General features: G+C 36.8%; 3 protein-coding genes and 1 non-coding gene across 8 annotated transcripts in view; 1 reads left to right on the top strand and 3 right to left on the bottom strand.

The window, feature by feature from the left end:
- LOC114315848 (uncharacterized) overlaps positions 1 to 978 on the bottom strand; it is a 2,651-nt gene extending 1,673 nt beyond the window's left edge. The window contains exons 1-2 of one of the 4 annotated variants that reach the window (XM_028262456.2): positions 411 to 978; positions 1 to 154 (exon numbers count right to left, since the gene is read on the bottom strand). The exon at positions 1 to 154 is cut by the window's left edge and continues 95 nt beyond it. In XM_028262456.2, the coding sequence (XP_028118257.1) occupies positions 1 to 151 (151 nt within the window). In that variant the 5' untranslated portion in view covers positions 152 to 154; positions 411 to 978. Of the gene's footprint in view, positions 261 to 410 lie in introns of all 4 variants that reach the window. The other 3 variants (XM_028262457.2, XM_028262455.2, XM_082865855.1) reach the window with 3 other exon arrangements.
- Positions 979 to 3,140: 2,162 nt separating this feature from the next.
- On the bottom strand, positions 3,141 to 9,239 carry LOC114315847 (putative protein S-acyltransferase 7). The gene is made up of 5 exons (XM_028262454.2): positions 8,781 to 9,239; positions 7,897 to 8,079; positions 5,696 to 5,989; positions 4,141 to 4,374; positions 3,141 to 4,054 (listed from the first exon to the last, which is right to left on the bottom strand). The coding sequence occupies exons 1-5, from the start codon at positions 8,877 to 8,879 to the stop codon at positions 3,521 to 3,523; spliced, it is 1,344 nt and encodes a 447-aa protein (XP_028118255.1). The 5' UTR covers positions 8,880 to 9,239; the 3' UTR covers positions 3,141 to 3,520.
- Positions 9,240 to 36,662: 27,423 nt separating this feature from the next.
- On the top strand, positions 36,663 to 36,734 carry TRNAQ-UUG (transfer RNA glutamine (anticodon UUG)). Its single transcript has one exon. It is a non-coding gene; the product is annotated as a tRNA-Gln (tRNA).
- Positions 36,735 to 37,284: 550 nt separating this feature from the next.
- LOC114295125 (putative serine/threonine-protein kinase PBL7) lies at positions 37,285 to 42,400 on the bottom strand. 2 transcript variants are annotated; one of them, XM_028239318.2, is made up of 6 exons: positions 42,283 to 42,400; positions 42,068 to 42,186; positions 40,028 to 40,221; positions 39,675 to 39,864; positions 38,205 to 38,596; positions 37,285 to 38,122 (listed from the first exon to the last, which is right to left on the bottom strand). In XM_028239318.2, the coding sequence occupies exons 1-6, from the start codon at positions 42,288 to 42,290 to the stop codon at positions 37,691 to 37,693; spliced, it is 1,335 nt and encodes a 444-aa protein (XP_028095119.2). In that variant the 5' UTR covers positions 42,291 to 42,400; the 3' UTR covers positions 37,285 to 37,690. The 2 variants fall into 2 exon arrangements, with proteins under 2 accessions (XP_028095119.2, XP_028095118.2); XM_028239317.2 differs by having other exon boundaries at positions 42,068 to 42,201; positions 42,283 to 42,391.
- Positions 42,401 to 63,776: the final 21,376 nt, after the last annotated feature.

Genomic DNA, 63,776 nt, shown 5'->3' with positions numbered 1-63,776 from the left:
TGTAGTAAGTGGGGCATTGGAAGATTTCGCCATTGAAGTTGACAGAAGCTTTGAATCTAGGAGCATGATCAAGCCCTTCTCTGACGCAGGCATAAGAAGGGAGGTTGAAACAACTCCTCTGAGCAAGTTCTTGCAGCTGATTTTTGTACATTCTCTGTCATGAAGAAGAACAAACCACCAAAACCTAAACTATCAAGTCAACCCATTTCATGCCATCAGCTGCAAATTCAAAAGGGCTAAAGGAACAGTATGCATGCCGACTTTATATAGAGAGAAGAAAAAGAAAAGAGAAAAAAAACACACATCAGCCGAAAAGGCCAAAACTAGCTCAGGAGTATATCAGACATGAGAAAAGATCGAAGACAATGAAATCATCTACATGAAACTGAAGAAAGAATCGAAGAACCCACCTACTACACTTGATTTCTCTCTCCTACGTTGGCATGAAAGTCTGGTCCCTCATAACAAAAGCATTTGATGGTTATACTTTCTGTAAAGAATAGAGAGAGAGAGAGAGAGAGAGAGAGAGAGAGATAGGACTAGATATACGAGAGTTAACTTCGGCTGATGTGAAAAAAATTGATATGGAACTTTTTTAGTTTAACAGAGGTTAAAATAAAAAAAAAAAATGATTGAGAACACTAATTAAGTATCATTATTAATGATGTGACAGTAAATTTTGTATTTATATTTTAAAAAGAAAAAAATAATTTTACGTCATTGGTTATAATAGTACTTTTACTGGTTCCTAACATCACCCCTAAAATAATGCACCTTGGGGCATGGACTATTTTACTTTTATCACCATTGGACACTGGCCTCCCATTTCAAAATCGGATAAAGGTTGGTAGCTCGAGGATTTCGGCCCCGAATCCCCCTAAAGTCCAAAACGACGTCGTTTTGGGCTTTAGGTTTTTTTTTTTCTTTTTCTTTTTTTCCGCCATTTTTGAACGCAGAGCAGAGGAAGAGGGAGAGAAAGAGAGGGAGAGGGAAGAGGGAGAGAAAGAGCTCGTCGCCCAGCCGAGCTCATCTGCCCGCCGGCCGTCGGCCCAGCCGAGCTTGTTGCGTCGCCTCCGCCCGCCTCCGCCTCCAGCCCATTTTTTAGGCCCCCTCCAGTCCTTCTTCCCCCTCCCTCTCCCCCTCCCCCTCCCCCTCTTCGTCTTCTTCTTGCTTCTTCCGCTGTAAAAAAAAAAAAAAGGAAATTAGGGGGATTCAGAGGAGCTCATTTTCGAGCTCCCTAGCACGGTCCTTCAAAATCAGTAAAAAGAACTCGTACAAATGATGGTACTTTTTTTCTCTTTTTTTTTCATTTAGTCCTGCTTTTTTGAGGGATTTTATCGGTCACCAGTGAATTTTTTTTAAAAAAAATTCCTACCTTTTTTTAGTGCTTTTATACTAGAAAATATTTTAAATTTCTTAAAAAAATGATAAAAACTGGGAAGGGGGGAATTCAATGAAAATAGGTCAATTTTATTACATTAAAATATCAACATAAATTTTTGTTTTTAGTATTTTTTTTTTCTTTACAAATTTGAACCATTTTTTATTTTTAAAGAACTACTATTAGTACCTATCTCTTTATTTTAGCCCTCTCATACTAGCAAAATGAATCCCCTCATTTTTCTTTTTGAACTCTCACTTTAATACTAAGGCCTCGTTTGGGAAAAGGCTAATTTAGTAACTTTTTGACTATTTGGTTAAAATATGAACTAAAAAAAACTAGTATGTTTGGGATGACTTTTTGGCTTTTTACGAAAAGATGTGCAAAAAGTAGAGAGAAAAGAGAATCTTTGACTTTTTGGTATGGATTGTTGCTTTTTGGCTAATTTAGTAACTTTTTGACTTTTTGGCTAAAAGGAAAGGTTCCCAAACGAGGCCTAACTATACCCCTAATCCCAAATCCAGACCCAAACCCAAACCCAAACCCAAAACCTTGCCCCTACTCTTGACCACCACCTCCGGCACCACATCTAACCATTCTTCTTCTTCTTCCACCATTGAGCCCTCTCCTTTTTCTACTTTTTTTTCTTCCTCTTTTCCACCACTGTGTCGCTGCCATCACTACCCACCACCACCATCTTCTTCTCTTCGTAACTCTTTGCCAAACCCTAGCCATCGCGAGAGAGAGATGGAGGAAACCATGGCGACGAAGATGAGATCAAGCGAGAGAGAGAAATGGAGAAGATGGCGACACGACAAAAATGATGGTGACGCAATGGTTGGTCTACGGTTTTGCAACAAGAAAAAGAAGAATAAGGGCTATTTGTTAGCAAAGGTGGTGGAGATAGGTTACAGTAACAGATAGATTTACAGTTGCAACGAAGGGTTAGAAGATGGGCTGCAATGGTGGAAGAAAGGCTGAGGGTGATTCTCGATGGAGGTGGTGGCTAGTTGTGATGAAAGAAGTGGTGGTTGCGACAGTGGCAAACAGTGACAAGAAAGGCAGGCAACAGCAGCGGCCGAAGGTGATGGGAATGGCTAGGATTTGGGTATGAAAAATTACAGTTATAAGATTAGGGATGAAGATAAAAATGAAATTTCATGTTTAACCAATTAGAATTAAAAAAAATAAAAGAGATGTAGGTCCAAAGAAGAAAGACAAGTGTTAATAGGAGCACTCTATTTTTATAAGTAAAAACATCCAAACAAATAATTGAAAAACAGGCATTAAAGAAATAATAGGAAAACAAGAAACTTCTTTGAGACAGGTTTTTAAGCCTTTTTTTTTTTGATCAGACAAAACTCCTAACAAGAACTTTCCTAGTGAACAAAGACCAAGAACTCCACAAAATACTAACATTTTTTTCACAAAAACTCTGTTTTTGTTGGTTGCCAAAGGCATCACTATTTTAGCCACAACTTTTTAATAAACGATTTTTTAAGCCAATGTCCACAATACAGCAACTTCCTCCTCCCAAAAATCATTCTGACTAAAATGAGAAACACACGTCACACGCTACAAAAAAACAAGAAAAAAAATTTTAAGCCTAAGAACAGTCCTATATACCAACGCAAAGGGAAAAAGCTTACACATCATTCGACTCCTGAATATTGCACCAACATACTCAAATGGTGCATCACCGAACACAATTCAACCTGGCAATCCATCTCACTCCAGAAGGTGGCTTGGTTTGAGCATATTGAGAACCAACACATAAGTTTATGTACTAACACATGAGAACCAATGTACACCATGGGCAAACTAATAAAGAGCATACTGACAGAGTTAATTGATTAGCGGAGAGAGAGAGGAGAGAGAGATCACAACTAGACACTAATTCCACAAATACAAATACAAAACAAAGAAAGTAGAAAGCAACTCTTACAGAAAACCCACACCACTTACTTCCTAAGCGCAGAAATTACCAAACCAACTCTTCTAAAGACCCAACCCTGTCAAAGCAAGTCCCCGCATAACGCAGAAAAATACTGTGGAATTTGAACCACCAAGCATCAGACCTCAAACAACCTGCTTCAGACTCACCATTCAACTACTCTCTCCACTTCCTCTATCCATTTATCACAGCTTTGGTTCCGCCAGTCTCGAAGTTGTCAAGCTGCTACTACTGCTTCCAACTGTACGGTTTTGTTCCCCAACTCTAGACGCCAAAGCAAGAACTTCAGGAGACATTTCCCAGCTTCCACTTTTCCTGCCCCAACTCGACCGCCTTGGATGTATTCCAGCACGATCCCCCTCATCAACAGTAGTCCTTATATCTGGAGACATTGCGCCTACCCCACCATCCTTAATAATATTCAAGCCATCATTGCTGCTAAGTTGCACTTCACAACGATCTAACCCAGCCCCTACATCTCCCCAAACCGCTTTCCTCCCCATTTCTATGTCGTCCACGGCTTTCCCCATGTTTGGACTAACAAAACCGCAACCCACCGATCGAGCCGGTAACGCTGGTTCCCTTTGTACCTTTGCCCTGAAACTGTTCTTGGATGGAGAGATACTGCTGCAGAAAATCTCCTTGAAGTTCTCCATCACTCCTTTATTATAGGGGTTGGCTCGCCGATCGTAACGATATCTGAAATTCTCATAAGTAGTCTGCAAAAACAAGGCACAAAGATATTTCTTGTTATTTAGAAAAGAAAATTTAATGTAAAGCCGAGGGGAAAAAATTTGTTATTTACCTGATTTGTACTGATGAGATAGAAATGGAAAGCAGTAAGGCCACCAACAAACCACACTGATATAAAGGTATAAACTATTAGCACAATGGAAGCAGGGGACTTGATCATTGCTTTCCATATTGTTGTCTCCTCTGAATCCATAATCTTCTTAATGTAAACCCAGCAAAAGCTAAAAACATATATACAAAGAATAGTTGTCGAGAAGACAAACATGAAGAAGAATCGATAATTCCGCTGCACCAAGAAGGGTCAATGGTTGGGGTTAATTAAATGTCTATGCAATCAGAAAGTTAAAGGATTACTGCAATCATAGATGAGGACAAAAAGTGGGAAAAACATGAAATCATAACAAAAACTTCCACATCTAGTATTTTGAACAGCATCATTCTAACAACGTAAAAGTTTAGGGTACAGATGTACAGGCAGAACAAAATATTTATCAAATTAAGAAGCAAGACAAGCCTGGGGAAAAGTATAGAGAGAAATCTTAGGAATTTAAAAAAAAAAAAAAAATTCAAGCAGAAGAACTTGGTTTCTACTGTTTAGAAAAATATTATTGATCGGAGTTGTAATGGTTTCTAGCAGTTAATTAGGTTTATTGGGAAATTGTTAATTAATTTCCTTTTCTGGGCAATATTAACTCAGATTCCACAAGAAACTTGAACCTAATTCCAGTTGTTCCTAATGTTTGTAAGGTAATAGACATTCCGATCCCAATTACAAAAATGAAGCAATAAGAAAAGAAAATTCCGGGGATTCAAAATTTTCAAATTGAAGTATTACTGCCTCATGAGAAATTCAGACACCAAGAAAATCAGCTATATTTTCCAAGATCTTTCTCTCGTCAGGAGCAACCTAGTTAGGCTGTACCACTCGCTCTATGAAGTCAAAAATCTTCCAAAAGAATTTAAACACATACAGACGCAGAATGCAGCTTCACACCAAAAAGCAAGGGTTTGGTGACTTTGTCCTCATAAGTGGAGTGCGTTTGGTGCAATATTAGCAGGACATGCAAGGGAAACTTCTTTTGGGCACAACCAAAAGGTCGGAGACCAATCTTCAGTGATTGCAAGAACTTTCAGCTTAGAGATTGCATTTGCATATGCATATATGCTTAGGAAAGGGAAGCAAGGAATTGTGCACGTGGATGAGAATGTAAAACTAGTCATAGAGGGGAAAACACGTGAATCATTAAGTCCTACGAAGATTTTCAAATTTCTTCTATGCATCTTTTCTCAAGACTGTCAGGATTAATTAATGTAAGGTCTAGCACTTCAAAACTGTCTAGTTGTAGTGAACAAATAGTGTATGAGGACCTCAAAATTGGAACTGTCCAGATGAATTCCTATATTTATTTAATTATTGATTTAGGATAGTCTCAAAAAGAAAAAGAAAAAATCCTCTTCAGACATGCTCAGCTCATTGGACTTCGTCCAACTCAATGATTATTCCAGTAAAAGAATTTCATATTGCATAACATGACAGAAAGAGCACAACTGTATGGCCATCAACTACCAATACATACTGAATAATTTTACAAGAACGTGTTTCTTACCAGCCCAATACATTGACCAACCCAAGGGCAGTGGTGGTCAAATCGTTCGACACAATTGTTGCAGATTGAACAGTGGGAGCAGCGTGGAGGTCTATATAGCATGCAGGTATCACAATACTTAATCTTCACCGTAATTCCATTCACCTCTACTTCCTTAATGCGAGGCAATCGCAGCTGTGGGGTTTGGCCACCACCATCTGCACTCCCATCATAGCCTTCTGGTTCTGGAGGGTGAGCATTACGAGGAATGATGCCAGGATCTCTTCCCGATGTTAGCAATAGAAGAACTAAAACCTGAAAAGCCCAATACATTTACCAGGTTAGAGTTCAAGTCACAATTTCTTTTCCTTTTAAAGTTCCAAGGGTTGTTTGAAAACTTATTAATACTGGACACCTACGTAAGCTGGTTAATACTGATGAGTCTGATGACCAAAATGATGTGGTAGCCTTCTATACTTTTTCTACTATGTCAATGGAAATTCTCACATTGGCCATCCAGAGATCCAAAAACCAAGCCAACCAATGCATATTGGCTCTTGATTTGGGGTTTCTGTCCATACTACAATGCCAATGAAATGGTGCAAATTGGAGATCTGCTGTAATATGTCCATAGAAATGCTCAATTAGTGGCTCTAAAACATGGATTGGCCTGAACTTCGACAGTTGAATCAATCAAAACCACCAAATATGTGCTGCCTGTCCCTCCATGCTAGCACGTAGGTCAGGTACACAATGCGTCAAGTAAACTCAACCTGTTCCTTCCATATCTCAACTGTTAACTGTGGTTAACAGGAGACTACATAATAAAATTAAAGCCAGCCTATTATAAATTCACTGACAGCCTATCAATAAACGCAGCTCTCCTTCCCAAAGGCAGAATTTTTACAAAAGTTGGACAGCCATGATAGAATGGGATATTTTATGTGAGAGAAAGATTTACAAATCCACTTCCAGATAGAAGAACAAATCTGTTGATAGTTTAAAATACTAACAAGCACATCCAGTACGACAATTTTTGGAAAAAGGAATCTTGCTTTATCTGTTAAGACTAAGCAACCAGCTAAAATGCATTTATTTAAATTTGAATGGAGGAGAAAAACATTATAACTACGCTCTATGCCAAAAATAGGAGTATAGGACATTGGAGAAAAGGGAATGTAGACAAACAGATTTAGGCCAAGTTTGGCATGTCTTGAAAAAGACAAAAAGTCAAAAAATCACTATCTTATTTAAGTCACATCATCTTATTTAAGTCATATCACCTCTCTAACACATCACTTCAAACCCAACCCAAACCCAACCCATATTTCATAAAAAGTCAAAAAGTGCACTTATTTAAATCATCCCAAACAACCCCTTAAGGGACCAAAATGTTGCATGCATCTTGCCATCTATGTCCCCTATTCTACTGGCTTTCAATATTGATGCTTTATTTTAGAGGGGACAAAATACTCTAGCCAAGTATACTTTATTAGACAATACGCCCATTCAAAAATTCACAAGCATTATAACCCTCCACATTTCGTATTGTAATCACTTAACTCTGTGAGTATGCCCTCATATATTACAATCTATAAACTTAAAGATTGAAGTCAGGTTCAGACACGAGTAAATCTAAATAGTACCAATACAAAAAATGTCCCTTGACAGAAATAATAATGCTAAACATCTTCCAACTATGGAGAATTGGCTTAGTGACTATTAGATGTGGTTGGGATGGAACTAGACATGCTAGATGCATTGGGAAAATAAGTTTCTCCACTTTGAACTGATTTTTTGCCACCCTTATAAGTTATAATCACTAATTTGAAAACGTTTTGCCGACACACATTAGGCTTAGTAGCCACCTTTCCATCACCACAAATAACTATAAGAAATATGCAGTTAACTCTTCTCTCTCTATTCTTACTTATGGGGAAAATTCCAAAATATGACGCAAAAGAACAATGAATTTTTTGTGTATCCACAACATAAATAAGCAACAAGAAACATAATTTTTAGCAGTCAAGATTGGTTCTGCCTCGTAAGTACCAAGCATCCACAGTAAATTGCTATTTGACAGGATATTTGACAACAAAAAGAATATACAAGAGAAATCATAAATGTAAGATGTGGCAATTAATTCTTTAAGAACTTTGTGCCGGCATCCTTGCATGCATGTGAGTGATTGAGAGAGTGGGAAACACTAGAGAGGGACTCACATAAAAGGTGAAGACAACAGCCACAACCATAATTGATATTCCCAAATGGTTAGAGAGATCATCCATCAATTTTCTAGCAACAAACACACAGAAAATTGTGACAGGAGCAACAATGAGGAATATGGTCAGCAACAGCGACCTTACATCCGGTCCAAATATAAACCGTCCCTGAAGAAAGAATATCTGCAATCACACAAGTAACAAGACAATTAATAATATCCTAATGAAACCAATAAGGTATTCAAAAAGAACCAAAAAAAAAAAAAAACACATGCTACAAGCTCTCTGTAAAATATGCTACCAAATTGTTTGTGTAGTCTCAGGAAACCCATTTTAATAGTTTCCCAACTTGCTTCATTAATGAAGTGTATAAGCATTCAGCACTGGATAACAGCTTTATCCAAGAATTAGTTTTATCTCAGTCCAAGAAACAAACAAAAGTAGCAAAACAGAACACAACACAACAAAATAAAAGTACAAGCTTTCAGTCCAGTTTTAACAAAAAACATATACATTTAACAAAATCAATCAGAGCCGAGCTGCAAAACCCTCGTTCAAATACTGATGCAGAACCAATAATTGCATATGTAATCACAAATATATATATATATATAGTTATAACCCCCCAAAGTCCCCATTCTTCAAAATCTACGATCAACTTTTGGTTACATCAGAATTTTGTCACCAGAGAGAGAGAGAGAGAGAGAGAGAGAGAGAGAGAGATTTTACTTGACAAGATTTGTGAATTGAGTACAAAACATAGCAAAAGCAGCTACCAAAAAAAAAAAAGAAAAAAGAAGTGGACTTTAAGCTAGTAAACAAATAAAACGGCAAGTGAAAAGTGGGGAATGAAAGGAAACCCTGGAAAATAGAGAGAAACTTACATTGCTGCCTTTCCATGCCTGGTAAATTCGTAAATCATCGGAGACACTAGTGGATCCGGATAGCGGATCTGAGTGCTTCGGAGGAGGAACCACATACATTCTCACGATCTGAAGCCCTCAACTTGAGATCTCCAATCCAATACAAATACAGTATATGTTTTTGGAAGGAATCTAGCCTGCCAAAGCATATACAACAAACAAGAAATCAAAGAGTATTTTATGAGCTGATCTAGGGTTTCCAACTTTCCGAACCCCAAGTAGGTCAGATTCCGGTGACTAGCCGTCGCCGACAACTCAAGGGCTAGTTTGGATACGGCCGACTGGCCATGAGACAGAGAGAGAGAGAGAGAGAGAGAGAGAGAGAGGGTAGTAGTGTGCGTGAGAGAGAGGGAGTGTTGGGTGTACTGTGTATACCTTTGCTTTCCGTGGGTGGGTGGGACAGAGAGAGAGAGAGAGAGATTCTCTATGTGGGCTTCACAGGTAGGACTTTCAAAGTGACGTGGAGGGGTTTGGTTGGGGAGAGGGTCCAGTGAGGGACAGTCTGCTTTTTGGGCCAACAGAGAAAAATGACCCATCGGGTGTCGCGTGGCGCTGTTCCACTTGATACCCCCCACTCCGCCTTATTTGGGGTTCGCTTTCGCAGAGCCACTGAATTTTATTTTTATTTTTCTTTTTTTATTTGTTTTTAATGCATTTGTTTTATGTTTTAAATTTTTTTATTTAAATTTTTTAATATATAATTTAATAATTAAAAATGTATTAAAATAAAACAACAAATTGACTACATGACTCTGTGCCACTAAACAGGCACATGATCGCATTAAAATATTTAATCCATTTGATCAATTTTTCAACAAATAGTATGCTTTTATGAAAATTTGTGCTTTCACCTCATGCATACAAAAGTATACTTTCTCATAATTGAGTACAAAAAATAAAAAATTTAGTAGTTGGAGGAGGTGCTACATCTATTACATTTTTTTTCCCCAACCATTACAATTTGTAATTGTATTATTGTTGGCTACACATTTTGTGTTAGTCAGTGACAATTCGATGCGTGGTAAAGTAAGGGTAATATGAGGAGACCAGGCAGGTCTTCGATCCTGACCATACACGCGGCAGTTAATATTGGTTGTTATAAGATCTGAGTAGTAGCGGATCAACAAAGAAATGTACGGTGACGTGGCTTTAACGGTTGCTCACATTCAAATTCGAATATAGGGGGGAAGCCTAACTGCAAGTGAAGGCGTAGTGGAACTACTTATAAGGTAGCATGATCAGCGATTACGGAGGAGCAGTTCGACGGTTTGAAGTACAATTCGATGGTTATCTTCGGAGAGTATAAATAGCAGGAAGGACTTCAGAAAAAGAAAAAAAAAAAAAAGATCAAAAGAAAACCAGTCTTACTTTACATATTCCAGTGTTATTTCCTGTCCTTTACATTTCTGTACTTTAAGTTCCTGCGCTGCACTTCATTTGTAGGAGTAGTTTTCGAGTATATTGCCGCTGTAATTCTCTACGGAACTAAGATCATTGTAAGTTTTTCATACTAATGAAATGCTTCAGTTTATTTAACTGTTCTTATGCTCAAGTTCTCTGAAGTCAAATTACCAGTAAGCCACCAGTAAAAGTCCTCTTTATTGAGGCTAAAAGAACCATAACACAATCGTCTGAATAATTGTTTGGCAATTACAATTTCTGTAAGGACTGATTGATCCTTGCTGGCACGCTCATAATTACAAAAATAACCTTCGAAAGCCAAAAAACTAACATATATTTTTGGCACGCCCAGTGGGACCTTTTAAAAAATGGCTAGACGTAGGAGACAAGGAGAGAATGAACGATTGGAAGAAGGCGTGGAAGGAGAAGTGGAGACATCCAATCCAGAGGATAATGTGATAACACATCCTGTGGAGACTCCTATTTTATTAGAACCCATGGTCGAACAGACCAATACTTCAGAGCAAATACCATTTGTTCGTAATAGTGGACGAGACCAAGGAATTGGACCATCTAGTGTCCCATTTACCCAGCCAGTCAACCCATGGGGCGGCTTAGTAGATGCTATGGGACAGCAATTAATAAACACAATGGAAAGGTGGACAGTATCCTTTTTTGATCGAATGAATAACCACCAACCAACAAATGTAAGACACATGGAGGAAGTAAATGTCCCTCAACAAAGATTGGCTAGACAGCCTATGCAAGCTAATGGACATTCCAATGGTCAAACCAGTAATCAGATTCATGAAAGATTACCACCTCAGTCTTGGTACGAAACCATTTCGAGGCCTGTGGCAGGCCAGAATGCCTCAATGTTTAACAGTGAAGCCATGCAAATTGGTTGATCTGGCCCAGTACAAGAAAATGGCATAAGAATGGTTCCAAATCCCACATTCGAAGCCTTACCTGGAACTAGGGGGTACAATAATCCCTTATTCGAATTTATACACGGGGGGTTGGAAGGTTTCCCTACAAGTGGAAGGGATACAATACCTGTTCCAGCACCTTTCGTGGGTCTTTTCGTAGGACAGGCTCAAAGAGGTTACTTACACCTCCAACAGCAGCCTGTACCACAGGGACAGCCAGTCCCGAATGTGCTACCTTATGGACCAAGGGAACCACAAGCACAAGTTTATCCGCCAAATCCTGTGTTTGCTCCACCAGTAGTTGTTCAGCAGGCACAAAATATGGTCCCTAGGGACCAAATTACTGAGATAGTTAGGGAGTTGTGTAGACCAATGGCTCGAGGGGTCCAAACTCCTGTGTATAGAAAACCATACCCAGAATGGGTCGATAGGGTACATGAATATCCAAGAGGTTTCAGGGTACCAGATTTTGTCCTCTTTCATGAGAACGGAAACCAATCGACAATAGAGCATATTGCTAGGTTTGCCGCTCAATGTGGTGAATTTACCAATCATGATTATATGAAATTGAGACTATTCCCGAATTCTTTAACTGGGGGAGCGTTTGTATGGTACATTAATCTTCCACCTGACTCCATCCAGACTTGGCAGCAAATGGAAGAGGCATTTCATGCCCAATTCTTCCAATCTAAGCCAGAAGTTTCCATGGCAGACTTGGCAAGATTGAGTCAAAGGCCTGAAGAGAAGGCTACTCAGTTTATTTCTAGATTTAAGAGGGCTCGAAATAAATGTAGAGTAATCTTGCCAGAAACGGAATTCGTAAGATTGGCTCAAAATGGCCTAGAGTTCAGGCTTCGAAAGAAGTTTGATTCAACAGAGTTTAGAGATTTAGTGGAACTGACTTATAAAGTATCTAGATATGAAGCATTACTAGAAGAGGAACAGGATCGAAATAATGCATCATATAGGACATACTACAAAGATCCTAATTATGAGATTGATGCCGCAAAGATTGTGGAAAAAGAGCCTATGATCTGTGAAGCATTAATTCATAAAGATACGACAATTGACTAGCAGTTTAAAAAGAAAGATCTCCACAGGAAATATTCTTTCGATTTAACTAAGGCAGATGACATTTTTTATCATTTGCTTGCAGCCAACTTCCTTAAGTTACCAAAAGGGGTTAAAATTCCATCTCTTGATGAACTTAAAGGAAAAATATATTGTAAATGGCATAATTCTTGGTCTCACTCGACTAAAAACTGTGTTGTTTTTCGAGACAGGATCCAAGAACAAATTCGGAAAGGGAGTTTGAAGTTCCCAGCCAAAGTTGAAAAAGCCATGGGGATCGATAGCAATCCATTTCCAGAAATTGGAGAGGTGGCAGCCAATGTCATTATGTCAAACTTTCAGAACCTGTCTTTGAAAGAATTGAAGGAAGTCAATGTACAGATGCATGTGGCTAACCAAACAGCAACCAAAAAAGACATTAGGAGTCCACCAGCTATGGGACGAGATTTCTCACATCAGATGGAAGACTCTGATGAAGAAGCACTGGATGATGATTCCTTAGAGGCAGCCGTAATGCAAAGAATGTGTCCCAGGTGCAGACTGAGTTATAAGTGGTTGAAAGGCATTCCAGTTGATGGGAAGCAGTATTACAGGGATGTGCAGAGGCGTCCCAAACTAACCAATGCTTATAATAAAAGGCCGTATCCGGCTAATGTTAGGCGGCAGCCATTAGTGGTTGAACCTGCAGTTGATAAGATGCATGCTAAAGGCAAGAGGCCCTTATATGAGGCCAGGTCACCTAACTATTATAGGATGGAGAGTAGTCATTCTGAAAGAAGACTGGAGAAGAGTTCAGGTTTTAGGATCAAAGCCAGGAATTGGCCCCCTGGGCCAGCTTCACGAAGGATAGAAAATGATCACCCTCATCGAGAGCCTGAATCAGGCTCAAAGCTTGGAGACAGGGCCAAACAATTGTCTTCACAGCCAGCCTCGAAGGTGACCTCGAAAGAAGAAAGAGGCAGTTCAACGTTTGGGTCAGTAAGTTCGTGGGTACCTAGAGTCCCAGATTGGTTTGTGATGCAAAACAAACCTAGGGAAATGCCTACCCAAAGGAATTTTGGAAATCAAAGTAGGATGGTTAAGCCTCCTTTGGTGGCCCCCAACAACTGGGTATTGCTGAAACACCCAAGAACGAGGGAACCAGATATGGTCCCCGTTATTTCTAGATCACAAAGGAGGAAAATTCAGCGTAGGTACACCCAATACCAGAAAGACCTGAAAGAAAGTAGAGAGAGTTCTTCGTTGATCCAGACTGGAGAAAAGAAGAATCGAAAGTCAGACCGTAATCCAAAGCCAGTTATACAAAATGAGGTGGATCGCAGCAAAGAATAGTTGGCCAAGGTTCATTCTGAACTGAAAGTCAGAGAGAAGGAAAGCCTAGCAGGGTTGGAGAAAGCTCTGATGGAGAGTGGTAGCGAAACGGAAGAAGATATTGGCGTAAGCCAGAAGAAAGAAATGGTGGAAGAAGAAATGTTCGAAACTTTCATGGCCGAGCAAACATTTCTGGTTGGAAAACCAGCCGAGGAAAATCATTCGAAGGGACCCGTTAGCAATGAAATACCATAATGCAGCATGCAGGATGTTTCTGAGGTAATTGACCAAGGTGACCAAGAGGGGAAACAGGTACAGCCAGCCATCCAGTTTGGCTTGTTTCCCCCGGTATCAGTGAACATGGTACACATACTACCACAGGAATTCCAAGCTGGAGATGAGAATCAAGAGGGGCAGGAAGCTGATCCAATTCCGATCTCTAGTGAAGATTCACAAGCGAGTATGGTACAAGACAATTTCGGAATGGTTACCCCAATGGAAGCTGAATACGAGAGCGAAGAAGTGGTAAGCATTAACCTCTCGTATCCATTCGAATATCCCTCGAATTCCATGACGCAGCATGTTAAGCCTTTGTACATTAAGGCCTTCTTCGATGGGATTCAGTTAAATCGAGTCTTGGTGGATAACGGAGCGGCGGTGAACTTATTACCGAAATCCTCCCTGAAGAAATTAGGGAAAAGGAATCCCAGGTTGATCCCAACTAGTACAACCATTGCTGGTTTTGCTGGAGACAAGCAGATGGCCCAGGGAATTCTACCCATCAACCTGAGTGTGGGAACCAAGGACTGCATGACGGCGTTTTTCGTCATCGATAACAATGCGAAGTACAATGCTTTACTTGGTAGAGATTGGATCCACACTAATAAATGTGTGCCTTCCTCTTTGCATCAGAAAATGATAATAGCTCTAGGCAATGGGAAGACGAAGGAAATTAATGCAGATCCTCAACCTTTCATAGCCTGTGCAGATTTCGCAGAAGCTAAGTTGTATATTGATGGCATGGCACCGCTCAGTATACTGATGGAATTCGATGGCTCAGCCGAAGTAACGGCTGATGAGGAAGTAGCACACCTGAAGCATTTAGTCCAGGAGAGTGCTGGTGAAGAGCTAGTGGTTAAAGATGACAATGATGCCTGGTTATAAGCAGCAAGATGAAGCACCAGAAGCCAGGTCTTTGGTTTTAATCAAGTTTTCAACATTGGATATAAAGTCAATAGTCCAGAAAGTACGAGAGCAAGAGAAAGAAGTCATGACAATTGGCTGCAAGCGGGAGCAGCAACAAGCCAGAGTTTTGACCCTTGATAAATACTGTGCATTGGACATAGAAACAAAAGTCCAAGAAATACAGGAAGAAGAAACCTTGTGGACAGACTTTGTCTATGAGGAGGAGAATAAAGAGGAGGAATCAAAGAACCTGGAAACAGAACACAGCAAGGAGACTTCTGCGAAGTCGGAGAAGATCAAAGAAGGAGTTCCAGTAAGTACTCAGATACAAGACCCCGTAGAAGAAATAAATTTAGGGGAAGATTATGTACAACAACCCATTTATATAAGTGCTTGGTTGAATTCTCTTGATAGGGACCAGTTATTGGTTATTCTGAGAAGATATAAAGATTGTTTTGCATGGTCATACAATGAACTACCAGGATTGGATAGGTCATTAGTGGAACATAGGCTTCCCATGAAGCCTAACTTCAAGCCATACAAACAAAAACCAAGAAGAATGGGTTCAGAAGTGATCCAGAAAGTCAAGGAAGAAATTCTTAGACTATTCAAGGCAGGCTTTATCAGAACAGCCAGGTATGTTGAGTGGCTATCTAATATTGTACCTGTAGTCAAGAAAAATGGCAAAATGAGGGTATGCATCGATTTTAGAAACCTAAATCTAGCAACTCCAAAAGATAAATATCCTATGCCTATAGTAGATTTGCTGGTGGATAGCTCAGCAGGACATCACATTTTATCAATGATGGATGGGCACTCAGGCTATAACCAAATCTGCATTGCGGAGGAAGATGTTCACAAGACAGCATTTAGATGCCCTGGAAATATCGGGACCTTCGAATGGGTTAAAATGCCGTTTGGCCTAAAGAATGCCGGGACCACATATCAGAGGGCTATGAACACTATCTTTCATGACCTTATTGGTGGGTATTTAGAATGTTATATTGACGACATCGTGGTTAAATCCCAATCCATGGAGGAACATCTGTTTCACCTAGAGGCAGCTTTTGAAAGAATGAGAAGGTTCAAATTGAAGCTTAATCCTCTTAAGTGTGTTTTTGGCGTATCATCTGGAAACTTCTTGGGCTATGTAGTACACAAGAAAGGAATACAGATCGACCAGAATAAAGCCAAGGCCATCATTGAAGCCAGACCTCCATCAAGTAAGAAAGAATTACAAAAGTTCCTTGGACAGGTTAATTTTCTTCGAAGATTCATTTCTAACACTGCAGGGAAAACTAAAATTTTTTCTTCTTTATTAAGGCTGAAAGATGAAGAGGAATTTGTGTGGACAACGGAGCATCAAAGTGCTTTCGATGGAATCAAAGCCTACTTGGCCAACCCTCCAGCACTGATGCCACCAAATGGCGTTAAGCCTTTGAAGTTGTACATAGCCGCAGCAGAAGATTCATTGGGAGCTTTCTTAGCCCAAGACAATAAGGAAGGCAAGGAGCAAGCTGTTTATTACCTCAGTAGGTTTTTAAATTCTTGTGAATGTAAATATTCAGCTGTAGAAAAGCTTTGCCTTGCGCTGCATTTTGCTGTAATAAAATTAAGATATTACCTTTTGCCTACGACTGTCTTGGTAATTGCAACCACAGATTTGGTTAAATACATGTTATCTAGACCTATGTTGAGGGGAAGAATTGGCAAATGGGTATTAGTCTTGTCAGAATTTCACTTAGAATATGTGGCCCAAAGGCAGTGAAAGGACAAGTTTTAGCCAATTTTTTGGCAGACCATCCATCTCAAACAGAGAGTCAAGAAATAATGGAACTCGGTATGGCTAGTGTCGAGCCATGGCAAATGTGGTTCGATGGGTCGAAAGCCAATGGCCTAATTGGAATTGGGATAGTAATCAAGTCACCACAAGGAATAGAAACCACACATGGTTTCAGAGTAGATGAAACTGCTTGTTCTAATAATCAAGCTGAATATGAAGCTTTGATAGTGGGATTGGAAATTCTTATTGGATTACAAGTACATGCAGTTGACATATTTGGAGATTCCCAATTGGTCGTTAACCAAGTAAAAGGGATTTTCAAGTGTCAAAGTATAAGTATGCTGCCATATTATGTCGTCGCATTACATTTTCTCTCTCAATTTGAAATAGTAAATGTAACTTACGTTCCGAGATTCTTGAATAATAGAGCTAATGATGTGGCGCAGAAAGTTTCGAATTTCAAGAGTAAAGATGGTACCCGGTGGGATGTAAGCCAAACAACATACCAAAAACCTATACCACCTTTAAATAAGAGGAACATGGTCCTGGAAGTCAATTATAATGATCTGCAGGAACAGGATTGGAGACATCCAATAATACAATACTTGGCTGGCCCATCCTCAAAAGCCATCAAAAGAGTTAAATTGCAATCTGTGCAATACATCATATACAACAATGATCTCTACAAAAGAGGGGGAGATGGTCTATTGTTAGAATGTTTAGGGCTAAAAGAAGCATTAATAGCTATGGCTGAAGTTCACGAAGGCATCTGTGGTGCACATCAGCCTAGTGTAAAAATGAGATGGCTGCTTCGAAGACATTCTTATTATTGGCCGACTATCCTTAAAGACTGCATAGAATATGCAAAGGGCTGCCAGGCATGTCTAAAGCATGGTACAATAAGGCATGTGCCCATAACTGATCTACATGCAGTAGTAAAGCCTTGGCCATTCAGAGGATGGGCCATGGATATGATGGGGAAAATACACCCTCCCTCTTCAAAGCATCATTGTTTTATTTTGGTAGCTACTGATTATTTCACCAAATGGATCGAAGCTAAACCATATAAAGCTGTAGATCAGACGGAGGTTATTGGGTTCATTAAAGATTTGATCCATAGATTTGGCATCCCACAAACGATAACGGTCGATAATGGGACTGTTTTTGATGGGAAAATGGTAAAGTCTTTTGTGGCTGAGTTCGGGATTAGCCTTGTTAATTCCACTCCATATTGCGCACAAGCCAATGGTCAGGCTGAGTCATCTAACAAGTCCTTAAAAAAGGGAATACAAAAGGTTGTGGAAGATAATCCTAGAGATTGGCACAACTTATTGTTAGATGTATTGTGGGCTTATAGAACTTCCCCAAGGTCAAGCACAGGAGTCACTCCTTATGCCTTAGTTTATGGGCATGATGCAGTGTTACCAGTGGAGATCAATGTTAAATCCTTAAGGGTAAGATGCCAAGACTAGTTGGATCCTGAGCAGTACTATCAGAGTATGTGCTTGGAGTTAGAAGATATAGATGAAGCTAGAATTTTGGCATTAAATAGCATTCTCTTTCAGAAGAAGAAAGCAGCCAAAAATTATAACAAGAAAGTCAAACACATTGGCTTTGATGAAGGTGATTTGGTGTGGAAGACAATACTTCCAATGGGGATTAGAAGCCATAGATTTGGCAAATGGTCACCTAACTGGGAAGGATCATATCAAATTCATAGAGTTTTGCTTTTTGGGGCATACCATTTGAAAAATTTGAGTGGTTATGTGCATCCCAAAAAGATTAATGGCAGATATTTAAAACCTTATTTTCCAACTATTTGGGAAACACAGGGAATAAAATAAACACTGAGTACAAGAACATAAAATAGTAAACAAGGAAATGTTTTATAAAGAGTCAAGTACATTTTGCCACAAGTTGGCCCAAAAATCATTACAATGTTTTAGCTGTTTTTGTACAACAGATTTCCTATTGGTAAACGACGAAAATAGTTGAATAGCTTCAGCCATATCTTTTTTTTGATCAGTCAGTCCTTGATTGGTGATTTGCAGTTTGAGTTCAGTTTGGAGTAAGGCCTGATTCACTGCAGAAAGCTCATCTTCGAGTTGAGCTTTCCTCTCCAGCAGTTGAGTTCGAAAGTGAGAGGCAGAGGAGTGTTGTTCCTTAAGCGTCGATACTTCAGTATGCACTTGAGAAACAAAACTTTGATCTCTAACCAATTTCTCATCTGCGGCCTTGGCAGCATGACAGATGCTGATGTAAAAATCGATAGTAGCTGCTGCCTGGGATAGGTGATTAGAGACATCCATACCAGACTGCTCAGCAAGTTTGCAGCATTGAAGAAACCCGTTTTTAATTATAGGCCTTTGTAGAGCCTCGAAGGGAATCCTCGAAAAAGAAATTAGCAGGTCCAGACAGGTGTCCAAGTCTATCAAAGGCACAGAAGGTTGGCTGCTGGAGGAAGGAGAGCTCCTAAAAATTTCCAGCAAAGAATCAGCCAAAACTAATGGCTCAGCCTCCTCATCGAATGTTGGAGAAGTAGAAGTGATGTCAAAAATACTAGCTAATCTTGCTTCAAAAATATCAATCTCATCAGTAGACATGAGGGGCGCAGAGAGAGTTGCCCTGGGAGACACAGAAGATTGCATAGGGATAGAAGAAATGGGTAGAGCATCTTTAATGGTCTCCATGGTCCTAGTCACCAATGAATCTAGAGAAGGAGGGCTGGAGCTAGGTAAAGGTAGTAAGTCATGAATTGGAGAGCTGTCAGCACCCATCAGAGACAAGGTAGTAGTTGGAATCTCCTTAGAAGGAGAAAGAGGAGCAAGACTCGGCAAAGAAGTAAATTGAGGAAAGTCAAGAGTCAAGTAAGAAAGATATGGAGTCAAACCAAGAGGAAGAGGTGCAGGAATGCTTGGCCTCAAGAAAAGTGCAGAAAATGTAGACCCTAAAAATGGAAGTATGGTCTGAGTAGTCCTTACATCCTGCATCTGATCAACCTCGAGTGAAACTGAGAGAGGTCTCATCGGAAAGATGAACTCAGAAGTTGCCGCTGCAAGAGGAAGATGTTAATCATATTATTTAATTTTGATGATGTCTAAAATATTATTTGTAACAATTTGGATTTTTTTAATATACATATTATTTGACACAAAATATTATCTTTTTAAAAATATATATTTGTTAAATATTATAATAAAAATATTTTTGAAAACTTTGCTATTCACTTTTTGAAAATTTAGATTGATCACTATTCACTTTTTGAAAATTTAGATTGATCACTATTCACTTTTTGACAAAATTAAAATAAAAATATTTTTGAAAACTTTACTATTCACTTTTTGAAAATTTAGGCTGATCACTATTCACTTTTTGACAAAATTAAAATTGATTAAAAATTTTGATTAATTATATTATTTTAACAAATTTAATATTGATGGGTTGTCTTGTGTTGACAAAATTAATATGGAGTGGTAGACTATATTTAGTTTAAAATCTCTATAACATATACAATATTTTAAATATGACATACATTTTCAGATCCATCATAAATATCATTTAAAGAGATTTTTCTGTGTATGCAAATATTTGATCAGAACATATATAACATTATATATATTGCATTTAATATAAATAGAATTCATCACGTGCGCTATTAAATTTTTTACATTACATTGATTATATCATATTATAATCAAACAAGAAGAAAAAGATGGAGTTATATATATATGTGTATATATATATATATATATTATAAACTAGATGGAGAAAATTATTTGTTTGTTTGAAAGTTATGAACTTTGTATTAAATTGTCTACAAAAATGGTGGCTCCATGTTTGAAATAACAAAAAGAAAAAAAAATTCAATCTTATTTTTTTATCTTTTGCTGACTATTCAAAATCAAGGAGTGTGCTTATGTAAGCGATGACATCAAGAGTGTGCTTATGTAAGCCATGACATCAGGAGCGTGCTTATGTAAGCCATGACGTCAGGAGCGTGCTTATATAAGCCATGACGTCAGCAAGGAGCGTCCAACGGGTATATTTTTGTGTATAAATAGAAGTGTTGGATGTGGAGAAAAATCAAGAACTTGAAGAGAAAATTTTCTGTGAGCTCCAAATTGTATTATTCTCTTTCACTTTCAGATCTAAGTCTAGCTTTTGTTCTTACACTTTCATATCTACTATTTGTGAGAGAATTATTGTAAAAGTGGGTTCAATTACCACTTATTCTTATTCCTTATTTTTGTGAGAGATTGTGTAAGGGTAAGGCATTTATTGTTGAGTGAGGCTCAATAGATAAGAGTAAGTCCTATGCCAAATCCACAAGCTTGGTGGTGTATTTATTCAATTGATAGTAAAGAAATTCTCAAGGAGGTTCCTTGGGGAGTGGACGTAGGCCTGGCGTGCCGAACCACTATAAATCGCAGTGTTTGATTTTCTCTCTCTATCTCTTCTACTTTTATATTGATAATTATTATTCTGTTTTTTTTATTTATTAAAATTCTGAATATTGTGTTATTTTTAATATTGTGAAATTTTTAATAACCCGATTCACCCCCCCTCTTGGGTTGCCTATCTGGGATAACAATTGGTATCAGAGCCTAGACTCTAGTTTTTGTGACTTAACTGTCTTAGAGTAGATCATGGCAACCCCTAGTTATTTCTTACCCGAGGGACAAGCATCTAATAGGCCACCTCTATTTAGCGGCACAAATTTTAGCTATTGGAAAACTAGGATGACCATACATATTCAATCTAATGATTATGAATGTTGGAAAATTATTTGTAATGGTCCAAAAATTCCTACCAAAACTATAGATGGACTTAGGGTACCAAAACCTGAAGATGAGTGGGATGAATCAGATATTAGAATGGCCCAAATTAATGTCAAAGCTACAAACATGTTGTACTGCGCCTTAGATGCCAACGAGTTCAATAGAATTTCCACATGTAAAACCGCAAAAGAAATTTGGGACAAGCTTATAGTGACTCATGAAGGAACCGAACAAGTTAAAGAATCTAGAGTCAGTTTGCTAGTCCATAATTATGAACTTTTTAAAATGAAGCCTGATGAAACTATTCCTCAAATGTTTACTCGTTTTACTGATATTATTAATGGTTTAACTTCTCTTGGCAAAATATATACTAATGCTGAAATTGTAAGAAAAGTGCTTAGGTCATTGCCAAAAAGTTGGGAGACAAAAGTCATTGCCATTACTGAAGCCAAGGATTTATCAAAGCTAAGTCTAGATGAGTTAATGAGATCTCTCTTAACTCATGAGCTCATAATGCAAGAAGGAAAGGAAGAGGAGGACAACAACAAGAAGAAAGGAATAGCTTTCAAATCCACCTCGAAACATCAAGAGGATAAGGAAGATGATTCAGATGAGGATGAGGAAATGACATTCATCACTAGAAAGTTCCAAAGGTTTGTAAGAAAGAAACAAGGTGTACGGAATTTTTTCAGAAAAGACTTCAACAACAGGGATTTTCAAAGAGGAGAAAATCACAAAAAATCTGAAGTAACCTGCTATGAATGCAACAAACCTGGACACTACAAATCAGAATGTCCAGAACTTAAGAAAAAATTCAAGAAGGACAAAAAGAAAGCTATGATTGCAGTATGGGGAAAAGATAGTGATGAAAGCGACACAGAAACCGAAGTTTGCAAAAACGAGGTTGCTAACCTATGTTTAATGGCACTTGGAAATGAAAATGAGGTAAATGACGAATCCTTTACATTTGATGAATTACAATTAGCTTTTGATGAATTACATGCTGAATTTAAGAAACTTAGTTTGAAAAATAATTGTCAAAAGAAAGTAATTTCAAGTTTATCAAAAGAAAATGAATCATTGACTTCCAAGATAAATATTTTAGAAAATGAAGCCATGAAAATGAAAAAGGAAAATGAGATTTTAACTCAAAAAGAGTCTTCAATTTCTGAAAAATATTTAGTTGTATTGCAAAAAGAAAACAAGTCTTTAAAAAATGAGCAAATTATTTTGAAAGAAAATATTGAAGACTTGAAAACTACTCTTTCAAAGTTCACTCAAGGTAGAGAGACTTTAGATAAAATTCTTAAAAATCAAAACCGTACTTTTGGTAGAGCCGGAATTGGATATAAACCTTTTTCAAAAGTAAAAACTGCCAAAAATGGTTTTGTATATGCATCTTCTAATCACTATCATCTCACATGTCATTTTTGTGGAACAAAAGGTCATATTTCACCTTCATGTCCTATTAAAAGAAATCCTTTTGCTAAAATAAAAAAGATGTGGGTTCCTAAGGATATCTCAAGGGTGTCAAATTCTAACTTTTATGGACCCAAGAAAAAATGGATACCAATAGAGAAATCAAATTTTTGTAAGTATGTTTCAAGACAAAATCCAGTAACGATAGATGGTATCTCGACAGTGCATGTTCGAGGCACATGACTGGAAATAAAGCTATGTTCGCCACACTCCAACCAAAGGATGGCGGATATGTGACTTTTGGCGACAATAGCAAGGGTAAAATCATTGGTGTAGGAAGTATTGGTAAAAATCCCTCTCCTATTATTGAAAATGTTTTATTTGTTGAAGGTTTAAAACATAACTTGCTTAGTATTAGTCAATTATGTGATAAAGGTTATAGAGTTATTTTTGAGAAAACTCATTGCACTATTGAAAATACCTTAGAAAACAAAACTTTATTTGTAGGTTATAGACATGAGAATGTATATGTGTTTGATTTACATGATTTATCTTCTCATTTTAACATTAAATGTTTATCTGCTATAAATGATAATGGTTGGCTTTGGCATAGAAGATTAGGACATGCTCATTTTGATTTAATTTCCAAGCTTTCAAAAAATGAGTTAGTCATAGGTTTACCAAAAATTATTTTTGAAAAAGATAAACTTTGTGATGCATGTCAATTTGGAAAACAAACTAGAATTTCTTTTAAATCCAAAAATATCGTTTCAACTACTAGACCGCTTCAACTCTTGCATATTGATCTATTCGGACCGTCTAGAACATTAAGTTTAGGAGGAAAATCTTATGCCCTTGTTTGTGTTGATGATTACACTAGATATACATGGGTATTATTTTTAGCACACAAAAATGAAGCCTTTTATAATTTCTCAAAACTTTGTAACAGAATTCAAAATGAGAAAAATCTTAATATTTGTAGTGTTAGAAGTGACCATGGTAGAGAATTTGAAAATGAGGATTTTATTATGTTTTGTGATGACTTAGGAATAGATCATAATTTCTCAGCCCCTAGGACTCCTCAACAAAACGGTGTCGTTGAAAGAAAAAATAGAACCCTTGAAGAAATGGCCCGTACTATGCTTTGTGAAAATAATTTGCCTAAATATTTTTGGGCGGAAGCTGTAAACACTGCATGCTATGTTATAAACCGTGCCATGATTAGACCTATTCTTAAGAAAACTCCTTACGAACTTTGGAAAGGTAGAAAACCTAATACTAGTCACTTGCGTGCTTTTGGTTGTAAATGCTTTGTATTAAATAACAATAAAGATAACTTAGGAAAATTTGATGCTAAATCGGATGAAGCTATATTTCTTGGTTATTCTATGTCTGGTAAAGCTTATAGAGTATTCAATAAAAGAACTCTACTTGTTGAAGAATCTGTGCATGTTGTTTTTGATGAATCTAACGATATTATTTCCAAGAATCTTGTAAGTAATGATATTGTAGAAAATCAACCAAGCATGGAAAGCATTTACAAAAAGGAAAATGAAGAAAATCCATTACGCGAACATGACGAAGAAATGACAATGGAGAAACTTCAAGAAATATATGCTCTTCCAGAAAATGACTCAAATCTACCTAAAGAATGGAAGTATGCTCATGGCCACCCCAAAGACCTCATCATAGGTGATGCGGCGAAAGGTATAAAAACTCGTTCCTCTGTTAGAAATATTTGTGGTAACTTAGCATTTGTTTCACAAATTGAACCAAAATCATTTTTAGAAGCTGAAAATGATGAAAACTGGATTTTAGCAATGCAAGAAGAATTAAATCAATTTGAAAGAAATGAAGTTTGGTTTTTGACCCCTCGACCTAAGGATCATCCCGTTATTGGTACAAAATGGGTTTTTCGAAATAAAATGGACGAATCTGGAGTTGTTACTAGAAATAAAGCTAGATTAGTAGCTCAAGGCTATAATTAAGAAGAGGGAATTGATTTTGATGAAACTTTTGCACCAGTTGCTAGACTTGAACCTATTAGAATGTTACTTGCTTTTGCGTGTTTTAAAGATTTTAAATTATATCAAATGGATGTTAAAAGTGCTTTTTTAAATGGGTACATTTCAGAGGAAGTCTATGTTGAACAACCTCCCGGTTTTGAAAATCATAAATACCCGGATCATGTTTTCAAACTTTCAAAAGCTTTATACGGCTTGAAACAAGCTCCTAGAGCATGGTATGAAAGATTGAGTAATTTTCTACTTGACAAAGATTTTTGTAGAGGAAAAATTGATACAACACTTTTTATAAAAATCAAAAAGGAATATATGCTAATTGTTCAAATTTATGTTGATGATATTATTTTTGGTGCTACTAATGAAAATTTGTGCAAAGAGTTTGCTAAAGACATGCAGGGTGAGTTTGAAATGAGTATGATGGGGGAATTAAATTACTTTCTTGGTCTACAAATTAAACAAACTAATGATGGAATCCATTTAAATCAAACGAAATATATCAAAGATCTACTCAAAAGGTTTGAAATGGAATCTTCAAAGCCTGCAGCAACTCCAATGAGCACATCGATAAAAATCGACAAAGATGAGCAAGGTAAACCTGTAGATGAAAAGAAATATCGAGGTATGATTGGTTCTTTACTTTATCTTACTTCAAGTAGGCCCGACATAATGTTTAGTGTTTGTATGTGTGCACGTTTTCAATCCGCACCGAAAGAGTCACACATCACCGCAGTCAAACGCATTTTCAGATATCTTATCGGCACTCAAAATTTGGGATTATGGTATCCTAAGGGAACCACCTTTGAACTTTTTGGTTACTCAGATGCCGACTTTGCGGGATGTAGACTTGACCGAAAAAGCACTAGTGGCACTTGTCATTTTCTTGGACACTCACTCACCTCTTGGTTTTGCAAAAAACAAAACTCAGTGGCTTTGTCAACTGCTGAAGCAGAATACATTACCGCCGCTGGGTGTTGTGCACAATTACTTTGGATGAAACAACAACTTCAAGATTTTGGACTTCACTATGATCATATTCCTATAAAATGTGACAACACAAGTGCCATTAACCTTTCAAAAAATCCTATTCAGCACTCACGCACTAAACACATTGAAATAAGACATCATTTTCTGAGAGATAATGTACTTAAAGGTGACATTGAACTCGAATTTGTGCCTACAAATTGTCAATTAGCTGACATATTTACCAAGCCTCTAAATGAAGAACAATTTTGTTATATCACCCACTCTCTCCTTTACTCTCTCTTTTTCTCTTCCTCTTGGTCTCTCGCTTTCCCCTTCTTCCTCACATCCTCAGCCGACTCCATCTCCATGCTCACCATCGTCTACAACCATCTTCACCATCCACAAAATCATCCATCACATTCATCTCTACCATTATCCACCCAAATCCCTCACCAATACACCGAACTCCATCACTTCTCCACTCGAAATCTTCATCTCCATCTTTACCGATTCATCAAGTTCCATCACCGATCCATCAAGATCCGTGACTGATCCATCAAGATCCGTGACTGATCCATCAAGATCCATTGCCGATCTACACAAATTCGTCACCGATCTACCTAATTGTCTCAATTTCTTCCGTTCATCAAGGTTATCACCGATCAACATGTTAAAATTCTTGTTGCACTGTGTTATATTTTTTTACTTGTTGTATGTGCTCCAAATTCTCTTGGATTTAATAATGGTTGCTTCTACCTTGTCTGAAGAAATTGTTTTTATTTTTATTTTCTCCTTTTATGCTAGTGCACTTTGTGTAATTGTTTATGGCCGGATCTTAATGGCCCTTGGTATTATAGATTGGTAATTTGTCTCTTCAAATTTATGTAATTTTTAGTGCATTAATTCAGGGGGAGACTCATATATTTTCATTATAAAACTATAAAAAAAAAAAATGGGCATGGGTAGATTCTGTGCATAATTTTAGGGGGAGTATATATATATATATATATATATATTTTACTCCTTATCTGCCATACTCCTTATTTGCACCAACAAACAAATTTATTTTTTTTGTGCATAGACAGAGTTAAAAATAAATAATAAAAAAAATTAAAATTTTAATAATAATAATAACAATAACTTAAATAAATAAAAATGGAAGAAATGCTCGAAATTTTATTTCAGAAAACGAAAATATTACTCAATTACATGTAAATTTTCAGAAGGCTTCACAGATTTATTCTTTTTCACTTCTCTCAACAATTTTTCATGAGCCTCTTTTACATGTCTCTCTCTATTTTCGATTTCTGTGAGTCTTGGCATTATCACTGTTGCATAATAATGCACTGCATTCTCCAACTGTGCATTTTTCCTTTTTAGCTCTTTCTTCTCCTTACACATATTCACTACTTGTTGTTTTAACAAGCACACCTCATCTCTCCATTGCTGATTTTCTTGTACTCTTGCTTGTAATCGTCGCCCCATATTGGAAACTGCAGTCATGGCCTGTGTACTAAGAGCCATAGTATTATTAATAGCATCGAAATCATTTCGATTGCCAATACCACTAGAACCCTCATTTACAGGCATAGCATGTGCCTGCGTCACTGGTACTCTCTCATTTGCCTGCATTACAGGCACCTCATGCAGGTCCGACTCATTGATAGCCAAGGTAAGGAATGACATGATTACAAAAGAAGCTAAAACAAATTCTTTTTCAAACACTTGATGATTTTGTATCTGATCTGTGTCACTTTTTATACACTCCATTGATCCATTACTCGATGCATATCTGCTATATCTGCTCAAATCTTTTGTTTGTCAATATTTCCTGCGCTCGAGATGCTCCAAAATCCCCACATTGATTCCGACAAGACAGACGGCCCCTTATTTTATTTTTGGCCATTCAGATTCTTGTATCAAATGTGCTTGTTTCTTATATCATATTATAATCAAACAAGAAGAAAAAGATGGAGTTATATATATATATATATATATTATAAACTAGATGGAGAAAATTATTTGTTTGTTTGAAAGTTATGAACTTTGTATTAAATTGTCTACAAAAATGGTGGCTCCATGTTTGAAATAACAAAAAGAAAAAAAAATTCAATCTTATTTTTTTATCTTTTGCTGACTATTCAAAATCAAGGAGTGTGCTTATGTAAGCGATGACATCAAGAGTGTGCTTATGTAAGCCATGACATCAGGAGCGTACTTATGTAAGCCATGACGTCAGGAGCGTGCTTATATAAGCCATGACGTCAGCAAGGAGCGTCCAACGGGTATATTTTTGTGTATAAATAGAAGTGTTGGATGTGGAGAAAAATCAAGAACTTGAAGAGAAAATTTTCTGTGAGCTCCAAATTGTATTATTCTCTTTCACTTTCAGATCTAAGTCTAGCTTTTGTTCTTACACTTTCATATCTACTATTTGTGAGAGAATTATTGTAAAAGTGGGTTCAATTACCACTTATTCTTATTCCTTATTTTTGTGAGAGATTGTGTAAGGGTAAGGCATTTATTGTTGAGTGAGGCTCAATAGATAAGAGTAAGTCCTGTGCCAAATCCACAAGCTTGGTGGTGCATTTATTCAATTGATAGTAAAGAAATTCTCAAGGAGGTTCCTTGGGGAGTGGACGTAGGCCTGGCGTGCCGAACCACTATAAATCGCAGTGTTTAATTTTCTCTCTCTATCTCTTCTACTTTTATATTGATAATTATTATTCTTTTTTTTATTTTATTAAAATTCTGAATATTGTGTTATTTTTAATATTGTGAAATTTTTAATAACCCAATTCACCCCCCCTCTTGGGTTGCCTATCTGGGATAACAGAAGAAATGTAAGGCAATGTTAAACCTCGATACCAAAGGCTAACAGAGGAAAAATCGCAGAAGCATAAAAATTACCTGCTCCAGAAGTATCGGCGATAATGGGGGAACTACGAAGGGTGTAATATCTGGCAGTCTGTTGCTTTCTTACAGTTTCCCTTTGTAGTATGTCAGCAGCGGCAGATTCATCTCTCAGAAATTGTTGCTGCCGCCTCTTCTCAGCTCTCTCGAAGACAATCATGGCTTTAGGATGTTCTTGCTCTATTGTCTTGACGGCTGCTTCATGGATGGTATCTTCAACTGAGACAGGAGCGGAAGCAGACATCTTTTTTCTCTTCTCTATGGCTTTGGCAATTGTCTCAGAATTAGAGTCTTCGACCATATCAGAAGGAGAGACAGTCACCTTTCTTTTCCTTTTCCTCTGTATTGGCAGGGTTTGCTCTTTCTCTACTTTTCCCTCAAGTTCTTCAAGCTGCGATTTGGATTCCAAAGAGATGAATTCATCTTCCGACTCTCTGGCAGTTGTCTCATCCTTAACCGAGTCGGATGAAAAGACGATCGTTTTCTTCTTTCTTTTCAAAAATAACTCTTCCTCTTCATCTGTTTCTTCTTTTTCTTCCCCTTGAATATTGGATGTTCCCTTCTTGAGTTCAAAGAGCCTCCTTTTCTTTTGTGATTGACCACCTCCACAAAAGAAGAATTAAAGGTAAGGTAAAATGCATTATGAAAGACAAAAGGAGAAGAGACAAGGGTATACCTTTCTTCGAGGCAGACCGAGTGACTCTGAGAGAAATTGAAGCAGCAGGAGCAACATGTGCTATATATGAAACAGTGGAAGAAGTGACAACCTCAGTTTCTTTGGGCTTGGTCACATCTAACACCGTTAGTAGGTTTAAAGGTGAAATGGCCAAATAAATCTCCATATTAGTCACCCACCAGTTTTGGTACCTCTTCAACACGGTACCTTGAGGAATGAAAGGGGTGTACTCAAAGTTGGCTAAGTCATCTACAAATTTCAAAGTTGCCTCTTCTAGCCTGGATTTCCGGACTTTCAGATCCCTTCTGGTAAGGTTGAGGTTTGTGTTGCTACAGAGAGGTATTGGGACCCCTTGTGTGAGACTAAATTGTCTAGCAAACTAAGCTGGACAGTAAGGTTCAGCAATGCATTTGTAGGCCTTCGGGTTCAAAGTCCCGATAAATAACTCTCTGGGAATCAGAATGGAAGCCATATATCCTTGTGAATAAGTGAAGTACAGGACTGGTCACTTAGAAAATTCCTCAACCAAGATGGACCAATGGAAGGTTCGAAGGGACGAAAGCGGTAAGTAGGAAGGGAGGCTGGAAGCTGGTGAAAGAAAGAGAAGTAAAAAGCAAAGGTAGAAGAGTAAAGTGAAGCATTGGCCATCCTTATGCCGTGAGTAAGAGGGTTTGGCTCGAAAAATTTAAGGCATTTGGATTGTAACTCAGTAAAATAGGCGAAAAGCCAAAACTGAAGGATCCAGAATGGTCCCCCTTGACTAGCATCTAAGGGTTTCTCACAAAAAAAGGAGCAGACTCTATATACGTGCCCTAGAACATGTGGGGCTAAAGCTACCTTTTTCTGTAAAACAAAGGCTTTGGCAAGAGGGGCAAATTCAGGCATAATTCTCTGAGAGGAAGTGCAAAAAAAGAATTTGCAAAGCCAATACAATAAGAAAGAAAAGAATTCCCTATCAGTCACAGGGCCCTCTCTTTTATTCTCAGTCCTAGCGAAATCACTAGAAGATGAGTTAAGGGAGGGGAGAGAGAAATGGACTGCTAAATCAGGATAATCTGGTCCAAAAGGGGTGCCAATGAGAGATAATCCTAGTAAATGGCAAATATCAAGAACAGTAGGGGCCATCATCCCACATCTAAATTGAAAAAAGTTAAAGACAAGATTCCAAAAACATAGGGCAGCAGGAACAAGGAAAGGGTCCTCTGAAATAGTTACCCTAGATAGTCTGAGAGCATCGAGAAGGCAGAGTTCTTGAAGGTCCAGGGTTCTAGCAGGAATAACCCGATCATACCATTCTTGCCACTCTGGTCTCACCGTGGGCCAGCATCGGTGGGGGCGATTTATCCTCCAATTCCTCCAGTCAAGACCACCTTCATAGAGAAGACATTGGTTTTCCAGTCGGGGATACAGGGCTGGGAGCTCAGTAAGGACCTCTTTGAATATGGGTCCGAGCACGTAGTCTAACTGCACATGGCGACGAGGAACAAAGATGCGTCCATCAATAGCGTTTTTCTCCCCAGCTTTGTACTTTTCACATTCTGCATCAATAATCCTCTTCAGGGCCACAGATGGGCTCGTACGCTCTACGACTGATACTGAAGGAGAAGCCATTGACGGTATGCTTTTATTGACAATGAAACCGGGAAAGGAAGTAGAGAGAGGCCGACGATCGGTAATAAGAGGGGTTTGTGTGATTAGAAGAGCAAGTGATTGCAGAACACGAAACAAAAAGGTTTTTAAAGCCCTCGTATTTGAAAATATATTACATGAGCTGTTAAGTATTAAAAGTACGAGTACAAAAGCTTCCTTCAATATTGATGCTTTTGGAGGGAAAAACAAAGCCCAGTTGTTAAGGCTAGCTTCGAAGTAAGATATTTTGCTTCGAAGCCAAGTCAAAACGGCTTCGAAGCAGGTTGCCATACTCAAAATATAAAAATACTCGAGTGTTTATTTCACTTAAAAGAGTTTAAAGACCTGTTTTTAGGTTTTTTAACAAAGGTAATGTCCTTCGAGGCAAAACTTGAGATTCTTTAAGGATGAGATTTGGTGTTTGAAACATCAAAAGCAATAATGACAATGACTAGATATTGACTATGGTTAAAACAGGCTTTAAGTGTAAAGATTGCTAGATTTGAAGCACTGTTTCCAATTGAAAATCAGCCAAAACTTTATTCCACAAATTGGAAAGGTTTACAATTGGCTCATTTAGTGTTTCATTTAAAACAATTAAGTCCAGATTCAAAGGATGAAATTGTTCGAAGTTTGAAGCTCTGAGTTGACTTTTAAAACACAAGTGAAAACACAAGTGAAGACAGGGTCAAACAAAGACAAATTTTGTTTATATTAAGATCAGAGTGATTACATCAGCTGACCCTATCTCGGTATGAACTCGAGCTCATAAAAATAAGGAATGGAATAAATAACAAGATCATGAAATTTAGTCCAACAATGATCAATGAACTTTTGTTCTTTCCTTATTCTATCTTCTAAATTTTCTAGCATTGGCTGCATAAGTTGATGTGCTCTCACTTCATAGTAGAGTTCTTCAGCCTTTATTTCGAAAGCCACCTCTCTTAATCCTTGTTCCAATTCATCAATGTCTAAGTCATCCCAATACGCAGAATCTTTATTCTTGAAATCATTGAATTCTTCAATAAAGTTCTCTGCTTTGTACTGAGCATGAATTCGAAGAGACGAAAGTTGGTCTAGAGATTGTGTGGTAGCCACAGAATTTCGATGCCAGTAAAGGAGCAATGGAAGTTGGTCCAGAAACATATGAAGTTTTGCCTGAGCAAGGGGATTAAGGACATGGCCCCTAGTCAGAATATCATAAGCCCATCGAAGGTTCTTGAGAGGGACTTCGTCCTCAAGTACATTAAAAGGCAAGTGAGAGAAGGCTGCAAGCAGAAGTTGAGCCTGTTTCCGTTCAGCTGGGGTAGGAGGAGGTAGAGGTTTATAAGGTGGGAAGACATTCTCCATGGATAGGGCAATCTTCAGTTTCTCTGTCCAGGAAAGAATTGGTAGGGAAGAAGGTATGAATACTTCAATTTCGGGAGACATAGAAGAAAGTGTGGACGCTTCTGTTTTCGAGGATGATACGGGAGTAGAAGGAACAAAGGCATTAATATAATCAAGCCAGTCAGAAGAACAGATCTTTGCCTTCTGGGCTAAGAATGATGGGTTATACCCTTGTGCTTCTTCTGGGCGGGGGGCAGCGTGCACTATCTTTGTAGGCATGGAGGATGTATACCATGCTACAAGAAGATTCTCCTCCAGACTACGCCGATGGTCAATGGGCACATAGGGATAAACAACTGAACTTCGAGTATAGGAAGGAAACTCTAAAAGGTCAGTGAACTCAACAAAATGGTGGTTGATTCGCTCCTTCAAATCATAAGTCTTAGGTATTGACCAGCTTGTCCAGTCAGAACCCCCAGAAGAGGAAGAAGTTGCAGCTTTATCCCATACAGAAATTTGCGAAGAAGAGTTGCTCAAATCCATATTTGCAATTTTCTGAATCAAAGGTTTGAGAGTAGTTTGTTCGAACTGTAAAGGTAGGTCAGAGGGAAAAATTCTTATGTCTATGTTTGTAGCTTTCTGAATCGAAGGATTAAGAGCAATGTGTTAGTAATCCAAAGGTCGGTAATTTGCAAAGGCATCCATGACCTGAATATAGAAATGTGGGTAAAGGTGGCTAATAAATGCATGCTTTCGATGAGAAATGGCATCGACGTATGACTCTTCGTATGCTTCATCATTGGAGGAAAGAATTAATTTGGCCATGAAATGTATCAGTCTGTTCGAATAATAAGACAGTGAAAATACTTAAAGGATCAAGACGAGAGTATTAATACAGATGGTGAGTGACAGTTGCATTTCTGGGAAGATGCAAAACCCATGCACGTTCTAAGACGTGGGAAAAAGGACCCTGATCCACTAATATCACCAAGTCTTGGGCATATTAGTGCGAGGGGTAATGTTGGCTACACATTTTGAGCTAGCCAGTGACAATTCGACGCGTGGCAAAGTAAGGGTAATATGGGGAGACCAGGCCGGTCTTCGATCCTGACCATACACGTGGCAGTTAATATTGGTTGTTATAAGATCTGAGTAGTAGCGGATCAACAAAGAAATGTACGGTGACGTGGCTTCAACAGTTGTTCACATTCAAATTCGAATATAGGGGGGAAGCCTAACTGCAAGTGAAGGCGTAGTGGAACTACTTATAAGGTAGCATGATCAGCGATCACGGAGGAGCAGTTCGACGGTTTGAAGTACAATTCGATGGTTATTTTCGGAGAGTATAAATAGCAGGAAGGACTTCAGAAAAAGAAAAAAAAAAGAAAGATCAAAAGAAAACCAGTCTTACTTTACATATTCCAGTATTATTTCCTGTCCTTTACATTTCTGTACTTTAAGTTCCTGCGCTGCACTTCATTTGTAGGAGTAGTTTTCGAGTATATTGCCGCTGTAATTCTCTACGGAACTAAGATCATTGTAAGTTTTTTATACTAATAAAATGCTTCAGTTTATTTAACTGTTCTTATGCTCAAGTTCTCTGAAGTCAAATTACCAGTAAGCCACCAGTAAAAGTCCTCTTTATTGAGGCTAAAAGAACCATAACACAATCGTCTGAATAATTGTTTGACAATTACAATTCTGTAAGGACTGATTGATCCTTGCTGGCACGCTCATAATTACAAAAATAACCTTCGAAAGCCAAAAAGCCAACAATTATAGATTTTATGCTTTATAAGATTTTAAAAAATGTGATCTTTCATAATATTATAATTAGAGGTATAATGAATAATAATTTTGTATTTGATGATTAACGAACATGAGAGGTATAATGAATAATAATTGATGAAGGAATATAGACACATAATATTCCAAAAGTACTTAATAATTTTCCATAGGGGTTGCTACATCTATTACCCTGTTATTGACTGTATTATAATTTTTTTATTTTATAAGATTTTAAAAAAATCTAATAACATTTTTGTAGACATCTTTTAATTTATACACTAAATTACTCATGGCATAGTAAATAACGAGACTTGCACAAACAAAATAAGAAGAACATCAAAATGTCAATCTTCGGGTACCATTTCACGTCTTTCTTGCATACCTTTGAGATTTTTATTCAATAAATCTAAACACACAAATGTATGATATAATGGAACAAACAAGAAAAATGGAGAAAAGAAACCAGATAGAAATTTTTATTTATTTATTTATTAAATTTTTTTTTTGGGGGGGGCTTACAAGAAACTCGATAAATGCTAAGCTATAAAATTGAAATCATAAGGACATGTTTAGTAGTCATTTCGTTTTTTTTTTAGTTTATATTTACAAAAATTTTAAAAACTATAAGAAAAACTTATTTGATAATTTTTTTGATTTATAAATGATTGTCTCAATTTATAAAAATTTGAGAAAAAAACGTAAAGTTAAAAAAAGAGTTTAAATTGGTTTTTAAACACAAATTTAAAATTTTGACTAATAATTTTTTTTTCAATTATTTTTTTAATTAATTTTTTTCAATTATAATGTGTATGATCTCATTGTCATAAATAATAAAAAATAAATATAAATATTTTAGACCTAAACAAACATATTTTTTAGTTTATATTTTTAAAAACTTTCAAACATTTTGTTCAAACTAAACGTGTTTATAATTTATATTTTTCTAAAAATAAATAAAAATAAATTTATAAAATCTTTATAAACATAAACTAAAAATGTAAATATTACTAAACGTTACTCAAAAATTTCAACAAGTTTCCACTCCTATACTCTTTCAAGTTTTGATAGTTGAAATATTTTGATTTATTAAATGACAAATGGCACTTGTTCACTTGAATACACTACTAGGGTTTGCTTACTTGATATCTTCATCGTGTCATTGATAGATTAAGGTCAAATGATGATTCAGATTGTCTTAAAAAAGTGACTAAGGTCTTTTTTGGAGAATTGAGTTAAAAATTACTTCCCAACTTTTAACTCATTTTAAGTTATATTATTTCTCATATTTTTTACATGTTTTTTTTTAAAAAAAAAAACTAAAAAGACAGATTTTAACCATCTTTCTAAAACACTCCTAAAGATGTGTATTCCACATTTGTGCACCAGTCTACATTATATTTGTTAAACTTTCATGGAGGGGTAATGCTATGGCATCTTCAAAATGTGTATATCATAACACCTTTGTTATATATTTTTATAGCATATGTTATTTATTTTTTTAGCAAATATTACATATCTTTTTGGTAGAATTATAACAATTTGTAATTCAGAAATGAAATTACACATTTTGTGATAAGATTAAGCATTTTTTATGATAATATTACATATTTTTTATTATAAAATATTTAAATAAAAAATGTCTAATAATATCACAAAAATACATAACATTACTACAAAATGAGTAATTTTATTTATGAATTACAAATTGTTATAATTTTATAATAAAAAAAATACGTAACATATATCATAAAAATAAGTAATAAAATCCCGTGTACCATAGAATTGCCCTTATGGAGGGATGCCATTGTTGGAAGTAGGCACAATGAATGTGATGGTAATGAATTTTAAATAACAACTTGGGAGACCTAACTGTTTTGGAGCAGTTGCCGACCTACCTTTTGCTAATTATAAGCCAAGCATGCATTTCAAAGAGCTTAACAAAACCCATGCCCACATAAAAACAATTAAACAGACTTACAAGCAACATGTATATAAATAAATATAGTTAACTAGACAATCATGATGACATCCTCGTTGTAGTATTTATTGTATTGATACATTTGAACTTTGAAGGCACTCAAAAGTTTTAATAACATGGAATAGAAGTGAGTGAGGTGGGGCTCAAGTTCCAGCATGCAATCAATATTCAACTCTTAACCTGTTTGATTTGTAGCCATATGGCAATGTTTTTTCAAAACAGTTTGATTGAATGTTGAATTGTGGGTTGGACCACACTTCACTATTTTTTTCTTACTTGTCTCTCTTTCAACTTGTGTTTGGTATTGACCTTGTAAATTTCCTTGCTCAAAATAATCAATTGTAGGTAATGATCAGCCACCTAGTGTAAGAGCCAAATAGATCATGAGAGTTGAAAATTACAGGATACTAAGGTCAACAAGTGTATGGCAGTGAGATTAAAAATATAAAATATATAAATAAATAAATAAATAATTGATTGGCAGTGATATAAATGGTGAATAATCAAAGTAAGAATCGAGAGTCAAAATTTTGAGACAAAACTTATTTACTTTAATTTCTTATGTGGGAAAAACTCATGTAAGAAAGTTAATATTGTAATTTTATTTTATTTTTAGTTTGAAATTTTAGTTTATATAATTATTCAGAGGTTAGTTTAACGTTCAAGGGTTCTATGGTGTAGTGGTTAGCACTCTGGACTTTGAATCCAGCGACCTGGGTTCGACTCCCGGTAGGACCTTCCTGTTTTATTTTTTTATTTTTATTTCCTTGAATATGGATTGCTTTTATTTTAGGCAATTATAAACATATATATGCCAATTAAAATGTCTTTTGCTCTGTGTGAGGCCAGGCCTCATCAAAACAAAACATTCATTTACATGGTTCTTAATTTCAAAAACGTTTCTTTTTTTTTTTTTTTTGGGAGCCTGAAATTTTCAGGGTTTGGATTTGTGTTGTGGAGAAACAAGATCAAGTGAAAATGCTGGAACTGTCGAGCAAATCAGCGACCCCTATTTTTGCTCCACAATTACATAACATGGAATTATTTATGAATTTTGAATTTATGTAATTATTCCTAAATCAAATCATTTAAATGTATCTGTATCCTAGGGTCAGTGATTCTTGGGATAATTATTTTCAGATAGGAGAATCATCAATTATGCTCCTGATCAATGATTGCTCCCATTTTTCATGGGAATATATTATGAAGTCAAAGATGAACTTGAAAAACCAGTGTTGAAAGCCTTTTAAGATGGTGTGCTTCTATATTGTCAACAAGGGTGCCAAACTAGCCACTAAAATGGTACATTTATTCCACAAAATTGACCCTTTACCAATCATAATACCACATAATCTAAAAACCGAAAATTAAATGTAAGCTCAAGAATAAAATCGGTTGTGAAGCAGGAAAACTTTCCTCACTTGTTTCTGAAGTCCTTGCTAAACCTTATACCGATCATAACACCACATAATCTAAAAACCGAAAATTAAATATAAGCTCAAGAGTGAAGTCGGTTGTGAAGCAGGAAAACTTTCCTCACTTGTTTCTGAGGTCCTTGCTAAATTCTCACAATTATTTTGTCCGCTGAACTTACAGTGATCTGAAGTATTCTGTGATGGCAAATTATATGTCTTTCTTTTTCTAGAGGTTCTAAACGCTAACAATGCCCCCGCTAAGAAATCTCCCAAATGCTACTACCTGTCTAAGTTATCATAATCATTTTCTGCATTTTGTCGTTTCTTGTCTCTCCACGTCTCACCCCACATCTTGGCCTCTGCAACAGCAAGTTCCCGTTCTAAATCCTTGTCTGGCGTTGGTGTTTCCTGTGGACTGTTCTCAGAATCATTGAAATCTACCTTGTTCTCACTTACTCGTGCATCTCTATGCCGTGCCCTTCTACGTTTGTCACCTCTAGCACCATTTCCAGTGGGATCACAATGGTGGGAAGTCAAGTAATTCAAAGCAAGCACTACATCCTTCATACAAGGACGAGAGTGAGGATTTTCACGGACGCACATTGATGCCACCTCTACAGCCTTGCATAAAACAGTCTCTGAGAACTGGCTTTTCAAATTTGGATCAGCTAATTGCAAAAAGCTCGTCCGGTCTTTTAACATGGGACGTGCCTACAAAACAAGAAATCAGGAAAGAATTTAGAAAGTAGATATAAAACTTGTATTTCTCTTCGAATTCTATAGAGGCAATTACCCAATCAACAAGCATATGTTTGCCACGTCCGCGAGTTGTATCCAATGCTCTTTGTCCAGAAATCAGCTCCAACAAGACTACCCCAAAACTGTAGATATCGGACATCTTTGTCAGTTTTCCAGTGATAGCATACTCAGGGGCACAGTATCCATGGGTTCCCATGACCCTTGTAGAGACATGTGACTTGTCTCCTTCTGGAACAAACTTTGCAAGCCCAAAATCAGAAAATTTTGGGTTGAACCCTTCATCCAATAATATGTTAGAGGACTTCAAGTCCCTGTATATAACAGGAGGATCTGCTTCGTTATGCAGGTAATCCAATCCTTTGGCTGCACCCTCTGCTATCTTCATCCTAGTGTTCCAATCCAGTGGTACCATATGAGGTGTAAGATCTGGAAAGAGAGCTTAGGTTATGAGCTGCATGTAATCAATTAAATTGACTAGAAATGGTTGGTAAATTGACAATAATGCAATTTCTTATGCAGACAAAATGGGAGAGGATTGCTATTTTACACCTACATGCTTAGTCAGAGCCAAAAAAAAATTATATACATATGCATGTCTTTTAAACCACAAACAAACTATACATATTTTGAATTTGTAAATATAATTCCCTTGAAATGTGCTAATGTCAAATGAGAAAGAGCTAACAAATGCTTGGCACAATGACCAAGTGCTAATTTTTTCCAAAGAAATAAAAACACAAAAATGTTCTCTCTCTTATGAAGGTGAACAAGAAGTTTAGCATTAGATACGTAGGGGCACTAGTCATCAGAAAGTGATTACAAATAAATTTCGACAAAGAAATATGCTGGAGGTAATTGACCTAAAGATAATATCCTGCAAGAAGCACAATATTGCCCGATGGAATGGCCCCAGAGGGTTACTTTCACCAAGAAGGAGGTGCTCTCATAGCAACCATGTTCCAGTTTGGATAAATATGATTAAAAATGTAATAGATGGTGCCTGCCACGTCAGTATACTCTATTCGTTATCTCAGAATTTATGTGTACTACGAAAAGAAGTTCCAGCATACAGCTTTTTCATTGGGCGTGCCAGTGAATTAGTTCTGCGTAGTACGGGAGAGAAACATTGTGAGGTGAGGTCCAATGATATTCATACAATTTATAATGCATTAAAAAAAAATGCAAACATATAAAAAATAATATTACAGAAAGACATGGTCCTTGTACAATCATTATATAATACTACCCTGCAAAAAAGGGATCAAACAAAACATATAAATAATTTTATTGTGAAGTATGTCTTTCAAATGACAAAATTTCAATATTTCAAAGCGTCTGCTACAGTCTCAACTAAAAGCAAAAATGGAAAACCTGTGCATACACTTTTCTTGAAAGATTTTTTCTAGTTTACCGATGGTTGAAAAAGAAATATGATATGCAATTTTTGAAAACAAAGAAACTGAATAAATTTCATGAAATTCAAAATAATGGCATTGAATCCTACCATGGAGGTGATACTCCAATGAACCTAACGGCATGAATTCATATACGAGAAGGCGTTGGTTCCCTTCAGCACAGTAACCAATCAAATGGACAAGATTAGGGTGACGCAGAAGAGAGAGCATGAGAACTTCCACCAGAAACTCCTTGTCCCCTTGAAGACCTGCCTGATTTAGCATTTTAACAGCAACAACCTGCAAACAACAGCAACACATTTTATCAACAAAATAAAGTCCTCCACTTCAAGTATAGGATTAAGAGAAATAGTGAAAGGTGGTGATTGATGCTAAAAAGCCATGCTCTTTCATGTAAGAGAGTGAAGCAAAGACTAAAAGTTCATCAGATAGAGAAAATTACTTGACCGGTGCTTTCTATTTTTCCTTTGTATACTTGTCCAAAACCACCCTCCCCAATAAGGGACTCAAACCTAAAATTGTTTGTTGCAGTTGCGAGCTCTCGGTATTTGAATGTCTGACTGTTATTATTGGCACCAGAAACATCTTTTGAAACTGATGATTCCAGTCTTGACTCTTTATTGGTCTTTGATTCATCTGCATTAGACTCCAATTAAGTTAATAAACCAGAAAAAGTAAAAGTTCTAAGTACAGGAAAAGTTAAGTCACACAACCAGTTATAATATGTAAAGTTCTGACATACCACCAGCTGTTAGCTTGAGCAGCATCTCCTGCCATCTCCAAAAGGGGATGCGGAGGATTTAATTCCCAACTGGGACATAGTTATGCATGTGTCTAATTTAAAAAAATAATAATAATAATTTTTTGAATAGGGTGAATAAAGAACTCTTTGATATACAAAACATGAATTTTTCAGTTCTCCTATAAGTAATTACTCTTCATTGGAAGTCCCATTTTTAGGAGGTTTATGTGTGATATGAAATGGTAACAGCTATGATTTGTATTCCTAGTTTAAGAATGGAGCCAAAAACAGTGTTTTGTACTTTTTTCTCCATGTCATTGGAGCATCACCACTTTGAAGAGTTTGTTGTTTTCACTCGACTTTGGATCCAAGAAAGCATAGATATTTGGAACAGAGTTTCACTAGAAAAATAAAAAATTAACAAAGATACCTGTGCCTGATTCAAATAAATAACCTCTCAACTGATTATCATTTTGAAAATTTTAAAATTTGTAGCAAATGCCATATTTTACCACATTTTGGGAACTGACACATAATTTGTTTATAGTGTTCTGCACAACCTGATTGACAACATTCATTCCGCTTAATACATCTCTAGATAATTATGTGCATTGATTTACGGAGTATTGTGCCTGTTTACTGTGCAGTGTGGACAAACAAAGGAAAAGAATGGCACATCCAGGATCTGTGTAAGGAAAGCAATTTGTGAAGAAATACCAAGTGAGAGAAGTTCCTAAATCAACATGCAAATCAAAACAGCTTCAACAAAGGCAATATTAGCTGCATAAACTTGTAACCCTCTTGTCCATGGTCCATGCAAGATTTGTAGAAAAAGGGAATCACGAGGCATTCAGCTGATGTGATTCTTTCACCCATGCATTCATCCTGGAAGAGAACTATAAGCACTTTCACGGATCAAAATTTCAAAACCATGTGATACTAAATGGATTTCAGATATCATATCTAGCAAAAAGGTTTTGTTATGAGATGGTAAACCGTAAAAACCATTGTGAATTCTGATGATGACATTTCAGTAGAGCCCTTTTACAAGGATTATCACAAGTTAAAAGTTGTTTCTAGTACCAGAGATTGAGAGAATTTTTCTCTTGGGTAATTAGCATGACATTTTCCGCTACAATAGGGATTCAAGGAGAATTCATTCCTGAGACAAGTGATCCCATATAATTTGTCTTCACAGGAAATTTTGACCTCATTGAGGCTAAGCATAAGTTCCTTCATCAAGTGTTTGATAATTGTCCCAGTGAGCCACATATCAATCTTGCATAGAACCACACCATGAGTGACAGAAACATATATAAGCATTAACTGAATTTATAATGTAGGAAACACCAGAAAACCGCTTATCATTTCTTCTATTGTCAATTAACTAAAGTAAAGCATCTTCCATCTCAAGTTGAGATGTGGGTAATACTATCATGAAACATGAAACAAAAAGATTACATTGCCAATTATGCTATGAGGGCAAAACAGAGAATAGAAACGAACCCAATTATGCTATCAAGAATTCTGATCGATCAAGACAGTCAATTTCACAATGAAAGATCACTAGTATAAAAAATCGGAACTCAAAAATTGTAAAACGAAAACAAACACCAACCCAACTCCCAAAACGATTCGGGAAAAAAAACAAAAACAAAAACACGAGTTCCATATGTGAAATCAATGAATTTTTTATAAAGCAACAAAAACATTATTTAAAAAATAATAAAAAAAACTAACCAGATGACAAATCAGGGAGGTTGAGGGCCTGGGATTGCTTGAATTCTATCTCATCCCCACTCTTCAGCTTAATCCCTTTCTTCCAACCGAAGCATGGGCAATAACCCATTTTCTCTAATCTACAAATCACGAGTCTGAAACTAAATTATTTGCAGAAGAAGAAGAAGAAGAAGAAGAAATGTGGGAATGGAGGGTTGTGTTTTTGATAGACATACAGATACATTAGCAGTCGCGTACATACGTTCCTTGAAGAATCATTCGAACGCACGCTTTTATATGGAATCTGCAATTTTGTCTGATCTTTGCTCTCTCTCCTCTTTTTCTTTTTCCTTTTTCTTTCTTTTGTTTTAAGTAACTTTTTTTTTTAATTAATAATATTCTTTACGTACCAAAAATATTTAGTATTATTTTTCCTTTAAAGGAAATGTAAACAATTCTACAAAATCACATGTAGATTTTCTTCTTTCTTCAGTTCTTTATTCTATTTTCTGTAATTATATCATTGAACCAATGCCAAAACATTACACGATCACTTTGTTTGGTTCTAATTTTTTCAATTTAATTTTTTAAAAATTAATTTTTTTTATTATTCATGTTTTTTTTACTTTTAATAATTTTTTTAATATTTTAAACAAATTTATTACTTTTTATATACACTTAATATAAATACAATTAAAAGTATAATATTTATGAAAAAAAATCTTTAACAAATTCATTAAATACTAAAAATATATTTAAAAAATTAATACATTTTCGTATTCTTACGTATTTATTAATTTTTAAAATATATTTTTTTTATAAATATTTTATTTTTTAAGTACATCTAAGTTAGGTACATTTAAAAAGTTAAAAAAAATATTTAAAAAATTTAAAAAATTTACTAAAAACAATAAAAAAAATAAAAAACACAATTTTTAAAATATTAAATTCAAAAAATTAGAACCAAGTAAGGCAATACTTTTACTAGTATCGAAGAATTAAAATAAATGTACACACAAAAAAAATTTGTGCGGTTGGATATCAAGGGTTTATTTGGGTCAGATGGCTCGCAGAGTCCAATTTATAATTAATATAATTTAAAAAGTTTTGAATTATTATTTAAATTCATAGAATTAGGTAATAGCGAAATCATTAAAATTTATGTTCATTGAATTTGACTTGACCTGATTATTAACATATTTTATAAATATAAAAAAAATACACTTAAAAAGAAAATTACACCACCAAACTTTGAAGAACGCGTAATATAATGAAGAAAAAAAAAATATTTGTGTCAATCAAGCCTCCGTTTGGCAAGTTGATTTATGGGTTTTTTTGATTTTTTTAGTCATAAAAAATAAAATAGGTTATTTTAGTTACAACAAACAAAACATCACATCTAATCTATAATCATTACACTCTTCTCTCACAAAAAAAGTAAAAAAAAGCCAAAAAGCTAAAAAATCATTTCCAAACTAAACTTTTTAACTCAAGCTAAAATAGTCAAAAAAATCAAAAAATTAAAAAGTCAACTTACTTCCCAAACGAATTCATAGACATAAGAAGAAACCTATCAAATAGAGATATGTATTATTATTATTTTTTAACAACATTCATACTTGAATGTTCATAGCTCACCTTATGCCTTTTTAGGCCTCGTTTGCTTGGGTTGTAGAGAGGGCATTGGGATTACTAATCCTTTAGTATTATTAATAGAGTGTTTGTTTTGAGAGATAAGGAGGGGACTATTTATCCCTTGGTATTAGTAGTCCCCTTGGAAGGGGGATTGGTAAGGAGGAGATAGAGATGGTATTAGAAAAATAGTGAGGAGATTAGAAATTATTTTTTATTTTTTATATATTGGGAATTTTTTTTAAATATTAATGTTTAATTTTTTATATTTTTTTATTTGTTTTATTATTTTATATAAAAATAATTTAACAATTCCTCACTATTAATCCCCTCACTATTAATCCCCTTCATTTTATCTCTGAAAATAAACGGAGCCTTAATGTAAAACTCAAAACAAACATTCAATAGTTTAGGGGTGACTTAATGGTATAACTTTGGGACTTAAGAGTTTACTCCTCTCTGTGTCTTAGGTTCGAAATCTCTTAGGTGGTATCAATTTTTGTCGTGGATGAGTCCATACAGAATTCTGATATGGCTTTAATTTAATTAGGCTCTTATTACTAGACGGTGAAATTGATCTCTCAAAAATTAATTGACGCACAAGCTAAACCGAACATCCTAAGTTATCAAAAAAGAATATATATATATATATATATATATATTAGGATTGTTACAAAAACTGGCTAAAACAAGTATTTGTTCACTATTTGCAAAGACTTTAAAGTTTAAACCACACCTCCAATTAAAGTTTATTATTCTCGACGGGATGTCATTAAATCCATTCAAATTCTATAACTAGTATTAAAAAAAATTTAAATGGGCTATAAATAAGGGGGACTTACGTGTAGGTCATATTAAATGGACTTATTATTCAATAAATTCTATGATAATTAATGGTATTTTTTATTATACCCCGTTAAAAAAGTCACTAATAGTTAATTTCAGCTACAATTTAAAAATTGTCACAAAAATTTTCACTAATTATAAGTTTTAGCGGTAATTTAAGAAAATCGTCACAAAAAATCACTAATTTTCAATTTTTAGCGACAGTTTAAAAAATTCGTCACAAAAACGCTACTAATTGTAAGTTTAAGAGACAATTTATAAAAATTGTGACAAAAAAAGTCGCTAATTGTCAATTTTTAGCAACATATGTAAAAAAAAGTCACAAAAAATTATCGTTAACGTCAATTGTACTATAACTTATTTACAATAGAACTTGATAGGAATTAAATACAACCACTATAAGAATATGCGCTTTTAGCGACCACTTTCCGCGACCAATATAAAAGTTAGTAGCTAAAAGTTACCTTTTGGAGACCAAATATGAGTTGGTCGCAAAAGGTCATATTTTGGCGACCAAAAAATGAGTTGGTCGTAGAAAATGGTATGGTTTTGGCGACCAACTACAAATTTGGTCGCGGAAGGTCACATTTTGGCGACCAAAAAATAAGTTGGTCGCGGAAGATCAAAAACAAGTTGGTTGTGGAATTGGCGACTAAAATTTTGGTCGCCAAAAAACTTATTTTTAGCGACAAAAAATATTTTAGTCACCGTATATTGAGTTTTGGCTACTAAAACAATGTAGTCGCCGAATGGAAAATAAAAAATTATTTTTTATCTTTTGGCGACCAAAATTTTAGTCACAAAAAAACTTATTTTTAGCGGCTAAAAATATTTTAGTCGCCGTATATTGAGTTTTGGCTACTAAAACAATGTAGTCGCCGAATGAAAAATAAAAAATTATTTTCTCTTTTGGCGACCAAAATTTTAATCGTCAAAAAACTTATTTTTAGCGACTAAAAATATTTTAGTCGCTGTATATTGAGTTTTGGCTACTAAAACTATTTAGTCGTCGAATGGAAAATAAAAAATTATTTTTTTATCTTTGGCGACCAAAATTTAGTCGCCAAAAACTTATTTTCAGCGGCTAAAAATATTTTAGTCGCCGTATATTAAGTTTCAGCTACTAAAACTATTTAGTCACCGAATGGAAAATAAAAAATTATTTTTTATCTTTAGCGACCAAAATTTTGGTCGCAAAAAACTTATTTTCAGCGACTAAAAAAAAATTAGTCGTCGTATATTTATTTTTTCCGACCAAAAAAAAGTTAGTCGCCAAATTAATACTTTTGGCGACTAATATTTTAGTTGTCGTTAATTAAGATTTGGCTACAAAAAAATTTTAGTCACCAATTATTAACATTTGCCAACCAAAAACTACTTTTGTCGCCAAAGGTGTGAAAATTTTAGAGGGAAACCAATTGTCCCCGCCTGTTCTCTGTTTAAACAAATCAGATTGTTCTTTCTCTCACACAGATTCTCCTTCACCCCCACCTCATTGTTGGTGGCCACCAAAACGCAAGGCAACAATTTACATCAAAGAAAACAAACCAAAATTAATACCATATTAGAGTACAAAAGTGAGAGAGAGAGGGAGAGAGAGAGAGTACATGGAATGTCAACCAGAATGGTGCCCATGAGATCGGTGTGCCAGAGGTTACAGTAATTCTGGCAGAGCTGCATCTTGTCCAGATGCTCTTGCGACGCCATTGACATCTTCGAAGAGCTCGAAAACTAGGAAACTGTCACGACCCAAACCCGGCCCTATGGGTTTAGCACCGTAACCGGCCAGTAATCCGAGATTACCGAAGGCCTGCAGGACAGTAATACAGTAAAACAGAGTACAGGGCCTGGCGGAAGCCAAAACAGTAAATAAACAATGCCCAATGAGCTGCGACAGTCTATATGAAAAGATTTTTCATACATTTATACGTAAACAGTACAGAACGGTATGCACAATATTTACAATCATTCAGACTAGGGACTCAACCCTAGATAACAGTACGGTAAATATTCGGTCTATACAAAACAATGAAACAGTACAAAAGGGGGAATTGTAAAACACCCCTAAGCCCTAACACATTAGGCTCGGAACCTCGCAGTGAGGCACAAAGGCTGGCTTGACAAAACTGGAGTAACCCTGACGCCTCTAGCTTCAATCCGGTGCCTGTACACCTACATATATATATGAGCAGTGAGCTAAAACCCAGTGAATAACATAAAGCGTAAAGGGGTTTAGAATGAATGTCCTTACAGTAATGAAAACAGTTCATTTCAATCAGTATTTCAGTTGCTCAGTACAGTAAACAGTCATATGTGGTACATCCATTAGCATAACAGTAACAGTAGGTCTTAAAAGACCGAACAGTAATGATGGCCATCAGTCAGTAATCAGTAGTGGTTCCAACGAGGGAACCGACAGAGAATTCTGTCACAGTAACAGTAAGCAGTAGGTGCCAAGGATGCCACAATACAGTTCAGAATATAGGACATACATTCATTCAGTTAACCGTAATCAGGTCAGAAAACAGTACAGTTCAGTTGTTCAGAAAATAATCATTTGTGAACATATCTTTACACATTCGTTACTCACAAAGTTCGGGCTACAGTATGCTAGAGCGTGCCTCTCCAGTCGCCAACCCTACACAATTAACAGATTGAACACATTAAGCTACACAGCTGGGAAAGATAATAACTTAACCCCTAATGCCTCGGTGTGTTCTACATCTATATCCTCAACAAGATGTCTACAACTAGGCCTAAGAATGCCTAGAATGAGATGAGGATGCCAAGATGCACATTTAAAAGCATTTTCAGAAAAATAGAGTTCCGCTCGAGCGCAGGTTTCCCCGCTCGAGCGGTAATGCAACAAAGGTACACCCTCGAGCGTAAACTTTCCCGCTCGAGCGTACTGTAAAAGTACTGGATGGGTGAAATCTCCGCTCGACGCCCGCTCGAGCGTGAGACATGACTCCGCTCGAGCGCCCAATCCTCCGCTCGAGCGGACTGCAAAACAGTGCAGAGAGATGCTGGATGCTCGGATTCCACGCTCGAGCGCCATTTTCCCCGCTCGAGCGTAAGTGCAAAATCTGGGAATTCCAGATTGCACCTCCAAGCTCCAACTCACACTCAAATGCATCAAAACCAATCCTCTTGGGCCCATTTTCTGGAAAACGTTTATAAACACATAGTATAACATGGTTCAAAGCTCAATTTTGAGAAATCAAAGCCCAAGGGTGTTTAATTCAAGCTCAATTTCAAATCATTATCAAGAACAATCTTCAAACATGACATGCGTGATCTTTAAATAACTTTCAAGCTTCAAAACATGCTCTAGTGAGCCAATTGATTCACAAACAAGATGAAAACATGGACCATTACAAAATTATGGACATGCATGTGACAATTTGCCATGAATTCAACTCAAAATCCAACAATTCAAACATGCATGCATGAATTATGTTCTATTTCAACATGTATGAACTAAAACAAAACTTAGCTCCTTAATTTGACATGAATCATGCAAGAACAAGCTCAATTCATAAGCAAGAGGGTAATTACTCTACCTTAGGTCTTGAATTAGAAGACTAGGAGCTCAATTTAGCAATCTACACTTCAATTCTCTTCAAATTCTAAGCAATATTGAGATGAACTCAACTCCTCAAGTCTCTCTCTCTCTATGGTCGGCTAAGGGTCTCACAAATAGGCTAAAGAAATGTTTGATTCAATGTATAAGGCTCAAGTGTGTGTGTGAGATAGTGGTCCACTAGGGGTAGTTCGGTAAATAAGGCCAACTCTGCAATTGATCAATATTTAATCTAATTTAATCATACCTAATCAGTTTTCAGATAATTATACCATAAAATCATATTAAATATGACGATCATAATACACTAACCCATTTCCGGTTCGGCCGCCGATAAGGCCTTCAATTAATAGTTTAAACATAAAACACGAACAGATCAAACAAACAGTCCACAGATAAAATGCAATTCAAACAGATGTATTCACTCAATTCAGTTTCAATTTCGGTCAGTCAGTTCAGTGCTTTAATCAGTTCAATTCTCAGTCAGTTATCAGTCATTATCAGTTCCGTTTAACAGTAATCGGTGATTATCGGTAATCAATCAGTCATTAATCAGTAAACAGTATGAGGGTTGTTACAGTCTCCCCTCCTTATAAAGAGTTTAGTCCTCTAAACTCAAGTTACCTTCATTCTGGAAGAAAACAGGGTTCAGTGGAAACAGTTCAGGATATCTTTTGGCCATGTCATCTTCCATTTCCCAAGTGGCATACACACCACCATGGTTCTGCCAGTCGACTTTCACCAATGGGATCTCTTTATTTCTCAACTTCTTGGTCCGTCTGTTTACAATCTGTATGGGCCGTTCCTCGTAAGTGTAGTCATCACTCAGCACTACACGAGTAGGCTCTATTACATGGAAAGGATCCCGAAGGTAGTCTCTCAACATAGAGATGTGGAAGACGTTATGCATGTGCTCCATTTCAGGAGGAAGCGCAACTTGATATGCCACCGGATTGATTTTCTCAATGATCTCGTATGGTCCGACGTATCTCGGTGCTAACTTGCCTTTGACTCCAAAACGAGTCTGGCCCTTGATTGGTGTCACTTTCACAAAAACGTGATCACCCACTTCATACTCTCTGTCTCGTCTTCTGACATCAGCATAACTTTTCAGTCTGCTCTGTGCAGTTTTCAGTCTCTGTTGTATCAGTTTCACTTTCTCAGTCGTTTCATACACAATCTCGGGCCCAAGCAAAGGCCCATCTCCAACTTCTGCCCAGCAGATCGGAGATCTACGTTTCCTGCCATACAATGCCTCGAAAGGCGCCATACCAATACTCGAATGGTAGCTGTTGTTGTAGGCGAATTCAGCCAAAGGTAAATGACTTTCCCAATTTTCCTGAAAATCAAGGACACACATTCTCAGTAAATCCTCCAGAGTTTGGATGGTCCTTTCTGATTGGCCATCTGTCTGAGGATGATAGGCACTACTCAGCCTCAATTCAGTACCCAATGCAGTCTGTAGGCTTTGCCAAAACCTCGATGTAAACTTCTAATCCCTGTCAGAAACAATAGACACAGGCACTCCATGCAGTCTCACAATTTCATCAATATAGATAACAGCCAATTTGTCCGCATTATAGATTGTCTTGACAGGTAAGAAGTGAGCAGATTTGGTTAGTCTATCAACAATAACCCAAATTGAATCCATACCTTTTCTGGAGCGAGGCAATCCCACAATGAAATCCATCGTGATATGCTCCCATTTCCATTCCGGTATGGGTAAGGGTTGCAGTAATCCGGTAGGTCGTTGATGTTCAGCTTTGACCTGTTGGCAATGAAGACATTTGGACACAAAGTCGGCAATTTCTTTCTTCATCCCCGGCCACCAGAAATTCTGTTTCAGATCTTGGTACATTTTCGTATTCCCCGGGTGGATAGACAATTTCGAATTGTGGCCCTCTTGCAGAACTCTCCTTTTTAGTTCAGTATCATTTGGTACACACAGTCTTTCTTGAAATTTCAGTACATTATTCTCAAATTTGAATCCCGGTCTCGGTTTAGATTCTCTTTCTTCGATGATCTTCTTCAAGAAGTCATCCAGTTGCTGTTTCTCTTTAATCTCTTCAATCAGTGCTGGTTGGGCAGAAATAGCAGCTAAGGTTCCACCTTGTTCTCTCAAAACAATTTCAATTTCAGATTTTTCAAGGTCACAAAGCAACTCTTTCTGTCCGGTAAGCAAACATGCTAAGTTTCCAATCGATTTTCGGCCCAATGCATCGGCAACGGTATTGGCTTTTCCCGGATGGTACAATATCTGTAGGTCATAGTCTTTAATCAGTTCTAGCCATCTCCGCTGTCTCATGTTCAGTTCTTTCTGTGTGAAGAAATATTTCAAACTCTTGTGGTCGGTATATACTTCACATGTCACCCCGTACAGATAGTGACGTCAGATTTTCAGTGCAAATACTACTGCAGCAAGTTCCAGATCATGGGTCGGGTAGTTCTTTTCATGCGGTCTCAGTTGTCGGGAAGCATAAGCAATAACTCTCCCATTCTGCATTAAAACACATCCCAAACCCCTGTGAGAAGCATCACTAAATACAGTATAACCATCCGTACCTGAAGGTAAGGTAAGAATCGGTGCAGTCACTAATCGGGTTTTCAACTCCTGGAAGGCAGATTCTCTTTGGTCAGTCCAGTCAAATGATGTCCCCTTTTGTGTCAGTTGGGTCAACGGTAAAGCAATCTTGGAGAAATCTTTGACAAATCTTCTGTAATATCCAGCCAATCCCAAAAAGCTTCGGACTTCAGTCACATTTGTTGGTCTAGGCCAGTTCACTACAGCTTCAATCTTCTGTGGATCAACAGAAATCCCATCTTTGCTAACAATATGCCCAAAAACATAACATGGTCAAGCCAGAATTCACATTTAGACAGTTTAGCATACAGTTTCTGTTCCCTTAAGGTTTGTAGGGCAAGTCTCAGATGTTGTTCATGTTCTTCTATACTCTTGGAGTAGATCAATATGTCATCAATAAATACAACAATAAAATTGTCAAGGTATGGTTTAAAAATTCGGTTCATAAGGTCCATAAATGCAGCAGGGGCATTCGTGACTCCGAACGGCATAACTAAAAATTCATAATGGCCATACCTCGTTCTAAAAGCAGTTTTATCAATGTCACCTGAGTTAACTTTCAACTGATGGTATCCGGATCTGAGGTCAATCTTCGAAAATACTTTAGCACCCTGTAACTGATCAAACAAGTCATCAATACGCGGTAATGGGTATTTGTTCTTTACAGTTACCTTATTTAGTTCACGATAATCAATGCACAGTCTCAGTGAGCCGTCTTTCTTCTTTACAAACAAAACAGGCGCGCCCCACGGTGAAGTACTAGGTCTGATGAACTTCTTGTCTAACAGTTCTTGTAGTTGCACTTTCAGTTCCTTCAGTTCAGTTGGAGCCATTCGGTAAGGAGCTTTAGAAACTGACTGTGTTCCGGGAATCACATCAACAGTAAATTCAATCTCCCTGTCAGTCAAATCTCCTGGAAGATTATCTGGAAAAACATCTGGGAATTCTCTGACTATAGGAATACAGTTCACATTAGCATTATCATCAGTAGATACAGTCAGTACAGAACACAGATATCCCTTACAGCCCTTTCTAATTAGTTTAATAGCTTTCACAGATGAAATCAAATACGGTGGGGGTACTACTCCACTCCCATTAAACACAAATTCAGGCAAACCAGGTGGACGGAAAACAACTTGCTTGGTCACACAGTCAATAGTGGCATGATATTTTGTTAACCAGTCCATCCCCAATATAACATCAAAATGATCAATGTTCAATGGCAGTAAATCAATAAACAGATGCATATCCCCAACAATAATTTCACATGCGGGGTACATATAAGCACATGTCATGGATCCCCCTACGGGTGATGATACGGCTAACAGATAGTTCATGGGTTCTAAGGGTCTATTCAATTTCCGTGAAAAAGCATGCGATACATAAGAATGTGTAGACCCCGAATCAATCAATACATATGCATTTTGTGCACAAATAGAGAGGATACCTGACACAACGGTTTCAGTATTTTGCACGTCTCCCGGTACTAGGGCGAACACTCGGCCCTGCCTTATGGGCTCTTTCCCGGTAGCTTTGGGGTTCGGTTTCGGTGTAACAGTTGGTGCCGCTACACTTGGTGTAGCTTTACTACCAGTTTGTGGAGCAGAAGGACAGTCTTTAACCATGTGGCCCACTTTGCCACACCTGTAACAGGCTCCTGATATCTTGTAACAGACTCCCTTGTGTTTCTTACCACACTCAGAACAGGGTGGAATGAATCCACTCCCTTGACTGGGGCTAGTTGTCGACCCCGTATTCTGTTTCTTGTTGGCCGGGTTGTGCTTGCCTTTCTTGAAATTGAAACACTGCCTTTTTCCATGCCATTCAGTTGTTGGTGTTTCGGATTGTTTCACTGCTGCAATGTTCGACTCGGCCATCAGTGCCCGGTCGAGAACACCCACAAAAGTCGGTAGTTTCAGAACATTTATTCGGTCAAGAATTGCAACATTAAGGCCACCTTCAAATTTTCTGGCCTTCTTATACTCAGTATCCACCATATGCGGTGCATAACGGGCAAGTTCAGTAAATTTTGTTTCATATTCGGCAACCGACGTGGTGCCCTGTTTCAGTTGTTCAAACTCAGTTACTTTCCTATCCCTGACACACTGTGGGAAGTACTTTTCAAAGAAGGACTCCTTGAACTGAGCCCAAGTCATAACAGTATTTGTATCGCGGATCAACATCCACCACCTTCTAGCTTCTTCTTGTAGGGTGAAGGTAGCTAACAATACTTTATTCGCTTCTGAGCACGGGAACACTTCAAATAGTTTTTCTGTTTCCAGAACCCAAGCTTCAGCTTTTAACGGTTCAAGGCCTCCCTGAAAGGATGGCGGTTTCATTTTGCTGAACTTCTGGGTAAGAGCAATAATATCCCTCACATTCACATTCACATTAGGTTCCGGCTGTACCGGAGGTGGAGGAGGTGGGGGCTGTTGGTTCTGTTGTTGTTCAAGTCTAGCAGTTATCAGTTCCATCATTCTTTCCATTCTTGCCTCAGCAGATGAGGATTCAGGTTCATTTGCATTGGTTGCATTATCCATTTCACTATAAGCAGTTATAACAGTTTTAAACATAAGCAGTCATTTGTTTAACAGTTTACCACATTAGCATATATTCAGTCAGTCATATCACACACTTTTCAAGTTCATGAGATGCCCTAATTACTTTTCTAGGACACCCTATAGCTCATTCGGACACGTGTGTGCGGTATGACTCGTGGTTAAGTATCGCTCTGATACCACTCTGTCACGACCCAAACCCGGCCCTATGGGTTTAGCACCGTAACCGGCCAGTAATCCGAGATTACCGAAGGCCTGCAGGACAGTAATACAGTAAAACAGAGTACAGGGCCTGGCGGAAGCCAAAACGGTAAATAAACAATGCCCAATGAGCTGCGACAGTCTATATGAAAAGATTTTTCATACATTTATACGTAAACAGTACAGAACGGTATGCACAATATTTACAATCATTCAGACTAGGGACTCAACCCAAGATAACAGTACGGTAAATATTCGGTCTATACAAAACAATGAAACAGTACAAAAGGGGGAATTGTAAAACACCCCTAAGCCCTAACACGTTAGGCTCGGAACCTCGCAGTGAGGCACAAAGGCTGGCTTGACAAAACTGGAGTAACCCTGACGCCTCTAGCTTCAATCCGGTGCCTGTACACCTACATATATATATGAGCAGTGAGCTAAAGCCCAGTGAATAACATAAAGCGTAAAGGGGTTTAGAATGAATGTCCTTACAGTAATGAAAACAGTTCATTTCAATCAGTATTTCAGTTGCTCAGTACAGTAAACAGTCATATGTGGTACATCCATTAGCATAACAGTAACAGTAGGTCTTAAAAGACCGAACAGTAATGATGGCCATCAGTCAGTAAACAGTAGTGGTTCCAACGAGGGAACCGACAGAGAATTCTGTCACAGTAACAGTAAGCAGTAGGTGCCAAGGATGCCACAATAGAGTCCAGAATATAGGACATACATTCATTCAGTTAACCGTAATCAGGTCAGAAAACAGTACAGTTCAGTTGTTCAGAAAATAATCATTTGTGAACATATCTTTACACATTCGTTACTCACAGAGTTCGGGCTACAGTATGCTAGAGCGTGCTTCTCCAGTCGCCAACCCTACACAATTAACAGATTGAACACATTAAGCTACACAGCTGGGAAAGATAATAACTTAACCCCTAATGCCTCGGTGTGTTTTACATCTATATCCTCAACAAGATGTCTACAACTAGGCCTAAGAATGCCTAGAATGAGATGAGGATGCCAAGATGCACATTTAAAAGCATTTTCAGAAAAACAGAGTTCCGCTCGAGCGCAGGTTTCCCCGCTCGAGCGGTAATGCAACAAAGGTACACGCTCGAGCGTAAACTTTCCCGCTCGAGCGTACTGTAAAAGTACTGGATGGGTGAAATCTCCGCTCGACGCCCGCTCGAGTGTGAGACATGACTCCGCTCGAGCGCCCAATCCTCCGCTCGAGCGGATTGCAAAACAGTACATAGAGATGCTGGATGCTCGGATTCCACGCTTGAGCGCCATTTTTCCCGCTCGAGCGTAAGTGCAAAATCTGGGAATTCCAGATTGCACCTCCAAGCTCCAACTCACACTCAAATGCATCAAAACCAATCCTCTTGGGCCCATTTTCTGGAAAACATTTATAAACACATAGTATAACATGGTTCAAAGCTCAATTTTGAGAAATCAAAGCCCAAGGGTGTTTAATTCAAGCTCAATTTCAAATCATTTTCAAGAACAATCTTCAAACATGACATGCGTGATCTTTAAATAACTTTCAAGCTTCAAAACATGCTCTAGTGAGCCAATTGATTCACAAACAAGATGAAAACATGGACCATTACAAAATTATGGACATGCATGTGACAATTTGCCATGAATTCAACTCAAAATCCAACAATTCAAACATGCATGCATGAATTATGTTCTATTTCAACATGTATGAACTAAAACAAGACTTAGCTCCTTAATTTGACATGAATCATGCAAGAACAAACTCAATTCATAAGCAAGAGGGTAATTACTCTACCTTAGGTCTTGAATTAGAAGACTAGGAGCTCAATTTAGCAATCTACACTTCAATTCTCTTCAAATTCTAAGCAATATTGAGATGAACTCAACTCCTCAAGTCTCTCTCTCTCTATGGTCGGCTAAGAGTCTCACAAATAGGCTAAAGAAATGTTTGATTCAATGTATAAGGCTCAAGTGTGTGTGTGAGATAGTGGTCCACTAGGGGTAGTTCGGTAAATAAGGCCAACTCTGCAATTGATCAATATTTAATCTAATTTAATCATACCTAATCAGTTTTCAGATAATTATACCATAAAATCATATTAAATATGACGATCATAATACACTAACCCATTTCCGGTTCGGCCGCCGATAAGGCCTTCAATTAATAGTTTAAACATAAAACACGAACAGATCAAACAAACAGTCCACAGATAAAATGCAATTCAAACAGATGTATTCACTCAATTCAGTTTCAATTTCGGTTAGTCAGTTCAGTACTTTAATCAGTTCAATTCTCAGTCAGTTATCAGTCATTATCAGTTCCGTTTAACAGTAATCGGTGATTATCGGTAATCAATCAGTCATTAATCAGTAAACAGTATGAGGGTTGTTACAGAAACCCTAGCTGATGATGAAGAGGAAGAAGATGAAGATTTTCGAAAACACATTTTAAAAACACCTAAAGCACTTGGCCCATTCCTACAACTTTGGGTAATCTAAGCTGGTTCATGTTTTCTAAGCTAGCTTGTTTCGAGGGGTGTGGTAGAGAGAAGGTTGAGAGAGATCAAGAATCGAGACGAGGACTCAAATTTGATTTAGATCTCGACAATCTTTCGAATCCGACGGAGGCACCAGTGGAGGAGAAGGAGGATGAGCCCAGCTGTATAGTTAGTTTTGGCAACTAAAATTATTTAGTCGCCGAATGAAAAATAAAAATTTACTTTTTATCTTTAGCGACCAAAAGTTTGGTCACCAAAAATTTATTTTCAACAACTAAATAAATTTTAGCCATCATATACTAACTTTTGCCGACTAAAAGAAATTCAGTCACCAAATATCTAGTATAATTTGATTTTAATATTTGGTGACTACCTCATTTGGTCAAAAAATATACATTTGTGGTAACCAAAACACATTTAGTCAGTATTTATTTTATTTTTGACGACTAATTGAGTTTTAGTCGTCAAAAATAATGTTTTGGACTACAAAAAATAAAATTGGTCCCTAAATGTGCAATCTTTAACTACTAAAAATAATTTAATCGGTATTTATTTAATTTTTAGCTATTAAATTTCGGTCCCTAATTATAATTAAAAATTTTGGAGGCTGGACTTCAAATTTTGGAGGGATTTTTAAATTAATTTGGTGAGGAACTATGGAGGGATTTTGGAGAGATTTCAAACACACAAATGAGTTGGGGCTTCTCTCACTCTGTGACTCTCTGTCTCTCTCGCATCTACCCTCCTTCGATTATCTCTGTCTGTCTGTCTCTCCTCAATTCCATGTCGCAGACCCAACCCCGAACCCCTTATTATTGTCTTCATTTTCTCTCTTCCTCACTTCCTCTCTCTGCCATCCCAATCTTCATGAACAATGGTGGCCCCAAACTTCCTATTTCAGCCATAGGGGAGATTTCGAAAGGAGCCACTGCAAAAAGGGAGATTTCACTGGACCACCACCGTCTCCAAGGAGATCGGTACTCGGGCGTCGTCCATATTCAAGGAGATCTGAAACAGCTATTTTAATTAGTTAAGTTCTTCGTTTCCCCTCCTGAATCAGATCAATCTCTCTCTTGGTAGATCTTGGTTGCTCATTTTATAAATATTAGTAGATAAGACACACAATTTTCAGACCAAAACTTTTAAGTGCCCATAAAAGGTGACGATTTGAGGGGGACACACGCAGTTGCAAGCATTGCTTTCACAGAGGAAACATAAAAAATCTGCATTTAGATGCTAGTAGTTTGGCAGTACAATATTAATAATAAGGCATCACTAATTTGTAAAATCACTTGGATACAAGCTCCATTATCATTGCCCCCTTTTTCCTTCCCACAATAAACCCAAATTTGCTCTCTAGCTCACAGAAAATGATAATGTAGGCCAATTCACTAAGGTACTACATGAATAAAGCTTACTCATGGAGTTGAGAATGTTATAGTTTTTCTTAAAACTTGAGAGCTAAACATGTATATTTTTCTTTTTTCATTTGCAAAGTAGATCTAGAAGAATCACAAACATTTGTTAGAGTTATTGTTTCACAGGTTTCAGATCAGAATTAGGCTATAAACTTCAACTTGTTCTTGAATTACATTGACTCATTGAGTCTTAAAGTTTAATTTAATACTTCATAAAAATGGCTCAATGGATCTAAATTAAGAGCAGGTTTCATGGCTACATTGTCTATCTAAATATTACTTGATTTGTGACAATTAGTTGCTATATGATTGTCCAAAGAAATTAACAAGTGTCAAATATGGATCCACAGATCTAAAAGAAGAATTGCCCATTCTGATACAGAGACTTCAATCTGACAAGGTGACAACTGATAAGAGAAGCCAAGTCAATTGTAATCAATATTCCAAAATGTCTAGGCAAAATTTAGAGATTATATTGGAAAAACAGAAACAAACATTCCTAGTAATTGTACACCTGGTCGGAAAACTGAGACATACCTTGGATTAGGATTGCCTCTCACCACTTTCTGCCCGTATTTGCGCCACCTATAGCCGTCATCCAATATATCAACCTCACTCACAGTTTGAACAACAACACGTGGTTCACGAATAGGCTTAATCACCGATGTGACATCAATACTAACACCGTCCAATTTCCTGCAAGAAGTTTTTGGACAGTTTGTTTGAAGTTAATATATGAATTATGGATATAACTATTTCAATAAAAAAACTAAGGCCTTCTTTGAACTACATCACCTCCGCTTTATAAATCTTGGTTGTAACAAAGAAAACCATGTGAATGGACCCATTTTATAATATTTATTTATAGTTGTTTTGAGTGATAGATATTATAGTTATGAGATGCAGTGCCACGAGTTGCAGCAAGTGTTTCATACTTCCATGATTAGTTGTCAGAACTAAAAAGTATGGTGGTTTTTGGTAAACTCAAAATGTTTAAACATTGCTTGTGATGGTTTCATGCTATAAAGTTCGTTGCCTTGGTGATTCAATCTTTATGGATTTTATTCTACCAATAGGTTTGAGCAGTGATAATAAATGCAATAAGCATATTTTTTTGTTGATGATTCCAGGTCTCATTATTGCATTTGGCTGACATTACTGAAAAAGGTGTCACATTTCAGGTACTTTTTTTTTGCATTTACTGGTGTAGCCACTGTTTATTATGATATTAATGTTGATGTACTTGTATTATGTTAACCAAGCTTGTGGATAATTTTTTTCTTATAGATAAATATTTGTTTATACATACATACATCCAAATTTGCATATACATATATACGATTCATGCTGCTTTAAACTTCTAATGTTGACTAATGTATATCAGTAAATTTAGTTATACTATACATACATGTAAGTCTATTTTTTTTTTTTTTTTTTGAACAGCTACTTACATGTAAATCTGTACATACATATATATGACTTCATGCTGCTCCAAACTTGTTATGCTAACAAATCTATTAGTAAATTTAGTTATACTAGAGCATCACAACAATTTAGGTCTTGCTTGAGAACATGCTATTTTAGTAACTTTTTGGCTTTTTGGCTAAGATATGAGGTAAAAAAAAAAAAATTAGTATGTTTGGGATGACTTTTTGGCCTTTTATGACAAAAGTGCAAATAGAGAGAAAGGGGAATATTTGAATTTTTTGCATAGTTTGTTGGCTTTTTCCACATCCTGGGATGGGTGGGTCGCTTAGGATAAAATCTTTTATGTTTGTGCAAGCAACTAACTGATGTAATTAGAGTATTGTTCCAAGGGTAAAAGCTCAAGTTCTTTAGTTTGAGAATGTGATTTGAGTCATGGTGGGACCAATACCATATATATATATAAAGAGATGAGACTATGTTGGGTTCTAGCCATTTTTTGTTTACATGATTTTGTGTAATGTTCTTTTCCAATTGTTAGTCTTGTAGTCAACTACATGATTGCCTGCAAACAAATGCATCATGAGCTTGCATGTATGCATTTTTTGTCTTCCTTTGCATGAGCTTTTGAGCAAACTGGGAACCAGGTCAATGAGTTAAGGGATGGATATACCCTAACTATGTTTTGATTAATGAAACACATTGAAAGGTTATTTTCCTTGAAATACTTCTGGTTATTTTAGGATTCAGAAAAGTTGTCTTGTGGTTATGATTTTTTTCATCATTATGTGTTGTATCTGGTGCTAGCAAATAATGCATTTGTTATAGTAGAAAACATTCTCATCATTGCTCAATTACTTAGCTATTGTTGTATTAGTTACAACTTTTATGAGTTTTTATTTTTTATTTTATTTTCTTCTTCTTGTTTTATTAGTTCTCACTCTTAAACTTACCAAGTATGGGAATTTACCTCTGTTTTTTATGTTGCTAGTAACTGAATATCTTTTTGTCACCTTTGATCAGTTTATTAGTGGTAATTATATTTTCCCCTGACTATGAATCTAGGTTTGGCATATGTTTAGCTTCTAATTATTGTTTTGTTCAAGATTCAATGTTTTACTCTTATTGATTTTTTGGCATTGTTGGAAATGTTAAAGGATGCAGTGAGAACTAAGACATACCAAAATGTTATTTATAAAAATAATTTCTTGCTCAAGGACATAATAGTCCTTGATGTGGGTGCCAGGACTGGAATTTTGTCACCCTTTTGTGCAAAAGTAGGGGCAAAACATGGTATAAGAGATTGTTAAATAAACGGCTTTTCAGATGGTGATGTCACTAGGAACAATGAATTTCATAATTTTTTTTTTTTTTAGTTTTTGCTTCTACTTCTTAACTGATTTGGCCTTTTTATGTTTTCTCATTTTAATTACTATAGTTATCACAGTTTTGAATGCAAAAGTTGAGGAAATTGAACTTCCTGTTGCTCAAGTGGATATCATTATTTCAGAGTGGATGGGATATTTTTTATTGTTTGAGAATATGTTAAATACAGTCCTCTATGCTCGTGATAAGTGGCTTGTAAGTTATGTTGGAGAAAAATGGTTGAATAAGAAATTGCCTCATAAATGTGTATATAACTCACACATTTAAGGCTCATCAGTTTTACAAAATTGATTGGGCAGTTTTGCTAGCATTAGTTGCCAGCCTTGATGGCTAGAGGCTCCTCTTCTCTCCCCCATGGTGTATAAAAGGAGGCCCTATTCCTTGAAAAGATATATAGAATTTTTTCTTGACATCCATACACTGTCAGTCTACTTCTCCTAAAATTTTCTTCCTGAGAGAGAGTGCTGCCGTTGTCCGTTCGCTAAGCTAATCAGAAGGTGCTTCTGTTGTAGCTGGTAAAAACCATCGTATCCTGGGAAGTAGACGCCGACGTACCTCTAGCACCCAACGGTGAGGCGGCAAACTTATTTTAAGGAGACTGTGGTATCAGACAGGCTTCGGTTTGCTTTCTTTAACCATTTTATATTTTATTTGTATTTTATTCAGCATGTTATTTTTCCTGGGATTGAAGGTTTGTTTTGTTCATCTCATAATTTTGCGATATCCAATGTGAAATTATGTAATGTGAGTAATTTTTCCCAACAAGCTTAAAATAGATTCGACGTTTATCATAGAATTAAGTTAATAGATTCATAGGTGTGTGTAATAATTTTGCATGTAATTGGCCACTGGTAGTAATAGCGAGTTAATTGGTTTATTAGATGCATGTACACAGGGTTAAGCTTTTGATTTTGCCATTTTGTGTATGCTACTGTTTGGTCTTCCCATGGCATGGAATAGGCCACTGTTATCAATAGGGAAGAAGAGTTCCATTGGTGCAACGTTAATTCACTGTATTTTCTAATTAATTTATTAATTTATGGTATACCGGTTCATGCCTTGTATTTCTAGATTTACATGCTTCTAGCTCACATGCTTCTAGTTTACAATATAAATTACATATTCATTCGGGTTTAATTTTTAGTGTAATTTACATTTCTAGCATGTTTATTAGGTAGTAAATTTTCATGTAACTTGTACCTATTAATCTTTAATTTAGGTGTGGAGTTGTAAAGTTTATAACTTGCCTATATTTAAATTCATGTTAATTTCTCTAGAATTATTTGCATATTAATCATGTCATTTGCAATTTTTGCCTAGTAATGTGATTTAAGTATTTAGGAGTTATAAAATGTTTGTAACTTGCCTCAATTAATTACATGTTTAGTGTACTATAAGTTCTATGTAACATTTACTAATTTAAAATATAGTTTAATTATATTTAATTTAGGTCTGTAACTTATATAGTTAATTACATGTTTATTATGTAATTAATTTTTTACAGTTTTTTTTTAGTTTAAATTCTAAATGTGTAACTTAAGGGTTGGTTTTAATCTTTACTTACAATTATTTATTAGTTTGTTTGCTAGTACCCTCCCCTTCAATCACTACTTTGCCAAAAGCAAAGAAAAGCTGAGGGAGGTTTTGTTGTATTTTGCTGCTAACTCTTTATTGCAGGAATACCTTTGGAAATGGGAAAAAGGATTAATTTGGACTAAATATTTGAAGCAATTGTTTGCTTGAGTGTTCATTTGTGGTTATTCACCAATATGTAAAGCACGTTACAGACAGCGAGAAGGCCTGGATTACTTTGATACGTATTTACCTGTGACAATGATTACATTCATTCGCATGGTGATTGCAATAACAGCTTTACGTGGTTTAGAAATACATCAGATGAATGTAAAGACAACTTTCTTAAATGGAGATTTAGATAAAGAAACCTACATGGAGCAACCCGAGGGGTTTTCAGCTCCAGGAAAATGTAAGAAAGTCTGTAAGCTTGTCAAGTCATTGTATGGTTTGAAGCAAGGTCCCAAACAATGGCATGAGAAGTTTGACAATGCTATGTTGTCAAATGGGTTTCGAATCAATGAGTGTGATAAGTGCGTATATGTTAAAGACACTGACAAAGGTTATGTCATTTTGTGTCTATACGTTGATGACATACTCATTATTGGTAGCAATGATGAAATGATTAAAGCTACCAAAAGATTGTTAAACTCTAAGTTTGACATAAAGGATATGGGCCTTGCAGATGTCATTCTGGGTGTTAAGATCACCAGAACATCTGGTGGTATTATACTTTCTCAAGCTCATTATGTTAATAAGATACTTGAGAAATTTGGAAAGTCAGATACAAGTATGTTTAGGACACCGGTAGACTTAAGTCTATATTTCACCAAGAATAATGGTGAGAGTGTCTCTCAACTAGAATATTCTTGGGTCATCGGGAGTTTGATGTATCTGATGAGTTGTACAAGGCCGGATATCGCCTACGCTGTTAGTAGGCTGAGTAGATACACGAGTAATCCTAATGCTACTCATTGGAAGGGCATTATGCGGGTGTTGGGGTATATCCGTTACACCCTAGATTGTTGTAACGCCCCGACCCTTCACACGTCATCGATATTGTCCGCTTTGGGCCACGCCCGCACGGATTTATTCTTCCCAGTGGGTCACCCATCCCAGAACTACTCCAGCCTAAGCACGCTTAACTGTGGAGTTTTGTTAGGGATTTCACCACTCGGGAAAAGGCCTCGATGCTATATAAGGGTCCAGGTTTTTACTTTTATAGCCCAGGAACTCCCCCTCCATTCCCGATGTGGGACACCGGGGCCTTACAATCCACCCCCCATAAGGCTGCACGTCCCCGTGCAGTAGCCTGCCAGCTCACAAGCTCGCCCACATGCACCGAGAGACGCTAGGGGCCCACACTCGGTACTCCGGAGAGTCGGCTCTGATACCATTTGTAACGCCCCAACCCTTCACACGTCATCGATATTGTCCGCTTTGGGCCACGCCCGCACGGATTTATTCTTCCCAGTGGGTCACCCATCCCAGAACTACTCCAGCCTAAGCACGCTTAACTGTGGAGTTCTGTTAGGGATTTCACCACTCGGGAAAAGGCCTCGATGTTATATAAGGGTCCAGGTTTTTACTTTTATAGCCTAGGAACTCCCCCTCCATTCCTGATGTGGGACACCGGGGCCTTACAATTATGGGCTGCATTATATTAGATACCCAGCGGTACTAGAAGGGTATAGTGACGCAAATTGGATATCTGATATAAAATATTCCAAATCCACTAGTGGTTATGTGTTTACCCTCGGAGGGGTAGTCGTGTCTTGAAAATCTGCCAAGCAAACATGTATCTCAAGATCAACGATGGAATATGAGTTTATTGCTTTAGATAAAGCAACTGAAGAAGTTGAATGGCTTCGCCAGTTTGTTGAGGATATTCCACATTGGCCGAAACCTATGCCAACTATCAGTATTCATTGCAATAGCCAATCGGCGATTGGTTGGACGCAGAGTAATATGTATAATGGAAAGTCTAGACATATCCGTCGTAGACATAATTCCATACG

The sequence above is a fragment of the Camellia sinensis genome, chromosome 1 (genome assembly GCF_055761805.1).
Source record: "Camellia sinensis isolate YWXY chromosome 1, ASM5576180v1, whole genome shotgun sequence".
Taxonomy (NCBI): Eukaryota; Viridiplantae; Streptophyta; class Magnoliopsida; order Ericales; family Theaceae; genus Camellia; species Camellia sinensis.
Note: the sequence above shows the minus strand (reverse complement) of the source record. Positions and strands in the feature narration are given on the sequence as shown.

Coding starts and splice junctions, on each gene's coding strand:
- LOC114315847 (XM_028262454.2), bottom strand. CDS start 8,879: ATGTATGTGGTTCCTCCTCCGAAGCACTCAGATCCGCTATCCGGATCC. Junction 4,375..5,695: donor TTGGTCAATGTATTGGGCTG/GTAAGAAACACG, acceptor TTCTTGGTGCAG/CGGAATTATCGATTCTTCTT. Junction 4,055..4,140: donor ATCTCATCAGTACAAATCAG/GTAAATAACAAA, acceptor TTGTTTTTGCAG/ACTACTTATGAGAATTTCAG.
- LOC114295125 (XM_028239317.2), bottom strand. Junction 40,222..42,067: donor CCTCCCTGATTTGTCATCTG/GTTAGTTTTTTT, acceptor AGTCTAATGCAG/ATGAATCAAAGACCAATAAA. Junction 38,123..38,204: donor AACATATGCTTGTTGATTGG/GTAATTGCCTCT, acceptor CTTGTTTTGTAG/GCACGTCCCATGTTAAAAGA.